A 72,089-nucleotide genomic window follows, 5' to 3' on the forward strand; every position below is an offset into this window, starting at 1 on the left:
CGGTGGTGGCTGTGGGGCTCGAACCAGCATCCTTCTGATTACCAGATTACCAGTTATGTGCTTAGACCACTACACCACCACCACCACTCCGTGGCATGCTTATGTAAGAGGTCAATCTTTGGTCGCCCAGAAAAGTTGGTGCAGTTTTACCACATGGTGGTGCTATAATACCAAACAAATAAGAAATTGGCTGTAACAACGCAACCGTTAGTCTAAATGCATTGAAAATCGGCATGCAGTGACTTTGTCCATGGTGCCATGGCTGTCTATGAGGACATTGGCGTATCTAAAAAACATGGCCGCCATTGGCTAATGAAGTTTGAGCACCTATTAGACAAGGTTAACGGTGGCCAATCGGCACAAAACTTGTTGGGCTTGTTTGACTCCTGGCCCTAGACATCTGTGAGAAATTTGAAAGAAATCAGACACCGAGTGGAGCTAACGAGTTTTATGCCTCAGTAATAATGCTGACTTTCACACATAGACACAATATCCATATCATAACTTAGATCTCCTCATTCTGAACAACTTTGCCTCAAGTAGCACTGCTGTCAATCAAATCTTTTGTTCATTAAATATTCACGATTATGTAAAAAACATACTTTTGCGAACTAGTCCTTGGTTTTTAGATAAAACTAATTCAGTGCAATTCTCTGGACTCTCTACATCAATAGTTATCAAAAACTATTTGGAACTTTACCCTTTGGATAGCTATAGCAGGGTTGTTTAGAAAATGACAGTGGCAAAATATTCTCAAAAGCCTATAAATCATAAACGAAAAGTCAAAACTTCGAGAAAATAGGTGAGCACATGCAACATATAATTCTAAAGAAGAATACAAGAATACTTTTATGGAGATTGGACAATAGGTGGTGCTATAACTGTTAAAAAGCTTTAAAAACCATATATTTCCACAGTAAATGACCTGTATTTGCTTTAAAATATATTTTCAATCTATGATCTAGGTGGTTACATGCTTGCTAAATAAAACGTCTCGGTTTACTTAAGTGTAACCCTTGTTCCCTGATAAAAGCGGAATGAGATGCTTCGCTGAAAAAGCGCTTTGGGAACAAATTTAGGTGCGAACCAGCTGTGAATATGTCTGCAACACTTCAGTGAACATTGACCGGAATTTATAGCCTCTGCTGGTGTAATCATTGGATGCACCTGTGGCAGGGATATAAATAGATGCGTCTCAGGTGCATCTTCAGGTATTTTGTCTGAAGAGCAGTCCTGGGGCATCTCAGTACGGCAATGAAGCGCAGCATCTCGTTCCGCTTTTATCAGGGAACAAGGGTTACACTTAAGTAACCCAAGACGTTCCCTTTCAAAAAGCTACACTTATGATGCTGTGCTGAAAAAGCGCTTTGGGAACGAGAATACCCACGCCGCCGCACTGTGGCTGTCCGGACCCCCTACAGTTGTGTAGTGTGCTCACAAGTGCATGAGAGGTCTCAGACATGAGCTTGAGATGTCGAATCAAGGACATAAGAGTGCCACGAACATCCAAACTATAAAGTCTTATGAATGTGTGCGGAGAGGACCAGCCTGCTGCATCACAAACATGCTGCAGAGGGACTAGCCAAGGCTTTAGAGGAGGTGACCCCTCTGGTAGAGTGAGCCCTGAAACCTACTGGCGAATAGGGCAATAGCGTCCCTCACCCAATGCGACATAGTCTGTTTGGTGGTGGCCGCCCCCCTGTTGCGGCCCCCATGGCAAATTAATAGTTGCCCTGACTTATGCCACTGGCTAGTGCGGTGGACATAAGTCTGAAGGGCACAGACTGGACAAAGTCTGTGAAGTCTTTCCTGCTCCGGCAAACGGTGGGGAGCAGAAGGCTTTGTGAGTGACCGGATGTAAGGTTGAGAAAGACACCTTAGGCAGGTAGTCAGGATGAGGGTGCAAAATTGCTTTAGCCATCCCTGGGGCAAAATCTAAGCAGGCTGGCAAGACAGACAGAGCCTTTAGATCCACAACTCCTCTTAGAGAGGTGATTGCTATAAGAAAAAACATCTTGAGAGTCAGACGTTTATCAGACGCTGACTCTAGAGGTTCGAAGGGGGTCTCAACCAGACCCTTCTAGCAGGAGGCCTAAGTCGCATAGCTCCATGAATGAAGCGTGCGAGTAGAGGATGTCTCCCCAACGGCACCCTGTCGATCAAGGCGCGGCAAGCCGAAATGGCAGCCACATGGACCCTGAAAGTGGCAGGGCATGTGCATGCTGACAATTTTTCCTGCAGAAAGTAAAGAACTGAAGCAATCCATCAGTTTAACTGGATCTGCATTATGTGCACTGCACCATCTTTCAAAGACACCCCATTTATTGGCGTAACTTTCTCTAGTAGAGGGAAATGCATACAGGCACATTCTGGGCCATGTATGCGCCATTGCGTCCAGCCCCAGGGGGGCTGGGTGACTCAGAGAGAAGTAGAGGGGACATTGCGCTGTTTGTTGAGAGGCAAAGAGGTCCACTTCTGCTCTTGTAAAAACTCAACCAGATTTGTTCCAATACCTCGGGGTGGAATTTCCGTATTTTTTCTGTCTGGACAGTAAATCTGCTCCCATTCAGGCATCCAGGGATGTAAGCTGCTCTGATCAACAGGAGCTTGCCCTGGGCCCAAAGGAGAATCTGCTGTGCCAGATTCTCTGTTGAGCTGTTCAGCTGGCATGAATGTAGACCTCCTTGATGGTTTATGTAAGAGACTACCGCTGTGTTGTCCACCTGCACCAAGACATGGCAGCCTCTGGAGGAAGTATTTCAGGGCCAGAAATACAGCCATCAACTCGAGACAGTTAATATGACAATCGAGCTGACGACCCTCCCATTCCCCTTGAGCCGGATGACCACTTAAGGCTGCTACCCAGCCCATCAGGGAGGCATCGGTCATTAGCAACCTGCGATGGAAAGAAGCACCTAGAGTGGGACCCAAAGTGAGGAACCGGGGTCTGAACCACATAGAAAGGGTACGTAGCACGTGGCGCGTAACCCTTATCAGCCTAGGGGATTGGCCCTTGGATGTGTGCTTTGAGCCACAACTGAAATGTTCTGTGCAAAAAGGCCCAAAGGGATCACCGAGGACGCAGTTGCCATGAGACTTAGTATTCGTTGATACTGATGAACAGTGCAACATTGGCCTAGCCTGACTTTGCTCAGGGTGTTCTGAATGGACTCGATTAGAGCGGGAGACAATTGTGCCCGCACTGTGATCGAATTCCATACAATCTCCAAATAGTTAGTTTTCTGAGTGGGAGAGAGGACACTTCTCTTGGAGTTTAGCCTCAACCCCAGGGAAACCAGATGAGCTAAGATGATATCCCTGTGCTGTAATGCCAGTTCTTGTGACTGTGCTAGTATCAGCCAGTCGTCTATGTAATTCAGAATGCGGATGACCCGGAGTCGCAAAGGAGCCAGTGCTGTATCCATGCATTCCGTGAATGTGCGGGGTGAGACCGTGAGACCGATCGTGACCAACCAATCGCGATGTTGGATTTGAGAAACGACCGTCTTGACGGTTAGCATCTTGAACTTGAACGCCCTCGGAGCGATTCAAGCCTCGAAGGTCAAAGATCAGACGCAACCACCATCCTTCTTGGGAACCAGGAAGTATCTGCTGTAGTAACTGGACTCTCTCTCTGGAAGGGGAACATGTTCTATGGCCCCTTTAACCAAGAGATTTTGCAGTTCTTTCCACAGTAAACATGCTTGCTCCGGTTTCATGGTAGTGGGAACCACTCGTTGAAATGCAGAGGATGGTGAACAAATTAAATTTGTAGCCTTTTTCTACTGTTCTTAGGACCCACATAGAACCACCTGGCAGTAGTTTCCACATTGCCAGGTTCTCTGAGATGGGTATCGATTCTGACACTTCCTGTTGAGGCAATGTCAAGTGTCCCGTGTCCTGGACTAAGTCAGGAAGCAACGGAACACCCAACATTTAGCTGGAAACAGCTAACTCCCGAAACACCAGAGGCGGCTGGAATGGAGTGGTTTCATAGGGGTATCGGGAGGGTACAGTTGGATGTTTTACGTGACCCGTACCAAGGGGGGTCTACCCCCACAAAGCTGGGTGCAAAACCGTCAGGGTTTTTTTTTTTTTAAATAACTGCCCTGAGGTCTTGCTTTGGGGGCTGCTGAGGATGACAAACAAGCCCACAGTCTTTACGAGGGGGAGCACGATTTGCCACGCTTTGATTTTGAGCCTCCCATCTAGAAGGACCGGGGTGGGGCTGGGTGGCCGACGACCCCTCCTCCTGAGTGTGGCGAGGAAGGAATTGCCCGAAGGCTTCCTCGTGATTTTGCCTCCTGGAACCTGGTGATAACTATATTCATAGCGTCCCCAAATAAGCCAGAAGGCGAAACCGGGGCATCGAGAAGAAAGGTTTTGTCCTTGTCTCTGATGCCCGATAGGTTAAGGCATAAGTGTCTCTCCATGCTGAATAAAGCAGACATAGACCGGCCAATGGCACGGATTGTCTGCTTGGTCGTGCAGAGAGACAGATCCGTGGCTCGACGAAATCAGAGAAAGCCTCTTCGTCGTGGTGCCCGCACTCAGGTCCTTCAACAGATTAGCCTAGTTCGCCTGTAACACTGCCATAGAGTGCAGGGCAGCACCAGCCTGACCTGCTGCCTGATAAGCCTTCCCCACAAGTGTGGAGGTGGTCCTGCACAGCTTTGTGGGGAGAGTGGGTCTCTTTAGCGATGATGCCAGGCCAGGCGAGAGATAACCCGCAAGTGTCTTTTCTACCGGCGGCAACACTGAATACCCCCGAGCCTCAGCACCCACGATAGTTGAATATGTCGACGTCGAGGGCACGAAGACACGGGAAGTATAAGGATTCCTCCATGAATGAGAACGCTCGTTATGGAGGTCATAGAAGAAAGGAAGGGACTGATATAGCATTCCCTTCCCTTTTTTCTTTTTTTTATAAATTTTTGGAAACCAGACAGAAATCTGTCTTCTAGTTTGGAGCATTTGGGGGGTCTCTTGTTCGCTATAGTCTGGCCACAGCCCAAGTAACCACATTCCTCAGCTGCTTTATCATTGTGAGTGGAATGTACAGAGGTTCAGAGTCCCCCTCATGAACCGAAGGGGCGCCGAGAAGGATCAGCTTACGGGAAGGATCAGCTGGATCTGGGGAGAGCGAGCGATAGGGACGGACCCATATCTCATTCCTCAGCCAAATCTATGTAAAAGCCCCACGATGAAAGAGTGGGCGCTGGCTCTTGGAAGTAAGCGAGACTAGTTTAAAGCATTTTGACTGTAAACAGATCGCAATGCCTGCACCCGCCCTGCCGCAACGCAAGAGCAGCATGCTCTTCCCCCAAACACACAAAGCTAAACTGGTGTGTGCAGGGGCGGATTGGCCATCGGGAATACCGGGAACAATCCCGAACGGCCGGTCCATTTCAGGCCGAAGACCGGCCAGTGGTCAAAGAGTTTTTTGTTTTTTTTTATGATACGCGACCGGCCTAAACAGCCTCTCAGCTGCAGTGGAACGCTGTGTGTGTGTGTGATTCAGACCGGGCCAGACCAGTACTTTCAATCTGAGGGGGGATACGAGCGGCCCCTCCCAACTTGGACTGATCCTCGTTTTTCCTGACATCCGATTGGCTCAAACTAGGCGCCGATCAAAGGAGTTTACTTTTGGTCATGTTTGGCGGGTTTGTGTGAATGCAACAGATACGAACGGTAAAAATGGCAAAAAGAAGGAAAGAAGAGAAAGAAATGGGTGGGGCCGAAAAAATAAGAATTAAAAAGAAAAAAAATTTGGCACAAGAGGCAGCTAAATGCGCCAAATTAACAGGCCTTTTCCGTAGTGGAAAGAGTGCTGTGGCAGCCGGAGGTGCAGATGAGGAAGAACCCAGCAGCATGGACAGGACAGGTGCACGATTAGGGATATATTAGTGATTTATTATACACTGAAATTGTTTATATTTGCATTTAAATATAGGCATTTATTACATGGCTTGGTAGAATTCCAATGTAGGAAGAGAGAAAAGGAGGAGCAGGAGAAGAGAGGAGGAGGAGGAGAGAGGAGGAGGAGGAGGCGGAGGAGCAGCAGAAACCAGGAAACAGACAGGTAGAGGGGCAGTGTGCAAGGCTGGGTAGGCAATCATGTTAGGCATATCAATCAATCAATCAAAGCTTTAGTAAGGACACACACACACACAAAATAGAAAAATACAGCACAATATTACATATTTACATATAGGATAAAATGCCAATAGTTCCACATACTAGATAAATAACCTGACTGAAGCACAGATGGAATTAGAAAATGTATTATTCTTAGTCATATTTATTACTGATGTTCTTCTCATGTTCTTCTCAGCTGTACAATCAGTAAGCAGAGGCAGGGTCCAGCACAGGGGAAACTGAGCCAGGGAGAATTGAAAGTGAGGACACACACACACACACACACACACACACACACACACAAATCTCTATTTTATGGGACTGCATTGTGGTTTTTGAGTATCTGAGTGGGTATTTGTTAGTATTTGTAACCATTTTATCACTCCGACTGACTGTACACATGACATGCTGGTAGTTAGCAGTATACTAACTATACTGTGACTTATGTGTTCGAGATTAGGTTTTGCTGACCTGGTTGTGTTCAGTGCAGTGGTGACTTGCTTATACAACCTGAAGAGGCAGGTGTCATCCTAAAATTTCTTGAAGGTCTTCAGTGTAATCTGATTCTCTTTATACCATAAAAACACTATTAGAATTAAAATAACTGCAAAAAATCCTTCTGCTCGTGCACCAAGGGCACTCGCGTAAAAGGCCTCTCCAGCTTAAAGTCCCGGGCTGAATTTCAGTCCCAGTACGTCCCTGGGTGTGTGTCTGGTTCAGCCATAGAGCGTAAACATGAGAACACACACCGCTTGCTTTGTTTATCAGTCATTCTTTTTCTTAATTTTTTAAAGAAAAGAGAAAGGTTTCTGCGCACAGCCTAACAATTTAAACTCCTAACAGAGAAAAGTAGAAAGTTTCTGACAGGCTCGTGAAGCACACACACACAGAGCGATCTGAAGACAAAAAATCTGACGAAGCACCTGTGACGCATCTATTTATAGCCCTGCCACAGGTGCATCCAATGATTACACTGGCAAAGGCTATAAATTCCGGTCAATGTTCATTGACGTGTTGCACACATATTCACAGCTGGTCGCACCTAAAGTTGTTCCCAAAGAGCTTTTTCAGCTCAGCATCATAAGTGTAGCTTTTTGAAAGGGAACTAAAACCTTTTTACACATGTGTGCAAACTGCTTGAACCCAGTTAATTGCTGCTAGCTGCTATATTTAGGGGTCAAGCCCCAAAAGGGGATAAAGACCCCTATTGTTTATGTTAGTTTTCTTATTATTAGGGGTGAAGCCCCGAAGGGGCAAAAGACCCCTATTGTTTCTGTTAGTTTTCTTAATATTATTAAGGGTTCAAGCCCGAAGGGCTGAAACCCAATTGTAATTTTAAGGATTTGTTTTATTTTTATTATTATTATTATTATTTTTATTATACTGCCCTAAAACTAATCATACAGACCAAACCATAAGTCATAGAGAGCTGAAACTTTGAGGGAAGGTAGTCCCCCAGAGTACTACAGCGTAATAAAGTTTTGGCCCAATCAGCCTCATGGTGGCGCTATAGTATACCTCCGATATCTTTTCCGTCATGAAAATTGTCACGCTAATTTGCATAATTCGAAAAAACTCAGCAACAGTATTATCAATGAAGTTTAAAATTTGTATGCTTCTTGAAGGGGCCAAATACTTACATATTCTACAATATGACTCAGGCAAATAAAAAACATGGCCACCAGCAGCCAATCATATTTCAGCAAAATGGCTGTATAAATGTTATGTAAATTATTGTATATTACCTAATTTTACCTGCTATTGTGAACTACATCTAGGACTCCCTAGATCAATAATTATCAAAGAAAAGTTGAACTTTAGTTCCCTATCAAAAAGCTACACTTTGATGCTGCACTGATTTAGCGCTTTGGGAACAACTTTAGGTGTGACCAGCTGTGAATATGTGTGCAACACGTCAATGAAATTGTCTAGAATTTATAGCCTCAGCTGATGACATCATTGGATGCACCTGTAGCAGGGCTATAAATAGATGCGTCACAGGTGCATCGTCAGATCTTTTGTCTTCTGATCACTCGGTGTGTGTTGTGCTTCTTGAGCCTGTCAGAAACTTTCTACTTTCCTCTGTTAAGAGTTAGATTTTGTTAGGCAGTGTGCAGAAACCTTTCTCTTTTCTCTAAAACGAATGACTGAAAGACAAATCAAGCGGTGTGTGTTCCCTTGTTTACGCTCTATGGCTGAGAGGGACACACACCAGTTTTGTTTTGTGTTTTTGGGGGAAGAGCATGCTGCTCTTGCGTTGGGGCGGGGCGGGTGCGAGCATTGCGACCTGTTCTCAGTCAAAATGCTTCACACTTGTCTTGCTTACTTCCGAGAGTCAGCGCCCACACTTCCATCGTGGTGCTCTCGTATGGATCTGGCTGAGGAGCGAGAAACGTGTCCGTCCCTATCGCTCACTCTCTCCCCAGATCCAGCTGGTCCTTCCCGTGATCCTGAAGCGCGCTCCGGCACCTCTTCGGTTCATGAGCGGGACCGTGAATCTCTGACCGCGAGTTACCCACCTCCAAGTGATGCATGATAGTAAATCATCGGAGGAATTACTCGAGGTGATTACTCGTGCGGTGGCCAGGCTTCAATTAGACTGGCCACGTGAACAAGAGACCCCCAAACGCTCCAAGTTGGAGGACAGATCTGGTGGCCAAGGGAAGGGAACACCTCATCAGTCCCTTCCTGTCTTTGATAACCTCCATGATGAGTTCTCTTGTTCATGGAGGAAACCTTATACTTCCCATGTCTTCATGCCCTCGACGTCGATATATTCGACTTTCGTGGGTGCTGAGGCACAGGGGTATTCGGTGATAATGCCGGTTGAAGAGACACTCAAGGGTTATCTCTCGCCTGGCTCGGCATCATCATTAAAAAGACCCACTCTCCCCACAAAGCCGTGCACAAAGCTCCATGCTTGTGGGGAAGGCTTATCAGGCAGCAGGTCAGGCTGGTGCTGTCCTGCACACTATGGCAGTGTTATGACAGGCGTACAAGGCTGATCTGTTGAAGGACCTGAGTTCGAGCAACACGGTCGATGAGGAGACTTTCTCCAAGCTTTGTCGAGCCACGGATCTGTCTCTCCGCGTGACCAAGAAGACTATTCTATCTATGTCAGCTTTAGTCAGCACGGAGAGACACTTATGGCTCAACCTGTCGGTCATTAGAGACAAGGACAAAGTTTTCCTTCTCGATGCCCCAAAAAGTCGAGGTTGACAGCGTGTAGGTCAGGACGGGCGTGGAGAGAAGAATCGTGGCAGACAGGGGGAGTATCTTCGTGGGAGGAGCGTCATCCTTCAGAACGTCCACAGTGAGCGGCGATCCGCTGACCCGCAGGGTCTCCTCCACGAAACCAAGGAGCGTCCAGCAACGACTCGCCGGCGGCAACTGCTCCCTCAGAGACTCGTTCAAGTTACTCCGGAAGAATGTCACCAGGGCGTAGTCAGGGAAGTCAGAGATGCGTGCCAGCTCCAGAAAATCCTGGACGTGGTCCTCCAAAAGGCGGTCCTCCTGCTTGAGGCAAATGAGCAGGTAATTCGCCGAATAGGCTGCTAGATCCATGTGTGTTGGTCAATCGTTCTGTTATGAATGGTGGCAGCGAAGGCAGACGAGGAGAGTGGATCTAAATGCAGCTTATCTTTATTCCACAAACAAACAAATAAACACAAAGGAAAAAACCCACAATGGGAAAACAGGATACTTAAACACGATGAAACAAAACTGAACAGGAAACTTAAACACAATGAAACAACACTGAGAACTCGGGCAGGGAAACACATACCAGGCTTAACAACATTCAACGATTGACAGAAGGGAGTGAAAACAACCTGGTTAAAATACATGGACATGGGAAAACGGGGGCCAATGAACAAACAGAACTCAAACAAGATAACAGGGCAATAAACAGAAACCAATGGCAAACTAACGAGGGCAGGTGAAAACAATGAACAGAGAACACGAAGGTTAACAAGGGAACTATGGAGCTACACGGGTGACACAAGTGCAAACTAAGGAACTACAAAAGTGACAAAAATGACAAACAAAGGGCAACAGTGAGACAAGACAAGGTACACCTAACAATTATAGTCAAGTGCACGTAAAGCCGCCGGTGTTCTGACAATGTGACCTAACTCTCAGAATATGCTACCAACATGCACTGGGCAATATGCTTTCTTGCTTGGAAATTGCATATCTGAAGACACACCCATAATTTTGAGCTACCTTGCTTTTAAAATCTTGAGTTTGGGTGAAAAATGTAAGAAAAATCTTGCTGAATAATAATACAGTTATATATAGTATTTTATGGTAAATACAAATCTCTCAATAATTATAATAATTTCTGCATGGTCTGTGATACAAATATATGCGGTAGGAATTTGATGGTTAAACACCACCTTTACATAACTGAAGCATACATGTGTTTGAAAAAGGTATCTAAATATATATATATTTAGATAAATATAGATATATTATTTTAAATACTCTAGAATGATATCTGAAATCTACTCAAATTTAACTTTATTAGCACAAATAACTTATAGAATTTTGTAACTGACAAGACATCATAAATGAAAAAACAACCATGTTTTTATTCTAGTGTAATATATGAAATTGGCTAGTAGTCTATTTGGTGATGTTAAATGAATGTTTATGGTCATAGACCAGTGTTTCCCAACACTACATTGATGTCTCCTTAACCAAAAACACCTGATTAATCACATCAGCATGTTAGAAGAACGAATGTGTAGAAATAACGAGAATAATTTTTCATGCTTTATGTGCACATATTATATAAATGAATATTCTGTATTAGGTTATTGATTTGCGAAAGACAGGTTAGTTTCCATCTTTTTGCGAGGTATTAATGTATTAATATTAATACCGTATAACAAATGGTTATATGGCTTAAGTGAATGTAAACAAGTGGGACAAAAATTGGATATGTGTCTGTCAAAGTCAAGTCATTTATTTGTATTGCGCTTTTCACAATACATATTGTTTCAAAGCAGCTTTACAGAAATGCTTCTATTTTCTTAAAAATACATAATTAAAAATGTGAATTAAAGTTATTAGTGCCAATATCAATAAGCCATATGTCACATTTTAAAGTAAAATATTAGAAAGGACTGAATAGATGTTTGCAATGTTTAAAGACTAAAATATATTAATTGTAACATGAGATTAATAGTAAACAAATGGGACAACAACAAAAAACGTAATAAGTGTCAAAGGTTTGTGCATTTGTAACGTAAGTAGGAGGAGAGGCAGACGAGGAGTGGGGTTCAAAATGCGGGTTCTTTATTGATCAAGGTGAAAATAAACAGACAGGAACAAAGGAAACATCCACGGTGGGAAAAATTAAACAAAAACATGAAAACGTCCAGGGAACACGAACAGGGTGAAACAGGGCAAAACACAGACTTCCAGACATCTACAAACATCAACAATCGACAGGGCAATGGAGAAACAGCAGGGTTTAAATTCACAGGAGACATGATGATGACAAACGACAATCAGGTGAGAACAATGACACAGGGCTGGCAGGGAATCATGGGAAGTGTAGTTTGTGACAAAGACTAGTGAAACACAGGGCAGACAACAAGGGAATCGTGACATAACCCCCCTCAAAGGAGCGGATTCCAGACGATCCTAAGAAAAACAAAAAAAAGAATACCCAAAAAAAAAACTAAAATCGTCCAAGGAATGGGGGGGGGGCAGGCAGACCACAGAGTGCACAAGGGGCAAACAGACAGTCCAAGGGAGCACAAGGGGCAGAAAGGCAGTCCAAGGGGGCACAGAGGGCAAGAAGGCAGTCCAAGGGGGCACAGAGGTCAAGAAGGTAGTCCAAGGGGGCACAGGGGGCAAGCAGGAAGTCCATGGGGAGCACCAGACGGGGATTGGGTCAGGTGGCCTGGGAGCTGGCCTCAGGACAGGGACAGGTTCAGGAGGCCTGGGAGCTGGCCTCAGGACCACAGCCATGGGGAACTCCGAGGGCAGAGCCGAGGTAGGCGGAGCCATGGAAGTTTCTTGTAGCGGAGCCGTGGACTGCTCAGGAGGCGACGTCGTAGAAGGCTCAGGAGGCGGAGCTGAGGGAGGCGGAGCCGAGGAAGGCTCGCGAGGCTGAGCCGAGGGATGTGGCGCCATAGGAGGCTCTAGAGGCGGAGCCCTGGAAGGCTCGCGAGGCAGAGCCAAGGGAGGTGGCGCCGTAGGAGGCTCTAGATGCAGAGTCGTAAGAGGCTACAGACTCGATGGTAGTGTTAAACCCGGAGGTGTAGTTTACTGAGGGATATAGGGGAATGGGTAAACCTGGGAGATGACTGCGGTTCGCTGGATAGCAGATTAACCTGGGTGATAACTGCAGTTCACTAGATAGCGAGTAAACCTGGGTGATGACTGCAGTACGCGGAATAGCGAGGAGACCTGGGTGAAGAATGCAGTTCGCTGAATAGCGAGGAAACCTGGGTGATGGATGCAGTTCACTGAATAGCGAGTAAACCAGGGTGATGACTGCAGTATGCAGAATAGCGAGGAGACCTTGGTGAAGAATGCAGTTCACTGAATAGCGAGGAAACCTGGGTGATGGATGCAGTCCACTGAATAGCAAGTAAACCTGGGTGATGACTGCGGTTTGCTGAATAGCGAGAAAACCTGGGTGATGACTGCGGTTCGCTGAATAGCAAGTAAACCTGGGTGATGACTGCGGTTCGCTGAATAGCAAGTAAACCTGGGTGATGACTGCAGTTCGCTGAATAGCGAGGAAACCTGGGTGATGACTGCAGTTCGCTGAATAGCGAGGAAACCTGGGTGATGACTGCAGTTCGCTGAATAGCGAGGAAACCGGAACTGGACGAAGGAGCAGTAGAGCTTGGAACTGGACTTCGTTGGAGAGAGTAAACCAGAACTGAACGAAGGAGCAGTAGAGCTTGGAACTGGACTTCGTTGGAGAGGCGAGTTAGGGATGGAACGTAGAGTCTCCAGGAGGAAGCAGGTAAGTGAGCCTGTGATTGTAGTTGTGAGACCAGACCCAGAGTGACGGGGAAGTGGAGCATAAATACTGTGAGGTTGATGAATGCGGGAACGAGCTTCAGGTGCAGGTGATTAGTGTTCGGGAGAGCGTGATCGTGGAGTGTAAGTTCTGGGAGTGTCAGGAGGAACTGTGACATTACCCCCCCTCTTTAAATGGGCGACTCCTGGCGCCCCAAGACAGAAGAGGGTGAGGAAATGGGGGAGAATGATCCCAGGAGGATTAATGGGGCCTGGGAGGCGGCTACAGGACAGGGACTGGATCAGGGGGTCTGGGAGGAGGCCTCAGGACAGGGACTGGATCAGGGGGCCTGGGAGCTGGCCATAGGGCAAGGACAGGTTCAGGAGGCCTGGGAGCCGGCCGCAGGGTAGGAACTGGATCAGGGGCAAGCAGGAAGGCTTGCAGACAGGGGCCGTGGGAGGCTTGGCGACAGGGGCTGTGGGAGGCTTGCAGACAGGGGCCGTGGGAGGCTTGCAGACAGGGGCCGTGGAAGGCTTGCAGACAGGGGCCATGGCAGGCTTGGCAATGTCCACTGTGGGAGGAAACCCCAAGTCCTCATCCTCCACACCCACAGTAAAAGGTGAGCCACTGAGGTCTAGTGCCATCTCCACAAAGCTACAGAGCGTCCAGTGAGGACCCGCAGGAGGCATCTGCTCCTTCAGTGCACTATTCAGACCAGCTATGAAGAAATATACCAGAGAGTTGTCCTCATAGTGCACTAAATTCGCTAGATGGAGAAACTCACGTACGTAATCCTCGACTGGACGATCTCCTTGTTTGAGGAGGAGGATTTGCACAGCTGGTAAATCCATAGCACTGGGTCAGTTCTTCGGTAGCAAACACAGGAGTAGGGAAAAACTCTGGATTAGAAAACCACTGCAGTACTCCGCCACTCCAGGGTAGTGCGCTGGGTTGGTAACGGGAGTCGCGGAATAACCAGGAGAAGGAATTGCAGAAGTGCTGGTGGTTAATGGAGGTGCAGAGGGATCGGATCCTGCCGGGTTCGTGATTATATTTCAGGTCTGGTCTTCTGTAACATATACTCAGACTCGATGGTAGTGTTAAACCCGGAGGTGTAGTTTATTGAGGGATATAGGGGAATGGGTAAACCTGTGAGATGACTGCGGTTCGCTGGATAGCGGATTAACCTGGGTGATAACTGCAGTTCACTGGATAACGAGTAAACCTGGGTGATGACTGCAGTACGCGGAATAGCGAGGAGACCTGGGTGAAGAATGCAGTTCGCTCAATAGCGAGGAAACTCGGGTGATGGATGCAGTTCGCTGAATAGCGAGTAAACCAGGGTGATGGATGCAGTTCGCTGGATAGCGAGGAAACCTGGGTGATGACTGCAGTTCGCTGAATAGCGAGGAAACCTGGGTGATGACTGCGGTTCGCTGAATAGCGAGGAAACCTGGGTGATGACTGCGGTTCGCTGAATAGCGAGGAAACCTGGGTGATGACTGCAGTTCGCTGAATAGCGAGGAAACCTGGGTGATGACTGCAGTTCGCTGAATAGCGAGGAAACCTGGGTGATGTATGCAGTCCGCTGAATAGCGAGGAAACCTGGGTGATGACTGCAGTTCGCTGAATAGCGAGGAAACCTGGGTGATGACTGCGGTTCGCTGAATAGCAAGTAAACCGGGGTGATGGATGCAGTTCGCTGAATAGCGAGGAAACCTGGGTGATGACAGCAGTTCGCTGAATAGCGAGGAAACCGGGGTGATGGATGCAGTCCGCTGAATAGCGAGTAAACCTGGGTGATGACTGCAGTTCTCTGAATAGCGAGGAAACCGGAACTGGACGAAGGAGCAGTAGAGCTTGGAACTGGACTTCGTTGGAGAGAGTAAACCGGAACTGGACGAAGGAGCAGTAGAGCTTGGAACTGAACTTCATTGGAGAGGCGAGTTAGGGATGGAACAGAGTCTCCAGGAGGAAGCAGGTAAGTGAGCCTGTGACTGTAGTTGTGAGACCAGAGTGAAGGGGGAGTGGAGCATAAATACTGTGAGGTTGATGAATGTGGGAACGAGCTTCAGGTGCAGGTGATTAGTGTTCGGGAGAGAGTGATTGTGGAGTGTAAGTTCTGGGAGTGTCAGGAGGAACTGTGACAAGAACACTGTTGCTTCACATGTGAAGGGAGTGTTTACTTAGGCATTTTAGAAGCACAACAGCAAAAAAACATTTAAAAATAATACTACCCATGGGGAGAAACTAATGAAAATATGTTGTATAGAACCCATTACAATTATTAAAGTATTGCAATAATCCAGAAACTAAAACTTTAGAGAGCAATTTACATTATTGTGTGGTCTAATGTATTTATTTGTAATTTATTTTTACCTTTTAGCTAGTTGTTCTCCCCCACACTTCTGAATCATTTGTTGAAACCAGAGCAGAACAAATAGAACTTGTTAAAGAAAGGACAAGTGAAAATATAGTGAATTCCCAGACAAAGCAACAGGAGGCCTATTTAAAACGCTTGCAAAAAAAAAAAAATACAAGAACATCACTTTCAATGTTGGTGACAAGGTTTTACTCTTTAATGCATGAAAAAAGGATGGAAGGGGGGTAGACTCCAGCCAGACCTTTCTGGGCCCTACTCCACTTCCACTATCATAGGGAAGACGGCTGTACTAAACAATCAGGAAGGACTTATTTTGAAAACCACATACAATGTAAACCTTATAAAACCATACAAGGAAGGACACAAAAGAAACATTAGCTGAACAGCAGCAAGCAGTGCAAGGCCAACTTGAGTTTCATGTTGACCAGGTGAGACTGGATGAGAAGTACAGTAAATTGGAAAGGTATCAGTCACATTCAGTGAAAGGGAAAGCCTTGGAAGTTGACCAGGTGACACTGGAAGATAAGTCCTAAACAGTGGAATGGAAGGGAGGTCAACCTTTTAAGAAAGAAGAAAGTCTAGCTCAGAAATGGAAAGAGAGAGGACTTCATATTATGGCTAATTATTTTAAGGTTTCAAATGTGTTTTTATTTTAAATAGTTCAGCACATCTGGTCAAAGAAGGCTGTTGGAAGAGTAGAAGCTGTAGTGGGTCCATTACTGCATTTACACAGAAAATGCAGCAAGTGGTTTAAATGTCTTATCTTTCATAGATGGCCATCACGGATGATGATGTCTGGTTGTGTCCATTCAACACCGGTTGAATGGACAAAGTTGCTAGTAAAACTAAATAAGAGCATGTTTGTAATCGTTAAATTTGGCAATTTTTGTGGGTAACACTGATAACAAAGCCTCATGCAATAGTGCTCTTTACGCGTCTCACACACAAAAAACAGGGTCTTTCTCTAAAGAGGTTCTTTCTCCATTATGTAGTAATGAATGTGTGCTCCACTTGGAACTGTATGTCTGGGTCATAGTCTGTCTGCTCCACGTTCAAGGACTCTTATTTTGAACTTCTCTCCCTCACTACATTTCCCAGAAGTCACTGCCCTAATCACTCCATCATTATCCCCACCTGTGTGTCATTCCCTCGTTTAGCCCCAAGTGTATATATACCCTTTAGTTTTGCTTAGTGGTTGTCAGTCCTTGGATTGTTACGTTTGATTTGTATTGTTATGTTTGTTCCACGCCTGCGATGGTAAATAAAGGATTTAAAGTTCCTACTCCTGCATCTCCTCTTGACTCTTAGGACACCAAACGTTACAGAAGGACTGACCAATACTATGGATATACCAGCTGTGAGAATCCTCCTCAAACAATGAGATTGTCCAGTCGAGGATCATGTGCGTGAGTTTCTCCATATTGCTAATGTAGGGCCTTGAAAATGGCAGTAGAGACAACATGGCCCTTTGTTCTATGATCAAAGGTGAGACATTGAACTCCATTTCCCAGAATGCATCGCAACCGGACGAAAGTCCCGCCCATGGACTCAATCTCAGAGGTCATTGGTCAAAAGCGGCCGATGACCGATGATGTCATCTTAACAAAACCAGCACGCACATTTGAGACGCTCTCTCTGCATACAGCTTGACTGTTAACACCTACAGATTCGCTGCACTCTAAAGAGACATCTACACAAAGGAATTTCCCTCCTTCTGGACAAAGAAGACCGCGTTTTTCTAAACCTCACCATTTGGCCATGGTAGAGCAAGATTAACTTAGCTTTGTTCCAGTCGTGTAGTGTACAACCAGTTCATTTCATCCTCACTGTTAAACAACAGTGAATGTATTAGAAAACGGAAAAGACGACCAGCTTCCCTTCTCCCCTTCCCTTCCCACAACGTTGAATACCTCTCGCGATCACCGGACCCGAGAACCAACGCAGAGACGCGTCTTTTCGCTGATGAGCATGAGACCAAGGACCGAATCCAGATTGTTTCTCCTGACCGCTCAATGCAACAGTATTCCAACAGACAACCCTGCTGAAATCACACAGGATTTGCTAATAAGGCTTATTTTCATTTAGTATTGGCAGTGTTCATTACTGTTTGATTATAATAAATCTTGTTATATTATAATAAGTATTCCTGGGTTGTTTGTTTGAATAGTGTGTTGAAGCCAGCCTCTGCCACGTCAAGAACTCCTACATTACTTCAGTATTGTTAAATTGTTGTTGTTAGAAGCCAACTGTAACCAGATTACTGTTGGGTTCATATGGCAACCACTTGACTAACTACTTCCCCTTTTGATTATTTTGATTCTCAATCAAAATACTCAATCTGCAGGGTAGAATTTTATGATCCTATCATCCTATCCTGTTTCCAGTGGTCGATTCACTGTTGCAGTCAGCAGTAGCTGCCACGGTCAGCAAGCCAGAGCCCATGCCTGCCACGGTCAGCGAGCCAGAGCCTGTAGCCTCGACCGACCCAGAGCCAGCGCCTGTAGCTTCGACTGTCCATGTAACCACGCTCTCTGCTGGGCGAAGGAGAAAGAGTAGGAAGAGGGCACCTTCTCTTCTGTTTCTGCCAGTGCTCTCCACGGCTCTGCCCCCAATGCCAGAAATGTCATAGTCTGTCTGCTCCACGTTCAAGGACTCTTATTTAAGTCACTGCCCTAATCACTCCATTATCCCCACCTGTGTGTCATTCCCTTGTTTAGTCCCAAGCCTGTATGTATGTATATATATATATACCCCCTTTAGTTTTGCTTAGTGGTTGTCAGTCCTTGGATTGTTACGTTTGAATTGTATTGTTATGTTTGATGTTACTCCTGTGTTTGTTCCAGTCCAGTGATGGTAACTAAAGGATTTAAAGTTCCTACTCCTGCGTCTCCTCTTGACTCCTAGGACACCAAATGTTACAGTCTGTCGGGGGTATGGGTGTGTGAGAGATTGGCACTTTATATCTTATCAGTTGAAATCCGATCAGTTTTTTCAGAAATCACAGAGAACAGAATAAAACTGTAATGTCAAAATGAACAAATGCATTAACAGCATTAAAACATTAAAATGTTTTTGTTAACTTCAACCGGTCTACATCTTGAGATTTATTTTTTTTCTTTCCTTACCACTTTTGACTTTGGCTTCCTATAGGGGGTTTGCATGGCACTACTCTTTGTAAAGCTCATTTGGAACAAGTTGTATTTTGTAAAGCACAATATAAATGAATTTAATTACATTTGTTTTACAAAGGGATGGACATTTTTTTTTCTATTCTTAATGGCTCAAGATGACAATATACGTTGTACGACTATACATGTTATGTTTATGTATGTTTCATAAAGGTTTGTGTTTCAGATTCTCAAGTTGTCAGAGAAGATGATCATGATTGTAGATCAACAAGGTAAAGAAGATGCTTACAAAAGGAAGATACATAGCAACTGGAGGTCATTGCTCACATGCTCACAAACATACTACTTTTGATCAATTTAAGAGTGCACCAAATAATTTCATGGTTGTTTTACTGGCCAGTGTAGTGAAAAAATTACTTGGCACACCTTTAAGAAAACAAATAATTGTCACTAATGTAGTGACATGGCTGACAGCGAATAGAGCAGTACTACAGTGACACTGGTAACCAACCAAAACTCTTTTTGTGTGATGCTCCACCCACACTTTGTAAGGGATAACATACAGGCCTGTCAGGGTTTATTATGTGATGACCACCTGCTGCCTGTGCATAATCCTGCTTATTACACAGCTACTAATCAAATAAATGAATACATGGTGTAGGTCCTTGCCCCACTCAAAATGGCAGAAGAGACAGCATTGCCATTTGTTCTGTGATCAAAGGTGAGACATTGAACTGGTTTCCCAGAATGCTTCACAGCCAGATGCGAAGTCCCGCCCATGTACCAAATCTCAAACGTCATTGGTCAAAAGTGACCTATGACCGATGACGTTGTCTTCTTAACAAAACCAGTGGCCTGATTTGATTTAGCTCTCTCTGCCTATAGCTGCTCCAGCCTGAATTCTAAAGAGACTGTATCTACACACAAAGGAATTTCCCTCCTTCTGGACAAAGAGAGACCCCATTTTTCTAACCTCACCATTTGGCCACGGTAGAGTAAACTTAGCTTTGTTCCAGTCGTGTAGTATACTTATTACAACCGGTTAATTTCAATTTCACTGCGAGACAACAGTGAATTTATTTAGAAAACGGAAAAGGCGACCAGCTACCCTTCTCAATCGTTTTCTATCAACGTTGACTACCTCCCTGAATTTCTCTCCATCACCGGACCCGAGAAATAACGCAGAGACGCATTTTTTCGCTCCTTTGTGTGTCTGCTCATTACCACCCACACGTGGTATTAGCTCCATTGCTCTGGATCTGATCCAGCCATCTGTATTTCCTACACATTCAAATAATCATTGGCTCCGCCCTTTACGATCGAATTCCTCCATTTTGAAACTAGTTTCCATTTTGAATTAAGTTCGCCATTTTGAACCTAGTTCTCAATGTTGAAACCAATCCTCCATTTTGAAACTGGTTCCAGACGTGGCGTTTAGTCTGCCATTTTGTGTCTTTGTTACCGAATCTAGACACACACGCCCACAAACACATACATACACTAGCATATAGCTCCACAACTTAGTTAGGATTTCCATGTTATGTTTTTTGTTATATTCATTGGCGGTGTTCAGTGCTGTTTGATTATAATATATCTTGTTATATTATAATAAGAAGTACTCCTAGTTGTTTGTTTGAATATTTGTGTTGAAGCCAGCCTCTGCCAAGTCAAGAACTCCAGTATTACTGTTCGATTCGTATGGCAATAATTTGACTAGCTTCTTCCCTTTTTGATTATTAATCAAGATACTCAATCTTAAGGGTAGAATTTTATGAGACTTGATCAGTCACTTACTATCATTTTTCTCTTGTCAAAGAGTGGTGCCCCGAGGATAGAATTTAACTAGTTAAATTGTATTATTTTATTTAATTATTAATTAATAATTAATAAACATTAATTATTAGTTATATCTGATAGTTAAACTTATCTAAACAACCACAATGCACCCTACAATGGACATAAAATATTGATTTGCGTTGAAATTATGTTAGAAGAAATAAATCACTGAATAGCTAAAAGTATATCTGCCTCAGGAACATGTCGGAGTTCTGTTTGTGTTTATTCTATAGTCTGACTCTTAATTATTCAGCGTTTTACAAGACTACTTGCAAATAAACAAATACAAGTTCAAAAAACATTGATCTGCATTGAAAATATGTGAGAACAAATACGTAGTTGAACTGCTTGAATCCACCTCTGATTCATGTCAGTGTTTTGTTGCTGTCAATATGACAATGACCATTTAACTTCATTTTTGAGCCTGTTACTACTTGCCAAATTAATTAATAAATGCACATGGAACATAAATTTGAGTTGAAAATATTTTATTAGCTTACTTGTAGAGACTGCAAAGATCCAAGAAGCAGTAAAGATGGCATGCAGTACCCGGGTGACCAGTCTGATATGTCTTTCTCAGGTTGTTACAAGGAGATATCAGACCACTAGATTGCCATTTACCAATCAGAATTGAGGATTCCAGACCTAAAAGATTTGGTTTACATTATGTACTGTATAAAAATGTTCTTGCTGAACTTTTTTTTGTTAGTTTGCAGAGCATTACCTAAACACAGGAACAGTTCTCAATGTCCAGAAGGATCCAAAATCTGTGGAAATGTCCAGAAATTGTATAGCATGCAAATTAATTGAGCATAGCGGTAAGTTTATTTGCAGTGAAATTCACAATCGCCTGAAGTCATTTCTGGAGACTGGTATGATGGTCTGTAGAAGTCCTTATATTCTTCATCAGGCATTGCTGATGTTTCTTTATTTTCGAGGTTCCATACCCAAGCACGATGTATTGATAAAGTGGATCGTAGTGATACATTATTTTTGGTAAATACCATCTCTTTATCCCACAAGGTAAAGTTAATGCCCTCTGCACAGCCTGTAACAAAATAAACCCATGCAATGTGACATCTCTGACAGCTTTACCATGGTAAATGACACATAGATTCACCATGTTCACAGGATAAACTTGATTTGATGTATTGTTGATTTAATTCACTTGACTCTTTATAGGTGCAGTGCAATTTGTGTTCAAGGTGGGAACACTTAACTTGCACCCCTGATGTCATGACTGCAGAGGAGCTGCCAATAGAATATAATTGCACCCATTGTGTAGTGTTTATACATACATACACACACATATATATATATATATAATTTCTTTTTTTTAGCTGATCTGTTGTTTCACTTCTTGATTATCGGGTTGCTCTTTGTTACGTCCCTGGACGTTTGTTTGTTTTTTAGTGATTAACATGTTTTTTATAGATTAATCTATTAAACAAGAACAGCAAAACATTAACAAACAGAATCAAAATGTAACCCTCACTACTCCAAATCCCCAACCCCTCTCCAACAACACCCCAGTGGTCACATAATTATAGACACAAAAAACAAAACAAATATGATAAATCACGCACATCCACTACACCTCTCTCTCCTCTGTCCCTCCCTGAGAGCCCTCCAAAATAAAGACATTATTTGCCCCATTTCTCCACAAACATGTCTAAACTCCCCAGACTTCTGGATGCCCCTTCCTCAAAAGCTGCCAGCCTGGTCATCTCCGAACACCACTCCTTAAATGGGGGTTCAGCAGCCGACTTCCAACCCATAAAAATGATCTGTCTGGCACTCATAATACTAGTTAGGACCAAGTTTTTATGTGCTTATTCTCCAAATGAATGACCACCCCATCTCCTAAAATACAGAGTCTGGGGCAAAATATAATTTGAAAGCAGTGCCCAATAACTCACACATAAAACTCTGAATCCTCAACCAAAATGTTTAGATCCCCAAAAGACATTGGTTGTGTCTGCATCTTCTGATTGACATCGCCAGCAGGTGGTGTGTCTTTAAGACCAAACCTATGCAATCTAGAGGGGGTCCAATACACTTGCATAAGGCGAACCCTTGCATCTCTAGATGTAGACCTGATGTTTTTTAGAATCCTAGCCCACACTACCTCCTCCAATACCAAGTTCAGATCTTTCTCCCATAATCTCTTGAGAGAAGCTGAAGCTCCGTCCTCCAGACTCTGAATTAGCAGGGAGTAATCACTGATGCCTCATGACGTTTTCCAAAAGCAGTTATAACCTCTCCCAGAGTATCTTATGCTTTAGGGGGGTGTAAACTACTCCCAAAAACAGTAAAGAGCAGGTTGCCCAGCTTTAAATACTTTGATCAACTAACACAGGAAAATTTGCCCAAGCTCAAGAAAGTCAAAACGAATTTGCACCGGGAGACAAAGTGCTTGTATTACTCCCAATGTCGAGCTCTAAATTACACTGGTAATTGATCGACATATTACAGTGTGGCATGGCGGAGGGCGGGGCCGGGTTGTGATAATACACACCCAGTCCCTTATCAGGCTCATCAAGCCTCCGAGAGGGATAAAGACTGACTGCGGAGTGTTGTGCGGGAGAGAGAGATAGTTTACGGACATGTCTGTCATGTGTGTGTTTGTGTCTTTTTGAGTTTTTCATTAAAACTATTATTTATATTGTAAAGCCGGTTCTCGCCTCCTCCTTTCCATTGACTGCTTTACATACAGCAACAACTTTCAGCAGCATCACAGACATGCTCGCCAGTTGCCACTGGATTTCTCCTGCCGCACCGTCCAAACCGAGTCCCTGGTCTACCGGCCAGTCCGAGACACCAGCTTGAGCACATAAGTGTTCATAAATATCTCCAGAGCCCGAGGACTTTGAATTCTTTGCCATGTTGACTTCAAAGAACAGATATGTAGTAGGGTGTATCGAATCTCACCAGTTTATGTCATAAAAGTAATTAAAAACTAGCAAATTGTGCAGAGCTCAATGTTTACACGTCCAGCAACCACTGTATCTCAAGCTAACAAGACATGCTACCCCTGTTTTTACATCATTTATTAAGTTTTTATATTTTTATATATATATATATATATATATATATATATATATATATATATATATATATATATATAAATAGTAGCTCATTCTGAGAAAGAAGCACATTTTGTTAGACAACATGACAGCTTGAACTACCGGTAGCACATCCTGAGGGGGTAGGAGATATTGTCAGAACACCGGCACCCCCGCCCCACTCGAAAGATACATGGGGCGCAAAAATAATTCTTCTAAAGGTCAACACCACCAATACACCCCCATTACCCCGCTCGACAGATACATGGGGCGCTAAATTTTGATTCACATACACACACTAAAATGGGTTGTTGCGCCCCTGTATAAACATGTTACACATAAACCTATCTAACTTATATACTTTACATCGCCTATACTTTATTATTTGTTACCGCACATCTTCACCCTGCGTGCTGAGAACGAGACACAAAAACCTGCATTTATACAAAGAATCCCTAATATTTACTTTAAATCCCCATTAGTTTTGTAATAAAATGTGATTAGAATTTGAAGTGTTATTAATACAGTAGGAGAGATTGGTGCACAAACTAACACTTTTTGGTAAAAGACTTCTGTGCTCATATTAAAGAATTACATTTGTTAATTTAATTTAAATTCTGGTTTATGGATTAATAAAAATGGTGACATGGTGATATGTAGACAACATTATGTCAAGACATCAAAGATGCTAAATTGTGAACAGATTTTTAAATATCGATTGGTGTTCCCATGGCGATTTACTAAATGAATGGTAAAAATAGGCAAACAGGAAGTGTCTCGAATCTTATGTGTACATTGTGTGATTTAGATTAAAATTGAGTTATGTTTTTTTTCTTGGGGCTAATCAGGTGGATGTGGCTATTGTTGGTCATGGTCATAGTGCCACCAACTGGCAGCAGGAAGTGTGGCACTTAAAACAGACAACAAAAGTTCTCTTACATTTACCCAAATTGCTTAAATTGTTTAAACATTGCTAATGGAAAGTTGTAGTAAAACTGGAATGATGGCATATATCCAATTCTCATTGTATGATTAGGGTCCAAGTTTACATTAATGTTGAGTTGTTGCTGTATCCATCATGCTTTGTTTTCTTAAAGTCACCATGTGGAAATGGACCCATGGTGCTTGGGCCTGTCATCACTGCTTGCTGCTATATTTTTTCTTCTTATTATTATTATTATTTCTTTTCCCAAATGAAATTTTTGAGGGCCTAAACATACCCGAAAACCCATGAAACTTTGCACACGCATCAGAAGTGGCAAAAATGTACATATGATATGTGTAACATGCCACCTACAAAAAAGTCTCTTCAGGAAGTAAACCATTTAGATTTTTCTCTTACATTTTTGCTCAGGTTCTGCCATTTCCAGGCCTCGTACTTTAACAAACTCCTCCTAGAGATTTAACATCATATTTGGTCAGACTAATCTAAAGACCTCGGCGATGCTAAATTGCAAAGCTTTTGAGTTTTCACTGCACGGCGTGGCTGTGACGGTCTGACAAATTTGATGTTTTGCCAAGAAACAGGTAATTGTTATAACTCATACATACAATGTCCAATCTGCTCCAAACTTCACATTTGATAATAGTCTCTGCCTGAATACATCTACATGCCAATATTCAGTTTGTCATAGCGCCACCTACTGCCAACAGCCAATTCCAGGTCTTGACTTGACAAACTCCTCCCAGAGATTTAATCAGATCAACATTATATTTTGTCAGTCTCAATCTAATGGCCTTTGTGATGTTAAATTCCGAAGCTTTTCAGTTTTTGTTGAAGTGCGTGTCTGGGGCAGCCAAAAAAATTAGATATGTAAAGGGTCACATATTTGAGGCCTAAACATGCTTGAAAACTCATGAAACTTTGCACACATCTCAAAAGTGGGGAAAATGTACATCTGATACTGGTTTTAGAATTGCAAAATGGCTTGATAGTGCCACCTACAAAATTTCAAAGCAGCACTCACACTACAGTTCTCCTACACGTAAGAGAATCGATTGGCATATGTAACGTCAACATGTACAACAAGTCTCTTAGATATCCTAAACCCAACAGGAAGTCAGCCATTGTGATTTTTTTTCTTCAATATTTGCTCCGTTTTTGCCATTTCCAGGCCTCGTACTTTAACGAACTCCTAGAGATCTAAATTGCAAGTTTTCTTTGAATGGCGTGTCCGTGGCAGCCTGACAAAGTTTGATGTTTCACCATGAATCAGAAAGTTGTTATTACCCACACATAAAATGTCCAATCTGCTCCAAACTTAACATGTTTTAAAAGAGTACCGGCCTGAACACTTATATATGCCAATATTTAATCAATCATAGCGCCACCTACTGGCAACAGAAAAATTACATGTTTTACACTGTGATACACTCTTAACATCATTTAAGTGCTAAAAAAAAATCAGCAGCCCCAATGTGCACAAGGGCCCGTTCATCGCTGCTTGCAGCTTTCATTTGTTATTGTTACTCTTTTGTAATGTAAACCAACCAACAAACAATGTTTGTAATCACTGTCATACGTTGCAATAAAAAATATTATTTGTGTAAAAATGATCAATATGAAGAAATCTGATTTCCTTTAAATAGTTTAATGAAACATGGACAAAACTCAAAAAAATCTATATAATAGTATTTATAACAGTTTTTGTAAAGCCTTTTGGAAATACAGTCTTCATTTTTCTTGTGACGACTAAATCCATTCAACGGATCGGATGAAACGGCTCCACTATTTCAGCAAATGTCTTCCTTTCTGGTTTACAAAATCAAAATGGACAAAGTTAGGAAACATACTTCATTCCACTTATTTAAAAACCAATACACAAAGTGACACATAAGAATTGGGCTAACATACATTTTATTATTATTTGGGCTAACAATCATATTTTAAGATAACATGAAGAAAACATCATTACAGAAAGTAACGTTACCGAGACTGGATTTCCATCTGTCTTTACCTTTCTCCTGCAACTCATCAGGGTGCAGCCGGATGTACTCATTCATGTCCCTGTCCAGCCTGGCATATGTGTAATTCTCATATTTTGTTAGCTGGTAGCCAATGAACCATCCAATGGTCGCAAACAGTGCTTGGCGGTGAACACCTGTAAAATAAACAGCAGCAACTCATGAAACTGTACAAGTTGCATGCTTGCTGTTTTAGTGTACGATACATGTTATACAGTTTTCATGTTGTTTATTTGTATTATTTACATAGGCTTTTTTTGTTATTAACATATTTTATTTATTCCAACAAAGACAAGAATAGACTTAAACTGAATTATACATACGGAATAAACTCATAACGCTTTATAACACACACCCCCAAAAGCCTTCACAGTGCTTAAACACAAAACAACACCATACACACATATAAATAGAAATGCTTAAGTACATACAAATTTCAGTACAAGTCATCAGTAGAAAAGAAGCCATTTGTTTTTGCAAAATTTTCTAAACTTTTATCTGGACCAGTCTCTCTCTCTCTCTCTCTCTCTCATCCTCACTGCCGTCAGCGCTCACTCTCCCCTGCGTTCTGTTACATGCACCTGCATATCATTAGCGGCTAATCAAGGACAATACCCCGCTTTTCATACACACACTTTGTCTGTTTTCATCGATAGCATCTCTGAGACTCCAGACTTTTCTACCATGTCAAACATACCTCAGACATGCAAACTCACAAGAGGTGAAAAAGGTGACATGTTTCCGAATGAAAACACTGTAGGGGGGTCTGGGGGCATCCTCCCCATAATAAAATGTTTGTGATTTTAACAGGTAAACGAAGCATTCTGGTGCACTCTGACAAGAAAATAAAGGAAAAAGACAACATCTGCTTCAAGTAAAAAAATAATCAGTCTTTTGGCTTGCACAAGTCTTTCAAGTGGCCGTTTTCGCTGCTTAGCAATGTGCCTCTTGCAACATTTTCTTTCCTCTTCAAGCCTTTTCTCTGCAGCACTTCTAGAAGGCTGGCAGTCAAGCTCCATCCTCCTCTCTCGGACTCTGAGCAACTTCTTTTTTCGTTGGGCCTTGTCTCTTGTTCCTGCCGAATTGATTTAGCTGCGCAGCCTTCTGTCAACAGCCCCAAACTTAACATCATCCCAACTGAACATCTCTATGACACTCTGCTTCCTGGACAGCAAAGTGTATTTCACAGTCTGGATGGCACAAAATGTAGCTATGTTCATGCTGGTGCTTCTGGGTTCTATGATGTCATTCATCAGATTGAAAGATGATTCCACCAACGGACCATGGAAGATGGACATGGCAGATTTACAGCTTGGCACAGTCATGGATATTTTCCTGTATCAAAGACAGAGACCCACCATGTCACAACATCATCTCCCTCTTTGAAAGTGAGCAGGGTCTGGTCCACACTATACTTAAGAATCTCCTGGTGAGTGTCAGCATCGGGTGGCAGCATGTGACTTAACATTTGTGTGAGCTTCTTTAGTTCAAACCCAGTCTGAGAGTGCCCTTTCACAATCCATGGCAGACATATTTGCACAAACACTGCAGGGTCTTGCTCTGCGCAAAGGCAGTTTTTTGCAGGTGTAGCCCACTAGAAAATGTATGGAAATAAATATATTATATTATTATTATATAATAAAATATGAAAACTTAATCTATTATAAATGCATATAGTTATTATGAACCAATTAAAACATTAGTTCAAGAGTTGATCCCACCTTGATTGATAGGTGACAGCAGAATGTTCTCTGCCATGCAGACAGCACACAGTCAGCCTGTTAGCGGCCTATGCGAGGAGTAAAACAGATACATTAACATAAAAAGCATTTAAATATAATTGCATATGTTATCTAAACACTTTGAAGAGTACGTTGAGAACTGCACCGCTGCCAGAGAGCATTGAGGGATTTGAGGGTGTTTTATCCGACTTGAAACTTGGTCAGGTTTTTTTTTATTCTTTGGAAAGATTTGGAGTTTGATGGCGAGCCACCCAACTAGAACTACAGAATCTTAGAGGATGGTATTTTATTTTATTTTATTTTACATTCATGGACTAAAGAGCATGATCTTTGTAAAGAAGCACTTTTTAATATTGTATTTTATTTTCATTGTATACATTGTAGTGTGAGTGTATGTCTATGTGTGGCCCTGCGATGGACTGGCGACCTGTCCAGGGTGTCCCCCGCCTTTCGCCCAATGTTAGCTGGGATAGGCTCCAGCCCCCCGCGACCCTGTACACAGGATAAGCGGTTGACGATGGATGGATGGATGTATACATTGTATAGAAATCTTAGGCTTCTTAGAGGGTGCACCCTAGGGTTTTACATTTATGCTGTTATACTATTCATGCCTACACATATAAATATTTTCATTCTTTACCTTAATAATTGTGTCGTTACTGTTATTGTTTCAGTCCACTACCTCCTACTTATCTAAATCTTCTGAAACCTAGTCTAGATAGAATAACCTATATAGTATATATTTAATAAATGCTACACAGGTATTTGGCACATGTATTCTTGTTGAACCTGGAGACTTGAAGGAATGGCTTCAGCAGCTGAAACAGTGATCATCAACAATAAGCACACACACACTACTGTACATATAATCATACAAACCCAGCAGAGGCTCCAAATTAATCATTCTATTTACTCACAGGGTGTTGTGGATGTGCCACTCTGAATCGATTAGCATCCCACAATCATCTCTTTCACAGGTAGCAGTTTACCATCAAAGTCCAGCGTAGCCAGAGCTTTGGGTATTGGGTTCAGACTGAACAAAGCAGGCAAGAATTTATTTAAAAACTTGCAGCTATTTGTCGTACAGTTTATGGACAAGTGTCTGACTGCCCTGTGAGGAAAATAACATGAAGTTATGGTTTAATGTACAAAAATGCACACAAGGAATACATAATAATTATAACTCAAGACTTCAGAAAGGTAAGTAATAAGATTCACTTAGCACCATCTCAATTTGAAAAAGCATAAAAGAACATGTCTAAGGACCTGTAGACACCCTGTGCTCAAAGAAAGTGTTCTCCGTAATTATTAGAAATGAGATTGCTTTAATTTATTTTCTGGAGCCCACCACCACAGAATGGTAAAATGTTTATCATTATAATCCAATTGTCATAATTTGGGATTTTAAAACATATCAACTGGCTTCAGGGCTCCTTTTTCATCATCATAACAGTTTGTTAACCCTCTGGGGTCTGAGGGTTTTTTGGGCCCAGGAGAAGTTTTGACATGCCTTGATAATTTGTGCTTTTTTCAGTTGCTTAAAAACACATTCATGGCTAAAGTCTGATAACACTGTATTCAGCACAAACTGGGCTACAATAATATGTGAGCAACATGTGGGTACATGTTTTTATTTTTGAGAAAATAACGTTCATGCATGGTTTTTGAAAAAACAAATTTTAAGGCCATATAACACATACTAAACATTTGTCCACAAGCCTTTTGAGAACAGGATCTTATAGCCTAGAGTTTATGCTACAAAATGATGTGAAAACCATCCTGATCACTCATTCATACAAAAAATATAGCAATTTAACTTTTTTAATACACTTTTAGTGTTAGACGGTCATATGCGAGGAGGCGTGCACTATCATGAATATTGATTGTAATTCACACCTGAGGATACAAAGACCCCTCCCCTGGGCCCATCAATGAGGAATGTGACAGAAAGAGAATGAATGTAAGGAGACAATGATCAAAATCAAAATAATTAATCTGACTATATATTTTCTTTACATAAAGACTATAATTAATTTTAGACCTACACTAACATTTAAAAGAAGTCTCTTCTGCTCACCAAGACAGCAAAACACAGTAAAAACAGTGATATTGTGAACTATTTTTACAATTTAAAAGAACAGTTTTCTATTTGAATATATTGTAAAATGCAATTTGTGATCAAAGCTGAATTTTCAGCATCATTCTGCAGTCTTCAGTGTTACATAATCCTTCAGAAATCATTAGAATATGCTGATTTTCTAATATGGGCATATTTAAAGTGCATTTTACTCATTTAACCTGAACACATATTTGCAAGCACAAGCTTTGTTGATGATAAAGAGGCAGCATAAACTCTAGGTAAAATCTAAACATTCATATTTTTATATCATATTTATATCATACAGCATACAATTTAAATGCTTGCTTTAGCGGAAACAGCATTTAAAATGTAACTAAAACTTGCCTATTAGGACATATTTCAAATTTCATTACTCTGATTCCTGGCTGACAAGTCCCACTAGTAAAATATGTACATGTTTATATAAAATAGCATGTCAACTAATGAAAACTAAATGACTTACTCATCCGAAATTGTATCCTTGGCTGGATCAAGTCTCTCTTCAAAATACGAATGTTCATCGGAGTCCCACCCTTCTTCTGAGGAAAATTTTAACTCTTCGTCACTATCCAGGAGTTTTCTCACTTATGTATCGTGCGATCTTCCAAATGTGCAGAAAAGTGAATGAACTTTGTTTTTAAGACACAGTAGGGGGCGTTCACCATTTGCATTGATCGCCTCAGCACATTACCGTATGAATAGCGCTGTCTGCCCTTGGGTGTGATCACATTAGGGATAATTAGTTGAGCCAGGAGAAATTGTACATCGCTTTGTTTCATACCAATTACATTGCAGGAGAATATTTGTTTTAAATATTTGTTTGAATTGTTTTATTTAAAAGTAGACAGTTTAAGCTTTCTTTAGACATATGTTTCATGTTTTTGTGATAAGTATTTGCAGAGTTTCAGTTCATTTTTGTGAAATGTTTCAGATATATGCTCATGAACCCAGACACCGCTGACAGCTCACCCTATTTTTTTTTCTTTATTTTACAAAAGCACAAGATTTTTTTGTTATCGTGAGTGTACACAAATAAAAGTAGACCCTTTATAGTTTCTAATGATTACACTGATACATCTGTATGCCCCAAAATGACAGAGAATTTTATGTTGTTTCCGCTGTAATGACGAAAAAATCCAGCAGGACGTGCAGGCGTGTCCGTCGACCCAGAGGGTTAAGGCTGACCCCAACCTCCAACATTCTCTTCTAACATCCCCTGCCATCGTTACAAGTCAGAAAAACTACATTTCCATGTCATGCCATAAAGGCTTTGTGACTACCATGGTACACTACCAGTCTTGTCAGTTGTGATGGCAATGCTTTTGATTAGATGAAGGATTAGATGCCCATCAGAAGGGAAACTGTTCCTTTTTGATTGCAATTCCTCCTCTTCTGATTATTTGTGAAAAAAATAAATTCCGCATTTTCACTTTGTCGATAACAAAATAGCGCAAAAGGTGGTTGGAAACTAATGGTAAGATTTGCTGCCTTCTGCCTGTTTCCATTCAAATGGCCTTTTATCGATAAAATGGGTGTGCATGATGATGTCATGCCTTAAAAAAACAAATCTGCTCTGAAGCCGTTTCCATTCAGAAATGTGTTTATTGCCAATTCGCCTCCCTGATGTCCCTAATTTTTTTCCTCTGAAGTTTTGGTAAAATGGGGAGAGTATTGATTCATTAAAATTAGCCAGTTTACTATCATTTTAATTTCGCAAATAAAAGAAATCAGAAGAGGAGGAATTGCAATCAAAAGGGAACAGTTGCCCTTCTGATAAGACTGTAATATTGGTCAAGATGTCGCAGCTATCGCAGGTTGGCACCGGTTCCGACCTGAAAGCGGATCGTCATGGCCTTGTTCAAGCTGGCAACCTGCACCAAGTAGGGGCAGAAATCTTCTGTCTCAGTATAAGGACCATCAATCGATGTGTATATGCGGTGTGCACAGCTATTAAAGAAAAAAACATTATGCGGTGTAATATCAGGCTTTACATATGATACATTCCTGATATTCAATATTTTGAACAATCATCTAATCAAAAGCATGTCCAGCATATTTCTCCAGCAACTTTTAATGACCAACTGAACTTGATGATCATCTAAAATGTATTTTAGCTTCAAAATGCTAATTTATAGTTTCTGAAGAAGCCGTAAATGCAATCTGAGGTAAAGAGGGTTAGATTAAAATATTTAAACGTTTAAAAATTTTCAAAAGCTCGTTTTCTGATAGTGAACTAAGCATTGGAAAAAATAGTTCTGATAAGATTATAGTCTTGTGCAGAAAATTCCGAGAACGTCATTCAGCCGACTTTATTCATTTACAGAACAGGGTAAGGCTAATTTAATTTTGAGAAAAGGCATATATAGGTCTTAAAAAAAAAAAAAAACATTTTTTAAATGTAATGCTTTTTTCATTTGGTAATATTTTTTTTTCATTTAATGCTTTTTTCGTTTGGTACTTTATTTTATTTAATACATGCATTTGTATTGTAATGCATTTAATACATTACATTCATGCATTTTTTCAAAAGTAGAAATTTGTGTTGGCACTCCTGTTAGTGTCACTTTGCAGATCGGCTCTATATGCCGTCATGATTAACACAGGCTAACTACATTTTTGCGTTAATGCCAATTTTATTGACAAAGTGTTTCCAAACCATTTTTTTCATGACATCTGATGTAGCGTGTTACGTCCAGAGGGACGTATATTATATAATTGTGTTAGTGATATGTTTAATGTGGTTTATTGTGTGTTGTGTCTCCCTATGTATTTCCTTGTCCCTTTCGCTCTCCATTTAAGCAGGATAATGAGGCCCACTTGTTGCTCATCACCCATGATTGGCTCAGCCCAGGAATGGAGACTATAAGAGGCACAACTCTCTTCACCAGGGAGAGAGAGACACACAGAGAATAATTTCTCCTGCACTTGTAATTCTATCTCTTGGTCCCAGCTTTTCAATTGTTGTGTGCTAACATGAGTAAGACAACAGTCTTGTCAGTTGAACACCGGTTACATATGATGAATATAATGTGGGCTTGCATTAATTCTCTGTGTGTAATTTGTATTTTTGCAGTGCAGGCCTGAATACGGCCCAGCTCACGGGCATAATTTCTAAAGTGATCAATTGGAATTGACGAGGAGCAGGGCTGGACTGGTAATCTGGCATCCAGGCATTTTCCCGGTGGACCGACGCACATTGGGGCTGATCAGGTTGGAATGGCCATCAGGAGAACCGAGCGGGCCGCTGTGTCGGCCACGATAAGCTAAAATGAGCCGCAGCGTTAGCGAACACTTCCCCCCAGCAAATTTTGTGCCAGTTGCTATGTAAAATCCCAGGCCAATTTCTCTTCCCAGTCCAGCCCTGACAATGAGAACATGGATATTGTAGAAGTTAAACAAGGTAAGTTTGCAGTTTGGATTTCAATAATCATCCCACTAAATTGGTTTGAAACAGGAGGAAAAGCTGTATGAGGAGGCAGTTGTCAGCCTGGCTTCACTGAAGAGCTGTTTTTTTTTAACAGGTAAAAGAATAGACAACATTAGCAGAGTAAAAAATATTATACTATCCGTTTTTATTTGCAATGAAGATACTTTTGCAAACATGCAGTGGAACTTTTTACAAGTCTTAATAGCACTGCGTTTCAGATAGTTATAACTTTTAATATTAATAGAAAAGCTGACCCAAAAATGCTAATTCTGTCATCATACACTCAGCCTCATGTCCTTCCAAATCCATGTGACTTTCTTTTGCAGAACCCCAAAAATGTATTTTGTATTCCATATAAGGAAAGTAAATTTTGAGCAAAATAGCTTGTTTTGGTCACCATCAACTTTCATTATATGGACAAAAACATTCTTTGAAATGTCATCTTTTGTGTTCCACAGAAAAAGTCATACAGGTTTGGAAGGACATGAGGTTGAGTAAATAGCGGTGCGTAAGGTCTTACGTAAGTTGGGGTATAAAGTTCACACTAAGGGCTTAGTAACTACTAGTTAGTTTGTAACTAAGACGGTGCTTAATTTGGTTGCACCACCTGTTCTTAAGGCAAGTTTTAACTAGTAAGTCGTAAACTCTACGTAAAGTGATGCGTGGTCGCATAATATGACGTTTACCTGCATTGATCCAATAAGCACAAGATACAGCCACCAATATAGCCAGGGGGAGCAGCTATTAATTCAAACATAGGAAATATATGTAGTCTTAGTAACAAAAATAAGGATGATTTATAAAAAGAAAGAAACATTCAAATAAATAAACGCTAGGAAATTATAACATTAAGGGAAGAATTCAGTCTTTGTTCACATATTTACCTCAGTTGGGAAGTGTTTTAGGGTATCATATATTTTTTTTTGTGCTTTAGGACTTTATATTTTATAAATATACTCTAGGATTTTATAAACATTTTAAATTCATTTAAAAAATTGACAAATTTGGGAGATGATTTCACAATTCTACATTTGTGAATGAAAAATTTAGCTAGACATACAATTGTATTACTACAGAGCTCATCACCCTTGCTTTGCAATATCAATCAAAATGTTATGTCGTCTCTGGAGATAGAGGTTGGGAATGAACACGTCTGTTGCTTAACCCATTTATATATATCACACCAAAATGTCTGTATCACATCAAATGAGAAAAATACATGGTCCGCAGTTGCGACATCATTTTCACAGAATGTACGTGTTATCACCTATACCAAAGCGAAGTCTAAGTAATTCTTTAGAGGGGTAAATGTTGTTCATTACTTTTGAAGTGTGTTTCTTTCACTTTTGGGGGGGGGGGGGGCAAATCAGTGTATCAGTTAGATACGTTGTTCTTAGTTTAGTAATTGAATCTTTATCAAATTTTTGTAGGATGTTATTTTTATTTTGCCTTTTCAGGGTAAAGATATTCAGTAAAACAATTTCTAATAAAGTGATTAGTGCATTTTCTATCCAGAACAAAGATCCCTTGAATTGATAGTGGGGCCAATTGTGGTTGTATTGGATGATATGCCAAAATATTTCTTGTTAGAAAGAGCACTACCCCAAGAATTTGTCTATGTAATTTAGTAAAGTCTGATTTTAAGGGTTTGAAATGATATTTGATGCAACATTTTTCATAATTTTAACAATGTCCATCGGTATCCATTAAGTCGGCTATGGACCATATATTTCTCCCATACCAATCTTAAAAGAACAGAGATCTGTTGCGGTGCAAAACATATCTGTTGTTCTATGAGCAATCCAGTTATATATATAGATCAGTGCTATTGATGGCTATGGAGGCTTTCCTTCATTTGACTACCATAAGTAACATAATATAATTATCATATGACAATAGCCTGCTTCCCTACCAAGTGCAGTTTACATTTCAAGTTCAAGGAAATCCACTGTTAAAAAGACACTTTTTTTTTTTTTTTTTTAAGTTCAATAAATGCATGTTTTCAAAATCAATGAGTTGTGTTAAATGATCGCAATTATGATTTTTGCCATTTTTCATCGAGTAGCCCTACTTTTAAGTACCATGTAAATACCATGGTACCTATATATGTTACTCACTCAGTAACATAGTTTATCAAGGAACCATGTTATTCACTATAAATTATAAGACCCACGTTGTAAGGGCTGCAAGGCAAATCAGTCAAGGAAACATTAGTTTATCATTATGTGTTAATGTTACAAATGTTATTTACTTTTGAAAGAATACTGGTCTAGTGAAGCTCTCACCTGCTTTGAATGCAGGCCTGCGGTTTAAGCTGTTGTGCAGCATCGCCGTAGCCCAGCCGCAGAGCCCGAGCCACACTGAATTTCTGTTTATAATTTCTGGTGGTGGCAGAACTTTCGATTCATCAGGCAGAAGCCCCATGTTTACAGATAAAAAGCTCTTCCAAAGTTGGGACAATCCAGTCAGTTAACTTTTCATCGAACCTCCTGAACCCAAGGGTAATGTTTAACCGGAAATACAAACAACTCCGTAGGGGAACAAATGAAACGCATCTAAACGTTCCGGAGAGCAATGACTGGGTTCGTGACGTGAAAGGGATACCTTCTAGACAAGATCTCGCGTATGTGCTTTCTATTATTTATTATTTTTTATTCTATTCATTTTTTTGCAAGAAACATACAGACATAAATGTGTAATACGAAACAAATCTTTATATTTTGCAGACAAATAATAGCGACAGAATCTTTTTTCTTGAGCAATTTACATATTTTCTTTGTCATACAGTGCAAAAAAATTAAACAAATTACTTTTTTCAATAGAAGTTTTAGCTGATTTCTTATTTCTGGTCAATGAATTCAGCGAGTCTAGTTTGAAAAGCATTTTTAAATCTACACAAAATAACTTAAAACAGGGCTTACTAGACATTATCTCAGCTTTATACAAAGTCAATTTCCCAAGAAGAGTTGTTCATTTTAGAGTGTAATCAATTACTAACAGGATCATGGTGTCATCCATTGCAATTATTTTATTAAATGCATCAAGCATTGTCATAGATGCCTGGGTCCAGAAGTTTTCGAGTAAACAGGTGCAATATAAATATATAAAAGTTTCAAGTTCAAGATTACAAAAATAAAATGTTGTGGTGAGATGTCTACCTTAAACTTGTTAAGAAAAGCATAGCAAGGATAATATCTAGGCAACACTTTAAAATGAATTTCATTTACCTTTATTGGGCAGTAAAAATGTATTAATCTCAGACAAACCATGTGGAAAGCATAGGACATTTTTGTTTGCACTTCAAAAAAATTACTTAATTTCTTATCTAAGATGTTAATACCATCAATACAAAGTTTTGGAACCATGCCCAACAACAGAGTTTTTCCTAAAATGTGCTTTCACAAGATGAAGCAATTTAGAAGAAATGCTTTTCACAACCAAATGGTATTCTCTAAACAAAGACAAAAATGTATTTCTATTATTTCGTTTTCCCTGAAAAATAAATAAAGTATAAATAAAGTATAAAGCTACAATTTATCAAATCTGAAACAAAATGAATTCCCTTTTTAAACCAGTCTTTTTTCAAATTAGTCTTGTTCTTAGATAACACATGTTGAGTGTTGGGGAAAAATTGTGTTTGAAAGCTATTTTCCATGCGTCCATTGCTTGCTTATGAAAATTAGCTAGCTTAATGGGAAGTTTGCTACATTTGAAATCACATGAAAGCTAACATGAAAGCTAACATACTAACCACACTTTAAAAAAATAAAAATAAATTGGGGGTATAAAACCACAGAGAATTCTCCTGAGCCATGCAGTGTTCCCTTTACAAAAAGCTTCGCTTTGATGCTGCGCTGCTAAGCGCTACGGGGAACAACTCTAGCTGTGAACCGAGCTGAAATAGTGTGTGTAACACGTCAATGAACATTGACTGGAATTTATAGCCTCGGCTGATGTAATCATTAGATGCACCTGTGGCCAGGCTATAAATGGATACGTCACAAGGTGTCGTCAGAAACTCTTTTTTCAGAGCAATTCTGTTTCACAAACCCTGTCAAAACTTTCTTTCCTCTGTTAGAAGTTAGAGTCAGTTAGGCAGTGTGCAGTGAATGTTGTTCTCTTTTCTCTTCTGTTTAGAAAATATTATATATATATATATTTCTAAAAAAGAAAGGAAAAAAAAGAGAGAATGACTGAAAGCCGCAAACGGTGCATGTTCCCCTCTTCTCGCTCTATAGCTGAAGACAACACACATCAGTTTTTGCTGTTTGTTTGGGGGGTAAGAGCACGCTGCTCTCGCGTTGCAGCAGGGCGGGTGCGAGCACTGCGATTTTGCTTTAACAGGCAGAGTGCGTCGTGCTCGCCTCGCTTGCTTCCGGGAGTCAGCACTCACGAAAAAAAAAAAAAATAAAAAAAGATTGTTCGTGGGGCTCTTGCATGGATTTGGCTGAGGAGCAAGAGACGGGTTGTTACCTTTCTCTCACTTTCTCCCCAAACCCAGCTGGTCCTTCACATGATCTCGAAGCGCGTTCCGACGCTTCTTCGGATCATGAGGTGGATCGCGATTCTCTTCCCGCCTCCGAGCTTTCCGTCCGTGATAGAAAATCTACGGAGGAATTGCTCGATGTTGTTACTCGTGCGGTTGCCAGATTGGACTGGCCACGCGAAAAAGAGACCCCAAACGCTCCAAATTAGGGGATAGATTTTATCTTCCAGTCGAAGAAAGGGAACGCCTCATGGGTCCCTTCCCTTCTTTGATAACCTCCATGAAGAGATGGAGAACCCCTAAAAAAATAAATAAATAAAAAATATATACATTTTCTTCCCGTGTTCACATACCCTCAACGTCATTATATTCGACTATCGTGTGTGCTGAGGCACGGGGGTATTCAGTGATGCCGCCGGTCGAAGAGACGCTTGCGGGCTATCTCTCGCCGGGATCGGCATCGTCACTTAAGAAGCCCTCTCTCCCCTCAAAGCCTTGTAGGACAACCTCCACTTTAGTGGGAAGGGCTTATCAAGCAGCAGGTCAGGCTGGTGCTGCTCTGCACACTATGCTGTTTTACAGGCATACCAGGCTGACCTCCTGGACGACCTGAGTGTGGGTTCTGCGCTTGACGAGCAAGCCTCAGACCTGCCTCGGTCCTGACTGAAGGGAGGCTCAAAAGCAAAGCGTGGCGAGTCGTGCTCCTCCTCCCAGGGATTGGGGACAGTCTCGCCGCCCTCGCCAGCCCCAGAAGCAAGACCCAAGAGAAAACCCTGACAGTCTTGCGCCTAGATTAAGGGGTAGCTCCCCTCGGGACGGGGCGCGCGCTTCACTTCACCCCTCCCGGTATCCCCTCGAAGCCCCTCCATTCCCGCCACCTCTTGGTGTTTCGGGTTGCAGAGGCTTCCGTCAAAATTGGGTGTTTTCGCTGTTCCTGCATTTTATTCAAGACGCGAAACACCCGACAACCCCTCAACAGGAAGTGTTAAAATATAATACCCATCTCAGAGATCCTGGCAGCGTGGAAACTTCTGCCGGCTATATTCTTTTCTGTGGGTCTTATAAGGGCGTCAGGATTTAATTCACTCGCCGCTTTTCCGTGTTTCAACGGTGTGTTCTCACTACTGTAAACCGGATTTCTTTTTTTGTAAAAACAAAAAAACTCAATCTCCTGGTTAAAGGGGCCATGGTATGTGTTCCCCTTCCAGAGAGAGAGTTAGGTTATTACACTAAATACTTCCCGTTTCCCATGGAGGGTGAGGGGTGGCGTCTGGCTTAGATCTTAAAGCTTGAACTACCCGTGGGTGTTCAAGTCCAAGATGATGCCTGTCAAGACGGTCTTGTCTCAAGCCCTACAACTCGTTTGGCTGGTCGCCATCGATCTTATGATGCACTTCTATACTTCATTTTAGAAGTTCTGCCACAACATGGAAAGTTCCTGAGGTTCACTTCTGGGGTCGAATTCTTCCAGGGTCAGGTTCTTTCACTCAGCCTAGCCCTTTTTACCCGCACATTCACAATGCATGATGTAGCGCTGGCTCCTTGCGACTTCGGGGCATCTGCATTCTGAATTATGTAGATGACTGGCTGATCCTAGCGAAGTTCCAGGAACTGGCAGTTCAGCACAGGGACATCGTCTTAGTTCATCTGTTTCTCTGGGGTTGAGGCTCAACGCCAAGAAAAGCGTCCTCTCTCCCACTCAGAACACTGTCTATCGGGGCATCGTATGGAGTTCAATCACAATGCGGGCACAACTGTCTCCCGCTAGTATTGAGTCCATTCAGATCACACTGAGCAAAGTCAGGCTAGGTCAAGGTTGCACTGTTATCAGTATCAACGATTTCCAGGTCTCAGGGCGAACGCGTCCACGGTGATCCCTCTGGACCTTCTGCTCATGAGACCGTTTTTGTTGTGGCCAAAAGCCAGGGGATTTCTTCCAAGGGCCAAAAAGCCCTAGGCTAAATAGGGTTATGCGAGTCAGGCTTCGTTCCCTTTCTATGTGGTTCAGACCCCGGTTTTCTGCCTTGGGTCCCACTCTAGGTGCGTCTTGTTGTCGTAGGCTGCTAACGACAGACGCCTGCCTGATGGGCGGGGTAGCGGCCTTAAGTGGTCATCCAGCTTAAGGGGATAGGAGGGTCGTCAGCTCGGTTGTCACAATCACTGTCTCGGGTTGATGGCTGTATTTCTGGCCCTGAAATACCTCCTCCTGAGGCTGCCATGTCTTGGTGCGGGTGGACAATACAGCGGTAGCCTCTTACATAAATCATCAAGGAGACCCACGTTCTTGTCAGCTGTATTTCTGACACGTTGGGTTCTCCTTAGGGCCCAGGGCAAGCTCCTGTCACTCAGGTCAGTTATATCCCTGGATGCCCGTATATGGGAGCAGATTTACGGTCCAGACAGAAAATACCAACGAGGGAGTTAAGAACTCCACCCTAAGGTAGTAGTTGCCCAGAGTTCGCCAGCAAGGGTTTTTGCCTCTCACTGATAGCACCGCGCTGGCCGAACAGGGCTTGGTTCTCGGAGCTAATCTCTTCCCCCGACAGCTCGCCTTGGGCGATTCCGAACAGGGAGGATCTTCTATCTCAGGCACAGGGCAATATTTCATCCCTGCCCCAAATTGTGGAATATTTCATGTTTGGCCCCTAAGGGTACCAACTGAGGGACACAGGGCTCTCTCCTGAGGTTATCGAGACCTTTTTAAATGCCGGGCATTTTCCACTTGGAACAAGTTTGGGTGAGATCTTGGGGCAGAAGAGGACCTCTTCGCCTCTATGAATAGCGCAATGTCTCCTCTACTTCTCCCTGAAATCACCCAGCCCCCTTGGGTCTGGACGTTAAGACACATACATGACCCAGAATGCGTCTGTATGCGTTTCTTTCCCCGGTTTCTCTGCTCCCGGGAGTCTTGGCAATGTTCACCAGCAAGGGTCTTGCCTCCTATTAATGGCACTGCGCTGGCCGAACAGGGTAAAGGGTACCGAATGAGGTTCACAGGGTTTTCTCTTGAGGTTATCGAGACCATTTCAAGTGCTAGGGCTCCCTCCACTTGGAACTGATCTGGGTAGATTTTACAGGGCAGAAGAGGACCTCTTCGCCTCTGTTGATAGCGCAATGTCTCCTCTACTTCTCCCCGAGTCGCCCAGCAACCCCATGGAGGGGCTGATCGTAGTAACGCATTCATAGCACAAATGCACCTGCATGCGTTTCCATCTACTAAAGTTCTTATTACAGAACCAGCTAACTGCCAGTTTGCTTCAGTTCTGGATTTTCTGTAGAAAGAACTGTCAGCGGGCACTTGCCTCGCCACTGCCAGGTTCTATGTGGCCACTGCGGTTTGCCACGGCTTGGTGGGCGGGGTGCCCTCAAAGAGGCATCCTCATTATTGCCCGGGCCTACGAGGCACGCGGTCAAGCTTCGCCAGTAGGTTTTAGGGCACACTCTACCAGAGGGCTCTCCTCCTCTAAAACATTGGCTAGAGGTCTCCCTCTGCAGCAAGTTTGTGATGCGGCAGGTTGTCCTCTCTGCACACATTCATCAGTTTCTATGACTAGTTTGTGTTGCGATAGGGTTCTCTTCGCACACATTCATTGAACTTTATGGGCTAGATGCTTTGCTACTCCAGACTCTTATGTCCTTGAGTCGACATCTCAGCCCATGCCTAAACAAGTTTGTGATGCGGCAGGTTGTCCTCTCCGCACACATTCATCAAAATTGAATGGTTTAGATGTTTATGCTACTCCGGGCGCTTATGCCCTTGAGTCAACATCTCAAGCTCATGTCTGAGACCTCTCGCGTTTTTGTGAGTACACTGCACAACCGTAGGGGTCCGGACAGCCCCAAGTGCGGCGGCGTGGGTATTGCGTTCCCCGTAGCGCTTGGCAGTGCAGCATCAAAGTGAAGCTTTTTGTAAAGGGAACGTCTCGGGTTACATGTGTAACCCTTGTTCCCTGAAAAAAGCAGAACGAGATGCTGCGCTGCTTTGCCGCACTGGGACGTCCCAGGACTGCTCTTCAAAATGAAGTATCTGACGACACCTGGTGACGTATTCATTTATAGCCTGGCCACAGGTGCATCTAATGATTACATCAGCCGAGGCTATAAATTCCAGTCAGTGTTCATTGACGTGTTACACACACTTTTTCAGCTCGGTTCACAGCTAGAGTTGTTCCCCGTAGCGCTTAGCAGCACAGCATCTCATTCTGCTTTTTTCAGGGAACAAGGGTTACACATGTAACCCGAGACATTTTATCCAATTAATAATAAAGAAAGAAGATATTTCTACTACTGAAATTGAGAGCATTGACTCTGAGGAGTTCTTATGACCATTTATCTTTTCACATATTCAGTCATGTTCTTCCAAATAAACTTAAATACACCCATTTTAACAACAGCTAAACACATTCTCTGACTGACATATAGAGAAAGTGCAGCATACACCAGCCTTGAAATGCCTTCAGCCTTTGAAAGCAATACATGCCTATGGTAGTCAGGTTCCTCTGAGACCAATTATAAACATTATTTGTTTTAAGTAAACTCGTAGTGAGATTAGTTTAAACTCTTTCAGATGGACACTTAAAATACCAAGATATCAAACCATTTGTTTCACCTTAATTCCACATTCATCTGAAAGGTCTTAATTATGAACTGCCAAAATCTCAGTCTTACTCTGATTAACAGAAGGACCTGAGGCATCTGAGAACAGTTTTAATACATCTAAGATAATGGGGACCTGCCATTTATCCTTCTGAATCATACAGGTATCATCTGCATACTGACTGATTAAAATAGTATGGTTTGCTATTTGAATCGCTTTGATATTCGAACAGTGCACTGTATAGAGGTTAAGAAATTCTGTGACCTGTGAAATTCTGAAAAATAAACAAGGTGAAATAGAACATCCTTGTCTAATGCCTCTCCCAATGCACATTCTATTATGATGCAATAGATCCAGTCAGCAACGCGTCATACCCAGGGGCATGGGTAAACAGGGTCTGACTCCAGTCCGGGTGGACTGGAGTCAGACCCACGACCCCCGGCGGACAGAACGCCCTCCACGTTCATGGCGACTCCTGGGGACACTCCTCCGCCCCTGGCAGCGGCCCTACCGCTTCAGGCAGTCGGGGATTCACTTCTCTCCTCTCCTCACGGACGGCGGTCTTCTTTCGACCCCTCCGAGTTTCTGGGGGATGACAGGGCTCTCCTCCGCCCCTGGCAGCGGCTCCATCACTCCAGGCGGTCGGGGAGACCAGTCCCCACTTGCCTCGCGGACGGCGGCCATTCACCGCGGTCAGGATACTCCATCCAGGATGGCAGCGGCGCTCCCCTGTGTGGACGGTAGTGTCGAGGACTCCGTGATGGGCATCCCTCCTCCTTCCCGGGTTTCGACACCAGTGTAATGCAGTTCAATGGAAGTTGAGAACCGGCTTGGCAATATAAATAATATTTTAATGATAAACTTAAACAAAAGACACAAACACACACATGATGGACATGCCCGTAAAGAATCTCTCTCTCACACACCATCTTCCGCAGTTGGCCTTTATCCCTCTCGGAGGCTTGATAAGCCTGATAAGGGACTGGGTGTGTAGAATCACGACCCGGCCACGGCCCCGCCCTACGCCACAATGCTTTAATGTATTTGGAAAACATCTGAGAGGACTCAAGGCTAAGTCATTTCTTTTTGATTCAGTTCACTTGGCATTGCTGTAAGCACTATTAGGAGTGTCCTTCTAAACAACCTTGTTGAAACCCTTATGCAATCACACCAATTCTCTGATTGAAAATGGTGTGTGAGCTGTAGGCACGCAGTCGGCCTATAGAAGCAAGCCCTCAGTCAGAATTTCTTCAGAATTTTCATCCTTCAAGACTGCGATCTTTGTCTTCGTCTTGGAACCTGTTCTACTTCACCATCGATATACACTTACAGCGGACAGAACTTCTCAGCAAGATGCAAACAGGATGACTCGTTGCCTGTGCTCAGCACCTGCAACCAGAGGCTCCCCTATGTGTTCCAGTAAAGAGTCCTCCACATTGCCATCGAAGACGCTCTCGGTGAACGGGTTCTTCGCTTCAGACGCTCGTCATTTATCAACTTCAGTGGTGTTGAGTGGTCCCCTCCAGAAGAGACAGAAAAGTCTCGCCTGGATGAATGTTTTTTGCAAACCGGCCGTTTTCAACAGACTGCGGTCTGGAGAAGCACACCATTCAGAATCAGAATCAGAATGGACTTTATTACCAAGTAAGTTTTCACATACAAGGAATTTGCTTTGGTGTTCAGTCCTCACAAAAGCTGATGTATGATGTCACAGCCTCTGTGTACTCATCCAGATAGTTGGTAGCAATCCTGAGTACATCCTAATCAGTACAGTCCAAGCATGCCTGCATGTCCTCCACAGCCCCACTGGTCCACTGCTTTGATGTCCTCACAACAGGTTTAGATAGATTTAATTTCTTCCTGTATGCAGGAATCAGGTGGACCATGACGTGATGCTTACTACAGTGTAACAGTGTTCCAGAATGTTCTCCCCTCTGGTTGGGCATTTAATAAACTGTTTGTATTTGGGGATTTCATGAGTGGGATTACCTTTGTTAAAGTCACTGAGGACAGTAACTAAGGAGTCCAGGTTTGTTCACTCCACACACAGTATCTGGTCGGCGAGCACACGCTGCGCATCCTGCACATTGGCCTACAGTGGAATGTAAACACCGACCAGTATGAATGAGACGAACTCACGGAGGGTAGTAGAGGGGTTTACATTTTATGATAAAAGATTCCAGATCAGGAGAACAGTGCTGTTGGATCACTGTCACATCATTGCACCAGCCACGGTTAGTGTAAAAACAGATTCATCCACATTTCGTCTTGCCTGAGAGTTCCGTGTTGCAATCCGCTCTGAAGAGTTGGGAGGCTGCCAGCTACAGCGCAGAGATGGGTATCAGTCCACACAGCCGTTTCCAAGAAGCACAAAACAGAAGATGAAGAAGTGTCTCTGTTTTTCCCCACCAATTCTTCCCTGAGCTCCACGCGGAGCTCACAAAGACCTGGCATGCATCTTACCCTTCGCGCATTCAGGTCAGAGGTGCTGTCGTCCTATCTAAAGTGGACAACGCAGAGGAAAAAGGCTACTCAAAGCTTCCCTCGGTGGATCAGGCGGTGGCATGGTAGTGGTAGGTAGAGTGCACAAAAGCAGAGCAAAGTGATGAAATACATTCTGCCAAAGAGAAGTAGCACTTCCCTATTCTGGCAAACTTTCGATCTAATTCTGGTCAGCGCCTAGCAAATAATCCATCTCTCACTGCCCCAGCACAGACGAAAGCTACTGCTGAGCCATCTGTAAAGCCATCCAGATTCTCTTCCCAAGCGTAAACATCCACCGTCTCAGAGTGAAAAACGTGCAGACAGAAAAACACCGGAAATGTTCCTGACATGCCCAGCCCCATGAAGAGGAGCCCAGAGCTCACCGTTATTCACGGCCCAGAGCTGAAGAAGGCTCGATTTGAGGCACACATTGTTTCTCCCCTCTTCCCCAATACTGTTCATTGGGAACAGGACATTGTTCAAAATGTTGCTTCTGTGTGTATTACTCATACAAAGATTGTTCTGACAAAAGAGAAAAAAAGTGCTCACATATTCTCAGGAAAAGGGCCATTTCCTCTTTACGTATCATACACCCCACACATTATGCTCAACTGCTTCCCTGTGGTGAGCAGTGCTCTATCTCCTATAGCGAGCGAATCAATAAGCCCTCAGTACTGCTGCATGAATGTGTGGCGAGCCCTCACAGGCATGTCAGACTGGGTTCTTACAAACAATCGAGCACTGTTATACAATTCAGTTAGTACAATGGCCACCTCGCTTCACCAGCGTTTTGCAATCTGTGGTCCAACCACAGGATGCGCCTGTGTTGCACGCAGATATTCACAGTCTCCTCGCAAAAAATGCGATAGAGACTGTCCCAGACTGTGACACACACAGTGGGGTTTACAGCTGTTATTTTCTTGTCTTGAAGAAAGACAGTGGGCTTCAGCCAATTCTAGATCTGATATGCTTGAATTGCTTGCTCACAAAGCACCCATTCAGTATGTTAACTCCGAAACAGATCTTATCGCACATCCGTCCTCAGGACTGGCTTGCGTCAATAGATCTAAAGGACACATATTCTCATGTACCAACTGCACCGCGGACCAGGCGTTTTTTTTAGATTTGCATTTGAGGGAACTGTGTATTAATTCATAGTCCTTCCTTTCAGTCTGTTTCTGGATTCCAGCACGTTCACAAAATGTGTCTATGACGATACACTTTTACCTCAACGATTGGATATTACTAGCCCAATCAGAGGCACTATTTAGCAAACACAGAGACTTGCTGCTTTGCCACCTGAAAAATCTGGGTCTGAATGTCAAATGGGCAAAAAGAACACTTTTCCTCAATCAGCAAATCTCCTTTTTAGAAGTTTGTCTTGACTCTGTGAGTATGTGCATGCACCTCACGAACAAGCACGTATAGACCATTCTTTGGTGTCTGTCTCAGTTCAAATTGGGGAAAACATTGCCACTGAAGTAATTTCATAGAATTCTGGGCTTTATGGCGGCAGCATCCGCCATCATACCATTAGGTGTGTTACACATGAGGCCTCTCCAGTTCTGGCTCAAGCAGCATGTTCCACATTGCGCCTGAAGCCTTGGGCGCATGCGCATTGTGGTGACTCGACACTGTCTGGCTGCTCTAGCATCATGGAAAGATACATCCAGCACAGGTTGGTGTGCGATGGAAGCCTGACTTTCGGCACCTGGAAAGGTGCGAAACGGGTGTGGCACATCGACCGCCTAGAACTACTAGCTGTCTTTCTAGCTTTGAGAGCTTTTCATTCCGACATTGTGAATCACCACGTTCTGATTCATTTGGACAACACAGCAGTAGTGGCATACATAAATCACCAATGGAGCAGGTGTTGAAATGTCCCAATCAATCCTGGTTTCCAGAGATGATAAAATTAATTCCCAGCCAGAGCTGTGGAACCTACATGTGTGGCCTCTGAATGGAGCACATTGGACAAGCCATAATTGGCACAGTCGGTGATGAACAACATTTTACATGCTAGAACACCATCCACGAGATGCCTCTAGGCACATAAATAGTGTGTGTTTGCAAGCAGGTGAATGCCCCACAGGTGAGATTTTGACATTCCTTGAATAGCGGCTGGATGCTGGTCTTACCCCATCAACGCTCAAGTAGCGACTATCTCAGAATACCACGACCCGGAGGCTGGCTTGTTGGCAAACATTATCTAGTCATAAAGCTCCTTAGGGAAGCGAGGCATTTGGACCCCCCCACCCTCACCTTGCTATGGTGCATACATGGGACTTAAATCTGGTGCTGAGGAAAATGGCAGACGGTCATTGGAGTTAGACATGTGTGTGTTTCACTCCCACTCCAGTGTATTCTTTGTGCTTATTTCAGAATCCCCTGTACTTTTATATAATTTCTACTCAGACAGAAGAAACATACCAGAGTGTTTTTATGCCTTCTAAACAGGCGAAGCGGCATAGATGATTACTAAATCTGATGTTTCAGCAGACGAAGTTGCTGAACTCAAATATGGCAGCAATTGCTAAGCTACTAGAACAGCGTAGGGAATCCCTCTCTTCAGACTTCAAAGCTACCATTTCATAACTGGAGGTCAATATGGATCTGATTCTGTCCACCCTTTCAGACCATACCCACAAGATTACTTCGCTTAAAACTAATGCTAACGTAACCGACAAGCGTCTACTCGCTCTGGAGAAGACATGTGCAGCTTTATTGGAAGGTAATGCTAAGCTACAGTTCAAAGCCACCGACATTGTGTCGTGCAGCCGGCGGAACAATATAAGAATAGTTGGCTTACCGGAATCGATAGAGGGCCCTCTTTCATCGTCTTTCTTTTCTTAGTTGCTGTCAGATCTATTTGGCAAAGATGTCTTCTCATCTCCTCCAGAGATCGACACAGCCCATAAAACTCTCACCGCCAAACCAGCAATAGGTGAGAAACCAATAGCCGTCATTATCAGCATACACCACTGGCCCATATAAAACATGGGCCAGTGGTGGCTCAGTGGTTAAGGCTCTGGGTTACTGACCAAAAGGTCGGGGGTTTAAGCCCCAGCACCGCCAAGATACCACTGTTGGGCCCTATCTGCTCCAGGGGCGCTGTTTCATGGCTGAACCTGCGCTCTGACCCCAGCTTAGTTGGGATATGTGAAAACAATTGGATTGCATTGGCTCTGTACCTGTACTCTGCACAATGACAATACAGTTGAATCTTAATCTTAATCTTATCCGGCTTCATCGCTATCAGATTGATCGCAATATTTGAAAATTTGCACCTGAGTTTGCAGTGCAATAGCCAAATTTCAACAAGTAATGGCAGCTCTCTACAAACTGGGAATGAGGCCATCTTTATTTTTTCCAGCAAGACTGATCATCAAAGCACAGGATGGAAATAGGAAGCAGAGGACTTTGCTGGCGGAAGCAGAGGACTTTATATCACTGACTCATACTGGCTGTCTTCCGTAAAAGGGCTCCGTTCTCTGACACTGATTGTGTCAAAGGATTTGTTTTCCTTGGCTTGTGTTGGCTCATTTTGGTAAAGATGCTCCGCTCATTCTGTTTACTTATACTGAGGACTTTATTTCTTCTGGTATTAGAGACTTTATGGTGTTTTTTTTTACGCAAGAAAGCGCTGAACAAAGAGGATTTTTTTCCCACATTGATACATGCCGGTTTTTATCTGTAAGGAGGGCTGACTATCCAGTCTCAAACTCTAATTTTTATACATTTCTGTTATCATAGCCAATGGGCATGCTTCTCCACCTGTTTCTGTTTGTCACCATTATTTAACAGACCTTCTGACGTCTTTCTAATGGTGGAATTCTGGAAACCAGTCTATTAAAAAAAAAAAAAAAAAGACAATTTTAATCCCATTTATTAGGAATGTGTACATTCTATGTAAACAGAATAGAGTAGTTTAAACATAATAAAGTAGCTTGACTAATGGCTGTACTATACAGTGCTTGAGGAACGCTTTCTCCACTTACCGTTACTGTACCGTTCTATATATAATGTTGCTGTCTGTACTTTCTAGGTAAGCTAAAACAGCATATATGTGTAATCATAGCAATAGACAAGTAGGCCATGTGTACATGCTCCTGGTTTACATTGTATAGGTTACTTCTATACAATTTTTCTTTTCAAAGTTTAATAAAAATATACTATATATTACCCCTTTGAGACTTCCCAAAGTCTCAGTTCTAATGCCCTTACCCGGAGTGCAGCTTCACATATGATTGATAATCCCTTTTGATTCTATTAATGCTTCTCAAATTCTCTCTTCTCTTATGATTCAGCTTGTCTTCAGGTTAAAATTTCAAAAAATCTCTGCTAGCTTTCACATCTGTCCTCAGTTAGGCAGCCCATCCCTTGCTTCACACACACTTACTTTATGAAGGACAATGCTTGTTGGGGACATGTAAATACCTTATGCCATTCTTAGCATCTATTTTCAATTTGTCCGGGAACATCAGTGCAAAAGCGATCTTCCATTGATGTAAGAGTTTCTTGCATTCCTTGAATCGATCACGTTTCTCTCTTGTCAAATTTTCAAAGTCTGGGATCAAGAAAATGCTGTGCTTTTTCCAAGAATGCCTTCCTTTACTCCTCGACTCATGCAACACAAGATCTTTATCAGATGATCTCAGAAATTTGGCCAGAATTGATTGGGGCCTGTCTCCCTCAGCGGATCACCGAGCTGGGACCCTGTGAGCTTGCTTGACTTCCAGCTTATGGCCTGTTATATCAAGCCGACTCGGAAAGAGCCCGTCTAGGAATTCCACCATATTCTGACCCTCTGCTCCCTTAAGAATTACAACACTTCAGATGTTGTTCCGCCAACTATGATTTTCCATATCCTCCAACTTTTCCCAGACACGCTCCAAGTCCTTTTTTGGTCACTAGTGGATTAGCAGCTAATTCCCTCTCTGTTGACTCCAGATAAACGATCCGTTTCTCGACATCCCCCACTCTTGTAACCATCTCAGAGAGAGTGCATCAAGATCCTCCAAGTCAGCAATGAACTTCTTCAGCATTGCTGACACATTCAGCAATTCTTGCCAAATCTCTGTCACCTCTCCAGCCAAATTGACTCCCTGGTCCGAGGCTTCCAGAGTTCTATATGTTTCCTTAAGCACGTAAGTGTCTTCAGAGCACAAGGATTTTGAATTCTTTGACATGTCTTCATAGAACAGTTATGGATCAGGGTGTATCAAATCTCACCGTTTTATAACATTAAAATTATCAAAACTAGCAAAGTGTGCAGAGCTTGCCGTTCACACGTCCGATACCTCGCATGGCGTCATGTGACTGATAATATTATATGATTGATATTATTGAAATTTTTAATGCTCTCCATCATTAATACGCTGAGGTGAGCAGAAAAAGCACCATAGATACAGTCGGCAAGGAGGCCCCACCCACCCTTGGGGGAAAGCAAAGCGCTGTTAAATACTGTAGTTACTCCTACATTCCTATGAAGAAAACGGGGGGAAACATCTGATAGATTTGGCTATTTTAACAAAGAAAAACATGACGAAAAGCTGCTGTATAGTTTTTTTGCACTTCAAATAAATTGAAAAATCTGATTTTTTTTATTACCGGCCAACTGACAGAAGTATAAGCCCAAAGAAGAGTGGCTGCAAGCTGATGAGCCATAAAGTAGTTTCTTAGGTTGATATCTTAAACCATTTTTATTTATATCTTTTAATATGATTGATGATTAATGAAATTACTGTACACATAAAATCTCTAAAATTTCACAGCAACTTTACCAGAAACCCTATTTACTAAACACTTTGCCAAACCAAACTTTCAGTATGGTTTATTAACCCTCCCAAACATGGGAAACAAAATGGCTGATTAAACTCCACGTGGGGAACTAGGTTCAAAATGGCGAACTTGATTCAAAATGGAAACTAGTTTCAAAATGGAGGATTAGATCATAAAGGGCGGAGCCAACGATTATTTGAATGTGGAGGGAAAGAAAGATGGCCGGCTCAGATCCAGGTGATGGAGCTAATACCACATGGGAGTGGAAATGAGCAGGCACAAAAAACTGACCAAACAGGCGGGAGAATTTGAAAACACTAGCCTGAGTCAGACATAAACCATGGTGCTACTCGCTCCATGAATTTCAGTGTGTGTATGTGAGAGAGAGAATGAACAAACAGGGGTGCATGCAATTTAACGGAGGATAAATGCTGGTAACAGCGTGATTGAATCGTTAGTTCAGATCCCTCAATAAAATAACATTTCTCCCAAAAATGACGATCTCACAAATCAAAACAGCAGTCATCAATCGTAGTTAAACATACAATTGTAATCAAAACATCAAACATTCAGCATCAAATATATGATTTAGTTTTATAAGAAAAGTCACAGTTTCTAACCTAAATCTGCCCAGATATCAAGCCTTACTTGGGAAATCGTGTGATTTCAGCAGGGTTGTCCGTTTGAATTCCTGTTGTGTTGAGCGGTCAGGAGAAAACAATCTGGAGTGGGTACTTTGTCTTGCGCTCGACAGTGAAAAGACACGTCTCTGCGTTATTTCTCAGGTCCGGTGATGGAGAGAAATGCAGGAGGTAGTCAATGTTGATAGAAAACAATTGAGAAGGGAAGCTGGTCACCTTTTCCCTTTTCTAAATAAATTCACTGTTGTCTCATAGTGAAAATGAATGAACCGGTTGTAATAAGTATACTACACGACTGGAACAAAGCTAAGTTAATCTTACTCTACCTTGGCTAAATGGTGAGTTTAGAAAAACGTGATCTCTCTTTGTCCAGAAGGATGGAAAACTCCTTTGTATGTGTAGATACGCGTCTCTTTAAACCGCAGGCTTGTGCAGCTGTATGTAGACAGACCGATATCAAATCTGTCCGCTAGTTTTGTTTGTCATCGGTCATAGGCCACTTTTGACCAATGGCGTTTGAGATTGGGTCCATGGGCGGGACTTCCCATCCAGCCATGAAGCATTCTGGGAAACCGAGTTCAATATCTCACCTTTGATCATAGAACAAAGGGCCATGCGGTCTCCTCTGTCATTTCAAATTTCAATACTCTGAATCCTGGCTGGCAAGTCTGGAAACAGTCCCACTAGTAAAATATGTACATGTTTATATAAAATAGCATGTCAACTAATGAAATCTAAATGACTTACTCATCCGAAATTGTATCCTCGGCTGGATCAAGTCTCTCTTCAAAATACAAACGTTCATCGGAGTTCCGCTCTTCTTCTGAGGATAATTGTAACTCTTCATCACTATCCAGGAGTTTTCTCACTTGTGTATCGTGCTGCCTTTCAAACGCACAGAAAAGTGAAGGAACTTTGTTTTTAAGGCACAGTCGGGGGCGTTTACCATTTGATTTGATCGCCTCAGCACATTAGCATATGAATAGCACGCTCTTCTGGTGGGTGTGATCACATTAGATATAATTAGCTGAGCCAGGAGAAACAGTATATCGCTTTGATTCATACAGATTACATTGCAGGAGAATATTTGTTTTATATTTGATTTGTTTTATATTTGAATTGTTTTATTTAAAAGTAGACATTCGTAGATTATTCAGCCTAATTAACCTTGCCCAACAAAATCATACCAAAACAATAATTGTATCACTTGATGCCGAAAAAGCATTTGACAAAGTTAACTGGACATTTCTTTTTAATACTCTACATAGATTTGGCTTTGGAGAGTCATTCATCCACTGGATAAAAATATTATATACTTCACCTAGGGCCACAATAACAACAAATGGGATTACATCACAAAATTTCACACTTCACAGAGGGACCAGACAAGGATGCCCACTTTCTCCCTCTTTATTTGCCCTATTTATAGAACCACTTGCAGCAGCAATACGACAAAATGATAATATCAAAGGAATACAAAACGTCAATACACAACATAAGATCTGTCTTTATGCAGATGATTTGTTGTTATGTTTACAAAACCCTTATAAGTCATTGAAAGAAACCTTTAAAATTATCAATATTTTCTCAAAACTTTCTGATTATACAATAAACTGGAATAAATCAACAATATTACCACTTTCAGAGGGTGCCTGGGATTCCACAGCTCATGATTCTTCTCTTCCACTCCACACTGGCAACATTACATACTTGGGTATCAACATTTCCTCCAGACTGTCAGAGTTGTTTAATCTCAACTATACCCCACTTTTAAAAAAAATTGGAGATGATTTAAACGCTGGACTAACCTACCACTATCACTTATCGGTCGCATTGCTACAGTTAAAATGAAAACTTTACCACAAGTCAACTATCTGTTCTCAATGCTTCCAACAACACCCACCGATAAATGGTTCAAATCACTGGATTCATTAACCTCTCACTTCTATTGGAAAAATAAAACACCTAAAATTTCACTGGAAAAATTACAAAAGACAAAATCACATGGTGGCCTAGAATCTCCAAATTTTCAATATTACTTTTTAGCAAACCAGCTACAATATTTATATAAATGGATTCATAAAAATAATCATAATAATTCATGGATGGAATTAGAACAAAACCATTGCAAAGATACTTCAGTTTCAGACCTTGCCTTTCTACCAAAATCAATTAAGAAAATGCTCTATTTTAATAATATTACAATTGCATCAACTCTGACAGCCTGGTGGAAAGTAAACAAAATTAATAATTCACCACTAACATCATGTAGATACACCCCCATTTGGTTCAACCCTGATTTTCAATTATGCAATAAACCGATCAATTTTCCATCTTGGAAACAAAAAGGAATCACTCATCTCCATCACTTATTTGAAAACAACCAATTCGTATCATTTAAAATATTAGTCCAGAGGTACGGTCTTGGGGGAGAACAGTTTCTACAATATCAACAAATTAAATCCATAGTTAAATCCAAGATTAACATAATTAATAACCCACTTCATCCCTCTCAGTTAATGGAAGATTTAATGAAAATCACTAATACCAACAAACTAATATCCAAACTACATAAACGTATATTAAATAATGATACAACAATTATAATACCCATGAATAAATGGGAAAGACTTAGCCTTCTCACCCAACACCGACCTCTGGAAGGAAATCTGTAACAACACATTCTCGATGACTAATAATACTAACCTCCAGCTCATACAGTTCAAGATTATTCACAGGATTCACATCACCGAAAGAAAGACGTTTATAATGGGCTTGAGGGACACAGACATTTGTTCACAGTGCACACTGGGGAGCACAGATGACTATTTTCATGCCCTATGGACCTGTCAATCAGTTCACTCATTTTGGATATCAGTGACCACAAAACTCTCCGTTATCATGGGTTGTGGAATCCCTCCATCTCCGTCACTCTGTTTACTTGATAACTGCATGGAAGTTGATAATCTCCCAATCAAATACAAAAACCCCCTCCTCATCTCTCTAACTATCGCCAAGAAAGTAATTTTGCAAAACTGGAAGTCCAAAAACTGTATACATATCAATCACTGGAATAATCTTCTAATAGAGTACATCACATTAGAAAAACTAACATACACTAACAAGAATATTATATCTACATTTCTTGATATCTGGAAACCATTCCTAACTCATCTTCATATAAATCAATAACCTGGAACCGGACCAACGCATTCTCCCAACCACACTACTGATGATATTACAGTAATATCATTACTGTACAGTACTACAATTATTCAGTATAGATGCCCTTTATATATATATGTATATGTATCTATTTGTATGTATGCGTGTGTATGTATATGTAGGTATGTGTGTATGTATACATGCATGTATGTGTATGTGTGTGCATATGTATGTATGTATACATGTATATGTATAATGTTCGATAAGCTGTACGTTTATTTTATTTAAAATCTGCATACTATTGCTATTTTTTTTTTATTTATTTTTTTTTTATCAAAGATGGTGGTAGTAGGGATGAAGATATTGATACTATTATTATTATTATTATTATTATAGAATGATTAGTCTTCCCTTCCTCTCTCTTTCTATATAAATGACAATTCAGAAAATATTACGTATAAATATGTATAACATTTTGTTAAAAATATAAATGGTCTGGGTCGGGCGTCTGTTCTAGGTGCTGTTGGTTGTGCAACTGGCATATCCTGTTGGCATAATCATTACAGAATCAGTGATTGGACTGACTGGCCCTTCCCTTTCACTGCCTCTGGCCAGATCCCTCCCTCGTGTTAAAGAATCATTGATTTGATACCTGGGTTGGATGTGGTGTCTCTGGCTGGGGAGCTAACCAGTGCACACCTTGCTCAAAGCCATGGAAGGGAAAAAAGAAAAAAGGGGGAAAGAAAAGGGGGGAAAGGAGAAGAAGAAAAAAAGGAAAAAAAGAAGGAAAAAAAAAGATTAGAAAGGAAAGGGGGAAAAAAAAAAAAAAAAAAAAAAAAGGAAGGGGGTAAGAGGGCCAACCACCCATAACGTTTGGTTATGTCAGGTCACAAACAGACTAAGGGAGCTTGGTTTGGAGGTGCCTGTTATGGTGCCCCGGCGTACTTTTTTTTTTTTTTTAAAGAGGACACCTCAATGGAGCCTAGAAGCTTAACTACGAGGGTTGGTTGTCGCTGGCGGCGGTGAGGGGGAATCGGAATATTGAATAGAGGAGAGGTGTCGGTATCTGTGTGGAGCTCACTGGCAGTTGTGGATCAGCCCCCTGACCTAGAGTTTAGAGCAGGTGCGGTGACATTATTGACTGACCTAAATGTATTGTTATTAGTACTATTGTCACTATTATTATTATAGATTGCTAGAGCTAATGCTCCTATTATTGTCATGAATTATCATTATAAATATTATCATTGATACTATCACCACTAATATTAATATATTGCTGTTGTTGTTGTGATTGTTGGGGTGATTAATACCCTCACTTAAAATATACTGATACTACCGGACTGCCCCTATCTATACTTGCGTCACAGAAAGGATCTCATCTGTCTACATACACCACTTTATCGATGACTGTGTTGGGCTGTTTTGTATTTCGTTGTTTTTGTTTTTGTGCTTTTTCTCTCTTCTGTATTGTATATGTGTCTCACTCCCTTGTATGTGTTACTCTTTTGTTAATTTGCAATAAAGAAAAATAAATAAAAAATAAAAGTAGACATTTAAGCTTTCTTTAGACATATGTTTCATGTTTGTGTGATAAGTATTCGCAGAGTTTCAGTTCATTTTTGTGACGTGTTTCAGATATATGTTCGTAAACCCAGAGACTGCTTACAGCTCACCCTTTTTATTTTCTTTATTTTACAAAAGCACAAGGTTTTGTTGTTATTTTGAGTATACACAAATAAAAGTAGACACTTTATAGTCTCTAATGATGTCTTACACTTATCTGTATGCCCCAAAATTACAGAGAATTTTATGTTGTAACGCTGTAATGACGAAAAAATCCAGCAGGACGCGCTGGCGCTAAATAAATAAAGTTTAAATTTTCTTTCATAATTATTGACCTAGGGAGTCCTAGATGTAGTTCACAATACCAGATAACATTAGATAATATACAATAATTTACACACCATTATATAGACATTTTTCTGAAATATCAATGGCAGCTGGTGGCCATGTTTTATTATTACATAGTCTCCAGTATGAGTCATATTGCAGACTATGTAATCATTTGGCCCCTTCAAGAAGCATACACATTTTAATTAACAAATTAACATCTTTGTGCAAGGAATTAGAAAAAAAATATTTTGTGAATTTTTCAACTCGGTTGCGGAGTAATTGGTGAAAATGTAAATGTCCTTGTTTTAGCGCCATCTTGTGGCCGATTTTAATATAAATTGGTACACAGCCTCATTTTATCAATATCTACAAATATTTCAAGTTTCATAATGGTCAGCCATTCAGATTTTATGTTATTAGCTGCTGAAAGTATGGTGTATAACCTTGAAAAACTTCTCGGGCTACATGTGTAACCCTTGTTCCCTGAAAAAAGCGGAACGAGATGCTGCGCTTTTGCTATGGGGAACAATCCTAGTTGTGACTGAGCTGACATAATGTGTGTAACACGTCAATGAACATTGACTGGAATTTATAGCCTCGGCTGATGTAATCATTAGATGCACCTGCGGCTAGGCTATAAATGGATACGTCACCAGGTGTCGTCAGATACTTCTTTTTGAAGAGCAGTCCTGGGACGTCCCAGTGCAGCAAAGAAGCGCAGCATCTCGTTCCGCTTTTTTCAGGGAACAAGGGTTACACATGTAACCCGACAAAAAGCTTCACTATGATGCTGCACTTTTGCTAAGCGCTATGGGGAACGCAATACCCACGCCACCGCACTGGGGGCTGTCCGGACCCCTACGGTTGTGCAGTGTACTCACAAAAATGCGAGAGGTCTCAGACATGAGCTTGAGATGTCGACTCAAGGGCATAAGAGCCCGGAGTAGCATAAACATCTAAACCATTACATTTTGATGAATGTGTGCGGAGAGGCCAACCTGCAAACATCACAAACTTGTTTAGGCATGGGCTGAGATGTCGACTCAAGGGCATAAGAGCCCGGAGTAGCAAAGCATCTAACCCATAAAGTTCGATGAATGTGTGCGAAGAGAACCCGATCACAACACAAACTTGTCATAAAAACTGATGAATGTGAGCGGAAAGGACCAGCCTGCCGCATCACAAACTTGTTCAGGCATGAGCTGAGATGTCGACTCAAGGGCATAAGAGCCCGGAGTGCAGAACATCTATCCCATAAAGTTCGATGAATGTGTGCGAAGAGAACCCTATCGCAACACAAACTTGCTGCAGAGGGAGACCTCTAGCCAAGGTTTTAGAGGAGGACAGCCCTCTGGTAGAGTGCGCCTTAAAATCGACTGGCGAATCTTGACCGCGCACCTCGTAGGCCCGGGCAATAATGAGGATGCCTCTTTGAGGGCACCCCGCCCACCAAGCCGTGGCAAACCGCAGTGGCCACATAGAACCTGGCAGTGGGGAGGCAAGTGCCCGCTGACAGTTCTTTCTACAGAAAATCCAGAACTGAAGCAAACTGGCAGTTAGCTGGTTCTGTAATATGAACTTTAGTAGAAGGAAACGCATGCAGGTGCATTTGTGCTATGTATGCGTTACTACGATAAGCCCCCAAAAGAGGGGGGGACTGGGCGACTCGGGGAGAAGTAGAGGAGACATTGCGCTATCAAAAGAGGCAAAGAGGTCCTCTTCTGCCCTGTAAAATCTACCCAGATCAGTTTCAAGTGGAGGGAGCCCTAGCACTTGAAATGGTCTCGATAACCTCAAGATAAAACGCTGTGAACCTCATTTGGTACCCTTAGGGAAAGGTTATTAGAAATGAAAGGTTTCACAATTCGGGCCAAGGATGAGAAGGTCCTCCCTGTTCGGAATCGCCCAAGGCGAGCAGTCGAGGAGAGGTATTAATTCCGAGAATCATATCCTGTTCGGCCAGCGCAGCGCCATTAATAGGAGGCAAGACCCTTGCTGGTGAACATTGCCAAGACTCCCGGGAGCAGAGAAACCGGGGAAAGAAACGCATACAGATGCATTCTGGGTCATGTATGTGTCTTACCGTCCAGACCCAAGGGGGCTGGGTGATTTCAGGGAGAAGTAGAGGAGACAATGCGCTATTCACAGAGGCGAAGAGGTCCTCTTCTGCCCTAAGATCTCACCCAAACTTGTTCCAAGTGGAAAACGCCCGGCATTTAAAAAGGTCTCGATAACCTCAGGAGAAAGCCCTGTGTACCTCAGATGGTACCCTTAGGGGCCAAACATGAAAGATTCCACAATTCGGGGCAGGGATGAAATATTGCCCTGTGCCTGAGATAGAAGATCCTTCCTGTTCGGAATCGCCCAAGGCGAGCCGTTGAGGGAAGAAATTAGCTCCGAGAACCAAGCCCTGTTTGGCCAGCGCGGTGTTATCAGTAAGAGGCAAAAACCCTTGCTGGCGAACTCTGGGCAACTACTACCTTAGGGTGGAGTTCTTAACTCCCCCATTGGTATTTTCTGTCTGGACAGTAAATCTGCTCCCACATACGGGCATCCAGGGATATAACTGACTTGAGTGACAGGAGCTTGCCCTGGGCCCTAAGGAGAATCCAACGCATCAGAAATACAGCTGACAAGAACGTGGGTCTCCTTGATGATTAATGTAAGAGGCTACTGCTGTATTGTCCACTCGCACCAAGATATGGCAGCCTCAGGAGGAGGTATTTCAGGGCCAGAAATACAGCAGTCAACAGAGCTGACGACCCTCCTATCCCCTTAAGCTGGACGACCACTTAAGGCCACCACCCACCCATCAGGGAGGCACCTGTTGTTAGCAGCCTGCAACAAGATGCACCTAGAGTTCAGAAGGCAGAAAACCGGGGTCTGACCACATAGAAAGGGAACGAAGCCTGAGGCTCGTAAACTTTATTAGCCTTGGGGTTTTGGCCATTTGAAGAAATCCCCTGGCTTTGGGCCACAACAAACACGGTCTTATGAGCAGAAGGTCCTGAGGGATCACCGAGGACGCGGTCGCCCTGAGACCCGGAAATCGTTGATACTGTGCAACCTTGACCTAGCCGACTTTGCTCAGGGTGATCTGAATGGACTCAATCCTAGCGGGAGACAGTTGTGCCCGCATTGTGATTGAACTCCATATGATGCCCCGATAGACAGTGTTCTGAGTGGGAGAGAGGATGCTTTTCTTGGCGTTGAGCCTCAACCCCAGAGAAACAGATGAGCTAAGACGATGTCCCTGTGCTGAACTGCCAGTTCCTGGAACTGCGCTAGGATCAGCCAGTCGTCTACATAATTCAGAATGCAGATGCCCCGGAGTCACATGGATTCAGCCATCATGCATTGTGAATGTGCTGGTAAAAAGGGCTAGGCCGATTGAAAGAACCTGACACTGGAAGATTTCGCCCCTGGAAGCGAACCTCAGGAACTTTCCACGTTGTGGCAGAACTTCTAAATGAAGTATAGAAGTGCATCATAAGATCAATGGTGACCAGCCAAACGAGTTGTAGGGCTTGAGACACGACCGTCTTGATAGGCATCATCTAGGACTTGAACACCACGGGTAGTTCAAGCTTTAAGATCTAAGCCAGACACCACCCCCCACCCTCCATGGGAAACGGGAAGTATTTAGTGTAATAATCTAACTCTCTCTCTGGAAGGGGAACACATACCATGGCCCCTTTAACCAAGAGATTTGAGGGGTTTTTTACATAAAAAAGAAATCCGGTTTACGGTAGTGAGAACACACCATTGAAACACGGAAAAGCAGCGAGAGAATTAAATCCTGACGCCCTTATAAGACCCACAGAAAAGAATATATCTGGCAGAAGTTTCCACGCTGCCAGGATCTCTGAGATGGGTATTATATTTTAACACTTCCTGTTGAGGGGTTGTTGAGTGTTTCGCGTCCTGAATAAAATGCAGGTACAGCGAAAACACCCAATTTTGACGGAAGCCTCTGCAACCCGAAACACCAAGAGGTGGCGGGAATGGAGGGGTTTCGATGGGGTACCTGGAGGGGTGAAGTGAAGCACGAGCCCCATCCCGAGGGGAGCTACCCCCTAATCTAGTCGCAAGACCGTCAGGGTTCTCTCTTACTAGAAATTATAGTCCTGAGGTCTTGCTTCAGGGGCTGCCAAGGGCGGCGAGACTGTCCCCAATCCCTGGGAGGAGAAGCACGACTCGCCACGCTTTGCTTTTGAGCCTCCCTTCAGACAGGACCGAGGCGGGTCTGAGGCTTGCTCGTCAAGTGCAGAACCCACACTCAGGTCGTCCAGGAGGTCAGCCTGGTACGCCTGTAAAACAGCATAGTGTGCAGAGCAGCACCAGCCTGACCTGCTGCTTGATAAGCCCTTCCCACTAAAGTGGAGGTTGTCCTACAAGGCTTTGAGGGGAGAGAGGGCTTCTTAAGTGACGATGCCGAGCCCGGCGAGAGATTGCCCGCAAGCGTCTCTCCGACCGGCGGCATCACTGAATACCCCCGTGCCTCAGCACCCACGATAGTCGAATATAATGACGTCGAGGGTATGTGAACACGGGAAGAAAATTATTATTATTATAATTTTTTTTTTTTAGGGGTTCCTCCATGAGCGAAAAAGCTCTTCATGGAGTTTATCAAAGAAGGGAAGGGACTCGTGAGGCGTTCCCTTTCTTAGACTGGAAGATCAAATCTCGGAGGCGGGAAGAGAATCGCGATCCTCCTCATGATCCGAAGAAGCGTCGGAACGTGCTTCAAGATCATGTGAAGGACCAGCTGGGTTTGGGGAGAGAGCGAGAGAAAGGGATCAACCCGGCTCTTGCTCCTCAGCCAAATCCATGCAAGAGCATTTTTTTTTCGTGAGTGCTGACTCCCGGAAGCAAGCGAGGCGAGTGCGAAGCACTTTGCCTGTTAAAGCAAATCGCAGTGCTCGCACCCGCCCTGCTGCAACGCGAGAGCAGCGTGCTTATTCCCCAAACAAACAGAGCAAAAACTGATGCATCGTTTGCGGCTTTCAGTCCTTCTCTCTTTTTTATTTTCTTTTTTAGAAATATATATATATATATATATATATATATATATATATATATATATATATATATTTTCTAAACAGAAGAGAAAAGAGAAAAATGTTCACTGCACACTGCCTAACCAATTCTAACTCCTAACAGAGGAAAGAAAGTTTTGACAGGGTTTGTAAAACACACAGAAACAGAATCGCTCTGAAAAAAGAGTTTCTGACGACACCTGGTGACGTATACATTTATAGCCTGGCCGCAGGTGCATCTAATGATTACATCAGCCGAGGCTATAAATTCCGGTCAATGTTCATTGACGTGTTACACACATTATTTCAGCTCGGTCACAACTAGAATTGTTCCCCATAGCGCTTAGCAAAAGCGCAGCATCATAGTGAAGCTTTTTGTAAAGGGAACAGGTGTATTTCTTCAAAAACAAAATATGTATTTCTTCACAAAAAAAATGTGTTTCTGTTAATTAATAGTATTCTGATGTGAGTCCTTGGTGTGTTTCCTTTGTGCTGGCACGTATCTTTGCAAAGATACTTTTAATCAGTTATTATATGAATGGTGTCTTGTTCTAATAAGCTGAATATATGATATCTTTGCAGCTGGTTTTTTCTTTCATTAGTCAAATGATAATGTGTATGAGCAAACAAGGCCACCTCATTGTGGGAATGCGCTGAAAATGTAGGACAAAGATAAAAAGTATGTGATGAGGACATGGCTGTTTAAGCAGATGTTTCTAGGAGTTGATGTACTCTGTCCATGAACTGTAACATGAGGTCTACATATGAGAGGCTACCAAAGATATATGTTTCTTTTCAATAGAGAGGCAAGGATATATGTTTCTTTTTAATAGATTGGCGAGGGAAAGAAACAAGGCAGTGACCTCGTTAGTCAGAGATAGTGGGTAACAAGATAACAAAAAGGTATATATAACTGAGAACTTAGGATAATGAGTCAGAACGGACAGCTGACCGGTCTCATGTTTGTTGGTGTTCAAGAAACTACAACTTTGGCATCTGGAACTCAAGACTCAGAGTTTTCTTACAACTTAGAGAGATTCATCGCGATTTTCCACAACATATTGCTGGCGACCACGAAGGGATGGCAGTGAGGTCAAAGGGGTCGAAAGGTCACCGACAGGACGGCTTGCATGAGTTACACAAGATCACCGGCGCCACAAAATCAAGGTAAGCGTTTTGCTTAAGGTGATCTTGTGTGATCTGTGATAGCAAGTCCCTGTAAGTGACTTCCCTGAGACTTTTGCCAGTCTGGACATAGAATAATTTGGACTAATTGGCTAAAATAGAGGCGAGTTCCAGATTTCAAAAATTGGTGGTGGGATTGTTTAAGAAAGGTTATTTAAAGAAGGTAGAAAAAGCCTGGGGGTGAGTCGAGAAGCGACGGCGCGTGGAAATTCCCGGTTAGGTGCATTTATTCCAGGTTTTGCCAGAAGAGTGGCTGAAAATCCTGTACAGGTGAAAATCCTAACACGGGTGGACAAGTGAAAATTTGCGTAAAAGTCCTCCAGGTGTTAGATTAAGTTATTTATTGAAGTGTTTGACGGAACCCGGACTGTGCAGAAAACGGGGAATTGTTGAACTATGTGCATGTTTGAGATAATGAATAATGTGCATGACTAACTATGTTGTTGGTGCATGTGTGCTTACAGTACTAATTGCGCTGTTCTTGTGTTTATTCAAATGCATGATTACAGTGTTGATGATGTATTGTGTGCAGAGGCAGAATAATACAGAGAATCAGGTGCAATAAGGAGATGCTAAATGAGAGCAAAAGTGGAAAAATTAATTGAAACAGTGAATTGAATAAAACAATTGTTGAAAAAGTATAAAGACGCAAAAGGCACCTGCTTCTCTGATATCTCCCTGCCTTGCTCTCACTCACTGGTCAGCTGAACAGACAGCTCTGTGAGTGAGGGGAAGGGGAGATTCAGAAGAGAAAAATAGCATAATTGGGAAAAAGATAAAGAAAAGGCTAAATGTTTTCCATTGCAGTGAACAAGACTAGAGAAAAATGCAGAGATAAGCGAGTTTTGTGAAGTTTGGAGATCAACGCAGATCTGCAGAGTGGGAGAGAGAATTGGAGAAAACACTGATAGAGTCAAAGGGCATCAGTGATAATTTTTGGAAAGAATCAGAGTATATAGATTATACAGGGCAGAGGAGGAATTTAACTAAGAAAAAGAAAAAAGGAACTGGTGAAGGGTCTGATTAAAGTAGTAAACTTAGCGGAGACCTTACAAGAATGGCCGTTTGTTGACTGGAAAGAAATTGCAGCAGGTAACATTTCTCTCTCATGCAGTATGCTAGAGACTGAGTGCTGTGAAGAGCTGTAGGGGAGGGGCTGCTAGAGTGAGAAAAGGGAGCTGTAAAGGGAGGGCTGTGAGCATGCACAAAAACAGAGAGACTTTTTTTCTTGTCTCAGTTTTCCTCCTGAAACAAAAAATCCTAATGTGGTGGCAAACTGAGAGGAGAAAAGAAATAGAATTAAAAAGATTAATAATAGAAAAACTGAGAATTAGTGATCATTTCTGGAGTTCTGGAGTTTTTAATGCAGTCAAAAATGTTAAGGTGATTTTTAATAGGGAGAGTAAAGGAGAATTAGCACCAATGTAGAAATTGTCTTGAACAGAGACCCAAAATGGATGTGACAGCTGTGGGTGGAAGTACATGGGTTTTAATATAAAAAGAAGTAACAGATATAGCAATCAACCACTGTAAATAATGAGTGTTTTTTTATGGAAATAAAGGAGAGGGATAAAAAGAGGAGAGCAAAAGGAGGGGCAGAAGTAATAGGTTTGTTTTAGTATAATATTTTTTGAGAGCTCTGTGTTTATAAAGGCCTTGTGTTTGTAAAAAGTGTGAAAGGTTCTGTGTTTGTGAGAGTATCTGTGTTTGAAAGTATGGGAAGTATGACTGAAGTGTGATTGCGTATGGAAGTGTTATATGAGCCCTATAAATATCCATCCAGATAGAGAGGTTGATATTGCTGCATAACTAATGAGGAGTATGTATGCAATTTACATAAAAGAAAATCTATTTAGGCTATTTTCAAACTTCCATCAATATAAGAGGCAGAAGAAAACCTGATGATTAAAAACAAAGAGGGCACGTAATAAATATTCTGGTTGTAGAATTAAAACCAATGATAAAAAATATATGTATGTCTGTGTAAATGTGTGTATGTATGTATGTATGTGTGTGTGTGTGTGTATATATATATATATATATATATATATATATATATATATATATATACACAGTGGCTTTTTTTGTGGGCGAAAATAAATACAAAGCAGTACCAAAAAGCATGTTGACTACTTGAACATAAATTTTGCTCTCCTTTCTTTCTGGCCAGCAAATTTCTCAATGACTCTCTGATTAAAGTCAGTCATCTCAGTAACAAGTTTCTTTTCCATGGAGAGCAATGCCAGTGCATTCAGCCTCTCCTGGGTCATGGTGTTTCTGAGAAAAGTGTTTATTCTTTTCAAGGTTGAGAAGCACCTCTCAGCTTCAACCGTGGTCATGGGTGTGGTAATGAGAACTTTTATGAGAGTCACAGTTTCGGAAAAGACTTCTTCGAGATTATTCTCCATAAACCGCTGGAATAGGTCCACAGCACCACGGCAGGCTTTGAATTCTTCCTTGCTGTAGATGAGACTGAGCTCTGTCTTCAGCTTGCTTCCACTGAGCATCGGGTACGCTTTCATTGTGCTGCTCAATGCATCTTCAGGAAAGGTATCCAAACCTGTCCCCCTGCAACAAGGTGGCACAGACAAGGTGGTCTGTGAAGGAGAAACGCTCCCTAGTGTGTCCCAGGATGGTGTCACAGACCTATAGAGTTAATAAAATATATATATATATATCATATATATATCTATATATATATATATATATATATATATATATATATATATATATGTAAATGTAAGGTAGCAACCTGGAGTAGGACACTAGTTGTCACAGTTGCAATGACTTTCAAAATAAAAATAGAGCCATTTGAGTTTGTGTCCCATACAAGACAGTAGTTTTTGGTGGCTTCATATTTCATTTGATAATTTAATTTTATGTTGCCAATTTATTATTTTTGGGATGCTGTTGTATAATATTAAAATTATTATTTTTGTAACGATTTATACCAATCAAGAATATGATATGTGGGAAGGACATCTCTGCAGCACAACAATGTAAAATGGTATTTAGACTAATTCCTATAACAAACTCAACTCTGCTGCAATCCTTTCATGTGCTTCTGAATTGAGCGCCCGGCGCCACCAATTATGTGGAGAGAGTTTCCTTTTTTTTTTTTTTTTCAGCGAACACGTGAAAGGTTTTTTTGGTAAATCAATGACAGAGTTTGGTTTAACTGCTGCCTGAAGGACAAGATCCAAGATGGCGGCGCGGTAGCACGCAGCGGCCACTCCGGATCCACAATGGTGCTATTTTTGTTAAAAAAGCCCGACTTTTGCAACACATGGACATCGGAGCAACCAGTGTTCGTGTCTACCATCGCCAGACACTACTCAAATATAAGACTCATGCAAAAACCAAGCTGCATGATGACCTGCAGGAGGCGCTACGCGTGCATCGGCTTGCTGCGGAGACCAGGCCTCCAGCCCTCGGCGTCGCCTGATGCCAGTGGCCGGGGAGAGGACGTCGTAAGCGGTGTCGCGAAAGCGAAGCGCGAAAGAGGGCGGGGTCCATGCTAGGCTAAAAACAAACCCTAGCCGGCCGGCTCTCCCGTCTATCCTGCTCTCAAATGTTTGCTCCCTGGACAATAAACTGGACTATATCCGACTCAGCAGGCTACGGCGTGAGTTTAGAGACTGCTGCGTCTTTGTTTTCACGGAGACGTGGCTCAGCGACAGAGTTCGGATGCCGCCATTCAGCTAGACGGGCTCGCCTCGTTTCGTGCCGACAGAAATACAGCTCTCTCGCGGTAAGACTCGCGGTGGTGGCTTGTGTGTTTACATCAACACGGAATGGTGCAAGAACTCTATGCTAGTCTCTAGTTACTGTTCATCGCTGTTGGAGCTTGTGACTGTTAGATGCAGACCTTTTTATCTACCACGGGAATTCACCACTGTTTGCATAACCGGAGTTTACATTCCCCAGCGCTAACGCTAAGGAAGCGCTCTGTGAACTGTATGGGGCTATGAGCGAACTGCAGAACGCTCACCCCGACGGACTGTTTATTGTCGCCGGAGATTTCAACCATGCAAATCTCAAGACAGTGCTCCCTAAATTCCATCAGTATGTGGACTTTGCAACGAGAGGGGCGAACGCGCTTGATCTTGTTTACACAAACATCCCAGGCGCGTACCGGGCGGAGCCCCGCCCCCACCTCGGCTACTCAGACCACATCTCTGTTATGTTAATTCCAGCATACAGACCGCTCGTCAGACGCACAAAACCGCTTCAGAAGCAGGTGAAAACCTGGCCAGCAGGAGCCATCTCTGCTCTGCAGGACTGTTTTGAGTGTACTGACTGGCACATGTTCAGGGAGGCTGCAACATGGAGGAATACACCAACTTGGAGGAATACACAGCATCAGTGACCAGCTACATCAGCAAGTGCATTGATGATGTCACTTTCTCCAAGACCATCACCACACGCTCCAACCAGAAGCCGTGGATGACTGCGGAGGTGCGCACGCTGCTGAGGTCCCGAGACTCCGCCTTCAGAGCAGGCGATAAGGCAGCCCTAAGAACAGCTAGGGCCAAACTGTCACGGGCAATCAGAGAGGCAAAGCGCGCACACGCCCAGAGAATCCACAGTCACTTCCAGGACAGCGGTGACATGCGGCGCATGTGGCAGGGCATCCAGGCCATCACCAACTACAGGACAACATCAGTTGCCTGTGACAAAGATGCCTCCCTTCCAGATGCGCTGAACGACTTCTACGCTCGGTTTGAAGTGCAGAACGACGTGATGGCGAGGAAGTCCACCCCTCCTCCCAACGACCAGGTGCTCTGTCTTACCACGGCAGATGTGAGGAAAACTCTACGTAGAGTCAACCCACGGAAGGCTGCTGGACCAGACAACATTCCTGGCAGTGCTCAGAGGATGTGCAGACCAGCTAGCAGATGTTCTTACCGACATCTTCAACATCTCTCTGAGCAGCGCCGTTGTTCCAACGTGCTTCAAGGCCACCACCATCATCCCCATGCCAAAGAAGTCTTCAGTGTCCTGCCTCAACGACTACCGTCCCGTCGCACTTCCACCCATCATCATGAAGTGCTTCGAGAGGCTCGTCATGAGGCAGATTAAGACCCAGCTGCCCCCCTCACTAGACCCACTGCAGTTTGCGTATCGTTCAAACCGTTCAACGGACGATGCCATCACCACAACCCTCCATCTGGCCCTCACCCACCTAGACAATAAGGACTCATACGTTCGAATGCTGTTCATAGATTTCAGCTCAGCATTCAACACAATCATTCCCCAGCACCTGATTGGAAAGCTGAACCTGCTGGGCCTGGACACCTCCCTCTGCAACTGGATCCTGGACTTCCTGACTGGGAGACCTCAGTCAGTCCGGATCGGGAACAGCATCTCCACCACCACCACACTGAACACTGGGGCCCCCAGGGCTGTGTGCTCAGTCCACTGCTGTTCACTCTGCTGACTCACGACTGTGCAGCAATGCACAGCTCGAATCACATCATCAAGTTCGCCGATGACACGACCGTGGTGGGTCTCATCAGCAAGAACAACGAGTCAGCATACAGAGAGGAGGTGCAGCGGCTGACGAACTGGTGTAGAGCCAACAACCTGTCCCTGAATGTCGACAAAACAAAAGAGATGGTTGTTGACTTTAGGAGAGCACAAGGTGAACACACTCCGCTGAACATCGACGGCTCCTCTGTGGAGATCGTCAAGAGCACCAAATTTCTTGGTGTTCACCTGGCGGAGAACCTCACCTGGTCCCTCAACACCAGCTCTATCACCAAGAAAGCCCAGCAGCGTCTCTACTTTCTTCGAAGGCTGAGGAAAGCACATCTCCCAACCCCCATCCTCACTACATTCTATAGAGGGACTATTGAGAGCATCCTGAGCAGCTGCATCACTGCCTGGTTTGGGACTTGCACCGTTTCGGACCGCAAAGCCCTGCAGAGGATAGTGAGGACAGCTGAGAAGATCATTGGGGTCTCTCTTCCCTCCATCAAAGACATTTTCAAAAAACACTGTATCCATAAAGCAACCAGCATTGTGGACGACCCCACACACCCCTCACACAAACTCTTTACCCTCCTCCCGTCTGGCAAGAGGTACCGAGGCATTTGGGCCCTCACGGCCAGACTGTGTAACAGCTTCTTCCCCAAGCCATCAGACTTCTCAATACTCAGAGACTGGTTTGACACACACACGTGTCCTGAGTTGCACTTTAATAACTGTCACTTTATAACTGTCTGCTACCTCAATAACTGCTATGTGCATAGAACATTATCTCATAGTATGTTATGTTTACATTTTAGAAACTGTCATCTTTTTGCACTACTGAGTACTGGTCGGCGCTGCACTGTCTATTGTCCTGTTCATTGTCAGTAATTTGTTGTACTGTCCTGTACTTTTTGCACATGTTTGCACGTGCACTTTATATAGGTATATATAGGTAGTTTATATAGGTATTTTATTTCGTTGTGTAGTCTCATGTGGTCCTATGTTGGTCCTTTGTTGTTTTTATGTAGCACCATGGTCCTGGAGGAACGTTGTCTCGTTTTGCTGTGTACTGTACTAACTGTATATGGTTGAAACGACAATAAAAACCACTTGACTTGACTTGACTTTATCTCTGCGAAAGTGATCAGCCTAGCAAGGTTTTGGCGGAGTCACCTGCGCACTTGCAGAGCATAGAGCATACAGTTAAATGACAGGTGACGAGAACCAATCAGATTGGATAAAATAACATGTATCCAATTCTGATTCGCCAGGGACGCAGCGACCTGCGCCCGGAGGAGAGTCTATAAGAAACCAATTAGACACCAGCTTCAGGTCACATGCTGCTCGACAATTTAAGGACTCAGATAGACATCCATTTGTCCGGCATCCCTCGTCCATGAAACCGCATGAAACATATTGAAAAACATAGAAAATAGTTAACCGATTAAACACAGTTTTTATTAAATTCTGAGGCTCTTACTACCAGCCTGCACATTGTACGAGTAAACTATTTTATTTTATTATTTTATTTCATTTTTATATCATTTTTGTATTCATGTATATTTCTGGAATTTTGATGGGGGCGGCCTCTATTGACTACGCCCTCTATTGACAAGCCGCCACTGTATATATATATATATATATATATATATATATATATATATATATATATATATATATATATATATATATATATATATATAGTGTGTGTATATGTATAAGGATACATATAATATAAACAAACAAATAGCTGTAAAACAAAAATGTGCATGAAATCAAAAAGTTAACTCTTAGCGGACTGGACAATGTTTATTCTTGGGAGGGAGCAGCTGTTGAATGGACATGTGTCAGATCATAACTCCTTTTATATCAAAGTGATGAGTAAGAATATTTAGATTATAAAAAAGTGATAACTTTAAAGTGATTGAATTTCATTTGGGAAATCACATTATCTGGACAAACAATAAAGCTTTGAATCTAGTGTATTGCATTAAACTAAAGTCAAGTAAGTAATTGGATTTTAAACCAAGGTCGTATTTAAGATAAGTGTTGTTATATTCAAGCAAACGGCAAAAGAGGACAAATGATATGATGATAACATAACTAATAAGAAAATTATATTTTGTATCTTATGCAGTTAAACCTTAAATGTGAAAACTTCACATTTATGTGTCTGTTTTATGTTCTGTTTGGTCCAGTTTATGAGAGAATGCTATTTTAACATGATGAAATTAAACACTAGAAAGTTGTTTTAGATTTTTCTATGATTTTAAAAATGTCTGGAGAACAATTTAAATATGAGTGCGGTGTTGTCGGTGTATACTTGTTCAACCAACAAAAGATAGGCAGAGATTTTTTTATTTTGTTAGGGACTGTCTGATGAAGGGATTGAGGATGACTTTGAGGGGAAACAAGCCTCTCTTGATGTCTTCAGACAGACAGAAAGGGGCCCCGACTTTAGAAAAAGATAGATAGCAGATAGATAGATATTTTATTTATTTTTAGTTTGGTATACACAGAATAGGTCTTGGTTGATCATGAGTGCACTGAGAAGCTGCATTTGAGACTAAAATTAAAGGAAAATAAATTTAAGAATGATTTGGATCATTTAAAAATTGGTCTTTGGGGCAGGTGAAGCATGGAGAAAGGTTAAGATTAAATTGAACATCATAACTTCCTCAAATATGAACGTTAATAACTTCATATTCATGTGTCTATTCTGTGTTTCTTTTGTTATCATTATGTGTATGTTGATTCACTAACTCATTCTGGAACTAGTTTCTCACCATTGCAGATATAGAAGTTACTAATGCTGTAGGAGGAAAGCCGGAGACAAAGAAGACTGAAAATGACGTGTACTATTATCTGATTGATCCTCCTGCGCTCATTACTGCTGGTAATCATTATTGATTTGCCATTTATAATGTGGATTAAAATTTCTCTGGAAAAGTTTATTTCAGTCTTATACGATCACTTTATGATTTTCCAGAATGCCATCAATGGGGTCAATGCCCGTGTCTAAATTGTTCTGAGGGTCTAAATTTAAATCCAGCAGCTAACCACTGATTTATTGAGTTGAAGAGTAAATATTACAAACATATGGCAAAGTTATAGAGTTAGCTATTGGATTGGTTACTCCCCCAAATTTTCCAGAGAGTACCCTCATAATAAATTTGTTTTTAAAAAGGAGGTTAGTGGGTGCTACAAAGTGTTGATTGAGTGTCTATTTCTATTACTACTATTTCCATTTGCCATAGTTAATACATGAAAGTGTCATTTTAGAGGTATAATTGTGATAACTGTTAAAAGATGATGAAACATTTGGATAAAAAAAAAATATGTAATATGAGTCATGAGAAATTAAAAGTACATAGTGTATTTTACTGAGCAATAATTTCAAAACACAAGAAAAGAGATTTGTTTGAATTTCTATTGTGCCTCTTTACGACTTTATTCTGTTTAAACTTTTACTTTTCTGTTAGTTTAAAAACTTGATTTATATTATTTTATTAGATAGAATGGAAGTTCCTTCACCTGAGAAAGTGTAAGA

General features: G+C 42.3%; 1 protein-coding gene and 1 long non-coding RNA gene across 2 annotated transcripts; both read right to left on the minus strand.

Annotated features, from left to right (window-relative positions):
- Positions 1 to 25,847: 25,847 nt before the first annotated feature.
- Positions 25,848 to 36,313, minus strand: ndufc2 (NADH:ubiquinone oxidoreductase subunit C2). Its single transcript, XM_052109728.1, has 3 exons — positions 36,076 to 36,313; positions 26,496 to 26,639; positions 25,848 to 26,290 (listed from the first exon to the last, which is right to left on the minus strand). Exons 1-3 carry the CDS (start codon positions 36,212 to 36,214, stop codon positions 26,241 to 26,243), a joined length of 333 nt encoding a protein of 110 aa, XP_051965688.1. The 5' UTR covers positions 36,215 to 36,313; the 3' UTR covers positions 25,848 to 26,240.
- On the minus strand, positions 26,668 to 32,951 carry LOC127631563 (uncharacterized). The gene is made up of 3 exons (XR_007969000.1): positions 30,827 to 32,951; positions 28,224 to 29,355; positions 26,668 to 28,096 (listed from the first exon to the last, which is right to left on the minus strand). It is a non-coding gene; the product is annotated as an uncharacterized LOC127631563 (long non-coding RNA).
- Positions 36,314 to 72,089: the final 35,776 nt, after the last annotated feature.

The sequence above is a fragment of the Xyrauchen texanus genome, chromosome 38, assembly GCF_025860055.1.
Source record: "Xyrauchen texanus isolate HMW12.3.18 chromosome 38, RBS_HiC_50CHRs, whole genome shotgun sequence".
Taxonomy (NCBI): Eukaryota; Metazoa; Chordata; class Actinopteri; order Cypriniformes; family Catostomidae; genus Xyrauchen; species Xyrauchen texanus.

Coding starts and splice junctions, on each gene's coding strand:
- ndufc2 (XM_052109728.1), bottom strand. CDS start 36,214: ATGGGGCTTCTGCCTGATGAATCGAAAGTTCTGCCACCACCAGAAATT. Junction 26,640..36,075: donor CAGGCCTGCATTCAAAGCAG/GTGAGAGCTTCA, acceptor TTTATTTTACAG/GTGTTCACCGCCAAGCACTG. Junction 26,291..26,495: donor TGATGAGTTGCAGGAGAAAG/GTAAAGACAGAT, acceptor TTTGTAAACCAG/AAAGGAAGACATTTGCTGAA.